The sequence below is a fragment of the Merops nubicus genome, unplaced genomic scaffold (assembly GCF_000691845.1).
Source record: "Merops nubicus isolate BGI_N331 unplaced genomic scaffold, ASM69184v1 scaffold3347, whole genome shotgun sequence".
In the NCBI taxonomy this organism is placed as follows: Eukaryota; Metazoa; Chordata; class Aves; order Coraciiformes; family Meropidae; genus Merops; species Merops nubicus.
In genome coordinates this window covers 1-53,976 of record NW_008620820.1, presented here as the reverse complement: position 1 = coordinate 53,976, position 53,976 = coordinate 1, and the positions used below count along the sequence as shown (strand labels likewise).

Genomic DNA, 53,976 nt, shown 5'->3' with positions numbered 1-53,976 from the left:
ATGACCAGCAGCTCTGGACAGAACAAGCAGCTGACAAGGAGGAGAAGCCAGTGTCCTCTCCAGCTCAGCCACAACAGGCTCCTACACACAGCATGGCTCCCAGACCCCTGCCCAGATCCCAGCACCCACCATGTCCTGGGCTGTTGCACGGCTCCCAGTGCCTGCTGCAGACCCTGGGGAACCATTTGCTGCACAATGACTCCTCCAGTGCTCAGCTTTCTCCCCAGTTCACCCACAGGGAGCAGAAGACACCCGTCTAAGGGTCTGCCTGAGGTGTGAGGACAAAGGTTGTTCCCTTTCTTGCCAAGCTGCTGTTGCCAGTGACAGCCTGGGCAGGAGCTCACTAAACCTCCTCCTTTCCCAACCGTTCCCTTACAGACTAAGATTTTCCCTGAAGTCAGATTATCTCTCTGGCACCAGAAAACTCCTCCTGCAGCTGTTCCAGGGAGCGAGGCCGGGTGAAGCACACAGCCTTCCACTGGCACAGGGGCTCCCCAACACCCTCCCTCCCTCGGATGAGCTGGAAAGGTTTCTCCTGTAACCTTACCACCCGTGATACTGGACAATGAGCTATTCCAGCAGCTCCTGGAGGATGGAAGGGATGGAATTTATCTGCCTGCCCGTGGAAAGAAGCAGGAGCTGGGAATGCAGCCTGCCTGTAATGCAAACACCAGGCACCCCTGCCTTTGGAGGAGCTCTAAGCTGAGGTCTTTACACTTTTCTTGTGACCCTCTGACCACCATCACTAGCAGAAGACACCACTACGTGTTTCTTGAGGCAAAGTGAGGCTCCCAGGCCCAACCCACCCCAGGCAAACCAGCAGCTCTCACCAGGATAAGCCATGCCAAGGGCTCCCACCAGGTCCTTGTGCAGACAGCAGTCAGGTGAAGAAGCAGCTCAGGGAGGGTTCTATCCTCTTCTGATGCAGGATCTGGCCTCTCAGACACCATCAGTCCTGCCAGGAAGAGCTTAAAGGTTACGTCAAATCAGACTTCCAGTGATTCAGCTGCCAGAAATCATGCTACATGCCAGCTCAAGTTTAAAACCCAGCATTTCCCAGATCTCTGTCAGAACCTCACCTCGTTAATCCTCCATCTCAAAGGACAGGAATTGCACCTACCAGTACAGACTGGTTTCTGATGCCCAAAGTAAATCAGTTTTCCCTGTAATTGTTCAACCTTTCAAACATCACTGCTGACTCCTGCTGCAATTTCCATCTGAAAAGAACTTTCCTAGGACCAATTTCCAAATGTGATGTCAAAGGACTCTGGAATATCACCGGGGAGGTGTCTCCACATCTGCTGGGGGGGCTTGGAGAGGTTTGGGGCTGTTCTGTGCCTGGCCAAGGAACCACCACCACAGACCTGGACCCCTCTGAGGGTACTGGAGCAGGGGACAGGGGCATTGCCCCTCCTTCAGACACAGACAAAGTGCTTTGAGATCCTGATAGGAGAGGTGTTATTGGGTGGTGGACACAGAAACTGGGGGTACAAAAGCTTGAGAACTAACTCCCAGCAGCTTAACCAGGCAATTAGAAGAGCTCTGCCGAGTATGGAAGTTTCTGTTCCGTTAAGGATTTGAAAACTTCAGTGTGAAGTGGAACAAAATGCCCCAAATTTCAACACATCCCACGAGGGGAAATGAGAACGAAAATTCCCTTTCAAATCTGCTGGAAAGCTTCGTTTCAATTTCAGCTTTAGAAACGCATGCACTTTAAACCCATTTTTTTTAGGAAAAGAAAAAAAAAAAAACCCACCCAAATTGGAAATATCTTATTTCAACAGCAGAAAAATGCAGCTCCCCAGCCAGCTCCCCAGGCTCGGACAGAAGTGTCCTTACTGAATAAGGAGTGAGGTTTGTGTCCCCTCCAAGAGGCAAAAGCCTCGTGAACCAGCTCTGCCCTTCCCTCAGCATCCTTGTTTGTGGGGAGCTGAGGCCAGCAGGCTGGATCAGGCCTTTGGAGAAGACACACAACCCCTTTTTCTCTCCTCTGGCCAGAGCCAGGAGGGGATTTTGAGCCCTATCCATAACTAATGGATCTGGCACGCATTCCTAGCTGCTGGCAAACAGACCAATGGGCTTTTCAGCCCCGATCCCTTTCAGATGGGAATCGTGCTACCAACCTACATATCACCCAAAAGGGTGTTAAGTGACTCCGGGAGGGACAAAGGCAGAGAGAGCTGCCAGAGCAGTGCTCTGAGGAGCTGGATGGGATGGCAGAGGATTCTTTTACACTCCTAAGGCTTCTGGCTTGAGATCCACCTTTATTTAGGATTTATATAATCTGAACTATGAGCAACAGCAAAACTTTAAGTGGTGGAAGGGGATACAAAGAAAACAGGCAAACAGAGTCTTTTCTCAGCAGTTAAAATAGGAAAAAAAAGAACCTACAGTGGGATTTCAGTTTTCCAACTGTCCTTAAAACCTCCCCAGTTTAATTCAAGAGGCATCACTGCCTCGCCTGCTGATAACATACAAAAAACTCACAGCAAACGCTGTCGGAAGACAAAAGCAGAAGTCTGTTTCCAAGTATTGTAACTGTGAAGGGAAATGGAAAACAAGGGACTAAGTGCAGAGCTGTAATTTGGACACTGAGCAAGCAGGGGAACTCTTAAGGGAGTAAAAGTGCGTGGAGTTTGTCAAGTTTCCTGGTGCTGTGGACAACAGCAGAGTCCCTGGGGAGAGATTTCTCATCTAGCTGCTGGCCACCCTGCAGACAATCAGCTGCCTCCCAGCACTGCCTTCCCCCCAAAAGCCCTGATTCCAACCATTCTCACCTTCAAAAGGCCTTTCTTCAGCAGAAACGATCTGCATGGTGACCACAAAGGTGTCCTTGCTGGAATAAAATGTCCTCCAACTGTGGGGAGATGCTCATCTTGTCAGCTTCGCTTTACCTGCAACCAGGAGGCTTTTGGAAGCCACCCACCACTTTTGGGGAAAGCTCCACGCAACAGGCTGCCCATGGCCACGTGGCAGCAAGCCTCCCAAGGTTCAAGAGCCTCCTTCTTGGTGATATGAGCTCCAGTCCCTTTGGTGAGAGCCTGCTGTCACCCTCAGCACTGGCCTAAGCTCAGCCCCCAGACACCACGGAAGGTTTGATGACAAATCCCTGGGAATCCCTTGCTCTCACTCTAGCCCCAGCTTGCCCATTTTCACTTCCACCAGCCCCTGCTCCTCAGCTCCCCACTTAAAATGCAGAGCCACGTTATCTTCCATCACCCCACTCGACACAGCTCGCAGGGCATCAACCTTGGCTCTGAGTGTTCCCCATTGATCTCCTGCTTTCCAATTCCACCCTTCCCATCCCCAAATTGTCAGTCCACAGAGACTAATTTGCCACCGAAATAATCCATTTGTGGCTGCAGGATTTGAAAGCCAGGCTCCATTTTCACAGCCACGGACTGTGAATGCAGCAGGAGGTTTGGGTTTTTTTTTTTCCTTTCCACGATGATTAGTTCCATCCATTTCAGGAGCTTTGCTGAGGGGAGGGTTGGATGGTAACGCAGCCTCCGGGGCAGAGCAGGGGACTCCAGGGGCTCAGCTAATTGGAAATTAAAGGCAAGGAAGAAATTCCTTGGACTCTCAGGCCAAGTAGATAGCAAGCTTTTAGCATTTAGCAGATGTATTTAAATATAAAGAAAGGAATATCACGCACAGTCTTGGACGTCATCTTTCCTTTAGCTCTTACATCTTGCAGCTGGATAAAAGAAGCCACCAGCTTTACTGCTACCTTGACCAGCCAGTAAACCCCCACCCTTGGCCCACTGACACCCCTGGTCCTTGCACCAGCCTCTGAACTGCTCTTGGGCAGCCCTGGGGGCTGGGAAATCGATCCACGTTAAAAATAATACAGGGAAAACAAACCCAAGCTATTTTTAACCCCAGTCAGCCCCATGACCTGGAAGGCATCTCTGGGAGACTGTCCCCAGCGAGGTGTTACTGCCTTTACAGGTGGGCACAGACAACCAGAGAATGTAGTTCTGAGGAATTACTTTCTTTTTCTTCATTAGTTCTTCATCTCGCAACTTTAAAAGCTCTGGGAAGGGCATCGATTTAGAATTCTTCCTCGCTTGCCAGTTCTTATTTAAATTTAAATTGGTAGCTTCTTCACATTAAAGCTTTGACCTTTGACAATAAATGGATATAAAGAAGATAATAAACAGTCATCAAGTGAATTCCCTTAGAGCAGCCAGATTTCTAGAGCAAAGTCTGGAGAAATGTAGGCTATGGGGAGACCTTCTGGCTCTCCACAGCTCCCTGACAGGAGCCTGGAGCCAGGTGGGGGTCGGGCTCTGCTCCCAAGGAACAAGGGACAGGACAAGAGGAAACAGCCTCAAGTTGCCCCAGTGGAGGTTGAGGTTGGACCACTCCTCTGAGCCCAGTGCAGGGGCGGCGGGCCCACCCCGGGAGGGGTTTCCAAGCCGTGGAGATGTGGTGTGAGGGACACGGGGCAGTGGGGACCTGGCAGTGCTAAGGTAAGGATTGGACTCAGTGATCATAAAGGTCTTTTCCAACCAAAACTCTTCCATGAGTCCATGCACTGAGAGGTTATTTCAACAAGGAAGGAGGACTCTGTGTGCTGGGTAACACTGGGTGTGCTGAGAACACGATGGCTTGTCCAAGCAAGTTACACAGCCAGGGGAACAGCAGAGTAGCCTTCAAAACTGCAAGCTGCAAATGAGCAAAGACCAAAGCAGGAGCAGGCAGGGACTGGGGGTAGCAGGGGTCCAGCACGCTCACGAGGCACACACTGCAAACACTGAGAAGGGAGAAACATGTCTGGGCCAGTGCTGAGACAAGGAGCTGTGATCCTGCCACGAGCTCTCTTACTAAGCAGCACCTTAGAATTCACCAGAGACTCAGCCCTGAATATTTGAGGCCTGACAGGGATTTTCAGGGAGTCCCAGAGACAGACTCCCTCCTCTGGTGGTACCTTTATCTGCTGGTAACAGTGAACTGCAGGGCTCGGGACACTCCTGGGTGACAGCAGCACTAAATCTGCAGCTCCTCCTCCCAGCCCTTCTCACCCAGCACCGCTGAAGAGCAGCCTGGTCGGAATCTCTCAAGATCTGAGCCATCCCCACTATGTCAGAACAAGGAGAGATGTTATGGATGAACTGGAAATGCCTGGGTATCCTGGAAGGCCAATTAATACCACCCTAAGGCAGCTAAGACGTTTGGACTGTAAACAAATGCCATTTGCAGATGCACAAACCGAGTTCTGGCAGCCGATGAGACGCTGGCTGGGATTTCTGCTAGGTGGAACAGACTCAAGCACTGTTCTTATTACAATCTTATAGGATTATCCAGCTTCAGGAGATAGAGAGTAGGAGTTACTGTGGAGAGGATTACAGGTAGCATAAAGCATGGGAATGGAGAGAACGAGAGCATTTGGGATCACGGGGAGAGTAAGAACAAGCAGCTGAGAAGCCCATAACAGGCCGTAGCACAGAAGCAGAGCTCTCAACTCATCTCTAGCCAGCCCCAAGCTTATTGGGAAGGAGACAGGGCCCTGCAGAGGTACAGAGCACCTCAGTTTTCCCCAAGGCAGCACAGCATCATGCAGAGAGGGCACGGGTACTCTACAGAACACTGCAGGGGTGGAGTGGAGCTGTCAGCAGTGCAAACACCATGTGCAGGGCTGCTTCCAGCTACACCCCTGAAGACCCAGAGTAACCTCGCTCAGGTTTGTTCAGGACACATTTATTAGGGAGGGCAAAGGGCATGAAACAGGCTCAGAAGCAGATGGGGAACACACGACGTGAGACTGGGCGAAGGATCGGCGCTTACTGGGAACTCCAGCTAGAGAAGTGCTACACCCAGGCTGTGGAAAGTTTGCACAGGGAGAATTCCTCAGGGAGTGTATGCTGCAAACAGGGTCAAGAGTCAACATCTGATGTAAACGGGCATTTCAGAGCCTGCAGTTGGCATTTCTGAGCCTGCAGTTGGCATTTCTGAGCCTGCAGTTGGCTGAGCCCCGGTCATGAGACCAGAAACGTGACTTAAAGCACGTTTGGGAAATGAAGAAAATCCCCCAAATGAACAACTGAACCCCTGCACAGCATCAATAAAGTGATACTGACACAGACACTCTCTTCAGATGTCTTTATAGCATGAGGTAGGGGATGTTTGCAGCGACAGAGGGAAGGAAAAGAAGGCAGAGTGGCCTCCCTGGAGCCAGCCCCTTGGTCGGGAGGAGGAGGGAGCTCTGGTTTGCACCCAGAGATGCACAGTGGTGGTCTGGGCTGTACAGCTTCACCCAGCACCCACAAGTTTAGGAAGAAAGGAAAAACAAGTCGGTGTCCAAAGAGTTCACAATGGAAATCAAATGTTAAAACAACAAGTTACAGGCAAACCAAACACGGGCAGTTTGGGCAGGGTTTTCTGGCAGCTGTAGGTTTCCTGATCCATCCCCCTGTTGGGGGCATCCAAGAGAGATTTTGGAGAGCAGGTTGGGTGGGAGGAGCGAGAGGAAAGGTGCATCCCGTGGCTTCTCTGAGGTGGTGGCAGAGCTGTGGCTGTCCAGAGAGCTTTTACAGCTGAAACAGTCTTCACTGAAAAGTTACCATTTACGGGAACAACTAAAACAACAGGAGAGAACGGGCTAAACCCTGAGCACTAGCAATATAAACACTGGCCCTTTTGGAAGAGCAAGTGATGATATCATACGTACATCACACCCTTCCTGGGTAAACAGGAGTGCCAACATGAGAAGACATGCTTTGTAAACTCTATGTCCAGCTGCTTATAGCTCTACTGTGTAGTTCTTGGGGGCTTGCACAGAAGATCAGTGAGGCCAAAAGCACTTCTTAGGATCAGACGTGGGTGGTGTCAGGCACTTCCCTAGCTTCTCACAGCCTGGAGGAGACCAGTTCTGTCAAAACCAAACAAAAAAATATAACAGGAAGATGATTTGTATCAAGGATCTGCTCAGCCCTGTCTCCTGACCAACCCTTTTTGATCCTCACAAAGACGCTCTTATGTCCTGCTTGAAAAATGAAACTCCTCCTGTAGTCGGTGCCCCTGAGCTCATCAAATTCCCAACTCCAACCACTATTCAAAAAAATAAAAAAAGCTTTAGCAAAGGCCACAAATCCTGCTGGAGCAGATGACCCCCTCTTCTGGGACACAGTGCTCTCTCCTGTACAAACGCAGTCCTCTGGCACCCTAGTGACCTCCCTCTCTCCTGCAGTAGCACGGAGCAAGAAGACCATGAGGTGAACCCCCAATTCTCCTGGGATTTCCAGCAAAGAGTTATCACTCTTAGCACTAAGATACCCATACAGTTCCTTGAGGAAACCAGCAAAAAGCAACAGAAGGTCCAGGATGTGAGGGAGATAAGAACGCCGCTGTTTTAACGAGCATTTTGATGGATGAAGTCACGAGCAGATGGAGTAGGAGGCATCTATGAGACAACTACCCCAGTGCATGCAGACCTCAACTATCCTCCTCCCTTCTTTCCCTGTTTCTTGAACCACATTTCTGCAGCACGGGTACAGCAGAGAAAGTGTGTCAGCAGAGAAACCCTGTGCAGACCTCAGCTTCCAAAGGGATTAACAACAGAAGGCAGCTGGCTAAAAGAACTTTTTCAGTTGCATTGGAGTTTTGCCGTTGAAAAATTGGGGGCTGCAGGGATGGGAATGGCAGGTTACAGTTCCCACCCTGCCCCCAGAAACCTTTTGTGTTCCCTCTCTGTCCCTCCCTCTCTCAAGGTCTATCCATCCATGGGATGTCACCTAATTAAAGGTCAGTTCAGCTCTGAACTTTCATTTTACTTCTTTCTCTCCTTCAAGTCATTTTCTTGGAATTAAATTTCTACAGAAGAGAAGAAAAGCTTCACCCCAGAAAAACTGCAGGAGCAGGTTTCTATTCCACCTAGCTGACAACAGATGGCAGTGAGACACCAGCTATGGCTGCAGAGGGAGCAGACCACGGAGGGGAGCTTTGGCAGAAGGCACCTCACTGCACGAAGGGTTTGAGAACAGTTAATGCTGTTTTCTAAATCCCTTTCTCAATTTTAAAATGCACAACCACCAGCGGAAATTTCAGGTGCCTGACCACTTGTAGAAGCAACAGAGATCCAAAGAAACAAATTAAATGTTCGTTCTGTGAGGAGGACAGGCTGAGAGCCCTGGGGATGCTCAGTCTGGAGAAGAGAAGCCTCAGAGGGGATCTGATCAGTGCTGAGCAAGAGCTAAAGGGCCCCCGGGGGGCAAGAGGCTGGGGCCAGACTCTGGTCAGTGGTGCCCAGAGACAGGACAAGGGGCAACAGGCACAAACTGGAACCCAGGAGGTTCCACCTGAGCAGGAGGAGAAACTTCTTTGGTGTGAGGGTGGCAGAGTCGGGAGCAGCTGCCCAGAGAGGCTGTGGAGTCTCCTGCTCTGGAGAGATTCCAAACCCTCCTGGGGGTGACCCTGGGCACCCTGCTGTGGGTGAGCTGCTGGAGCAGAGGGGCTGGACGAGATGATCCCCAGAGGTCCCTTCCAACCCCACCATGCTGGGTTGGGAGCCACCCCAACACCCTAACCAAGCCCCCCCAGTGATATCAGCATCAGTCTCAGCCCCAGCCCACTTTCCTGGATCCCTGCTGGAAGCTCTGAGAGCCTGAGGACAGACACCATGTGTGCTGCAAGTCAACCCCTCAGTGGAGCCAGCAGGGCTCTGCTGAATGGAGCAATTCCCACCCCCTGCCCCAGGAGGAACACACAGCAGAACTGGCTCTGCAGGAGCTTCATCTGTGCTGCTGGTGGGATTCACCACAGATGGGCCAGCAAACACCTCCCCCTGCTCAGGAGGGCTCAGGCTGCTGCTCTGACATCAATCCTCAGGCTGCAGCAGCTACAAAATGATCCATCTGCTTTGCTCATGGATAAGTCAAAACAAATCTTCTCCTCTGTCCCAGGAAGGATATTAAATGCCTGTATCAAATCATGTATCAATAGTGTTGGGCATGGTATTAGGAGGTGTTATTCATCTCCCAAAGACAGATTTAGGGCCACATCAACCCCAGCAATACTATCACTCAAAAAAGATCTGGTTATCTTCATTTCTGGTCTCAAAAGGCAATAATTTGGTGCCTGTTTATTTTAGTTTTGTGACTGTGTAATTAGCCTGTTAGTTTACATAGAATAGAAAACTCATAATGAAAACTTCTCTGGAGAGATTCCAAACCTGCCTGGAGGTGATCCTGGGCACCCTGCTGTGGATGACCTGCTGGAGCAGGGGGGTGGGATGAGCTGATCTCCAGAGGTCACTTCCAGCCCCACCAGTCTGGGATTCTGGGATTCTGTGGTGCTTTCCAATGAGATTTGAACGTTTCTCCTGGGATTAGAACACCCCCCAGCCCATTGGGGAGGACGTCCCACCTCAGATCTGGCCTGAATGATCTGGTTTGAGCTTGGCCAAGCATTGGAACAGTCATTAGCTGCCTCAGCTAACGGCATAACCAGGCTTGGCCAAGCCCTGGGTGCTGCTGTACCCAAAGCAGAAGCAGAAGCCCATAATCTGCAAAAATTCTACCCAACTGAGACAGAACAAGGCACAACTCACTCTCAGGAGTCCCAGGGAGAGGGCTGGGGTGAGGGATGAACTCTGGGACCTCCAGTCCAGCACTATTTCCATTCCACAGACCAAAGACACTGCTTGTTGACAAACAGGGACACCAGATGAATTCAAAACACCTAAATTTGCTGGAGCAGGGTAGCTGCAGAGCACCAGAGGAGGCCTACCATGTATGAACCAGTCTGGGAGCAGGAGTTAGCACAGAATAAATAAATGCCTTTCCAGTGAAGGTCTCTGGCAGCAGGCAGGCACTGGGGAGAGTGCCTGAACCCAAAAGATCCCAGAGGAGCACAAAACAGTGTTTATTAAGGGAAAAGTTGAATAATGAAAGAAAACAACAGAGAAACAATGGTCCCTCAAATCTTCTTCCTACTTAACATCCAAAAATAAAAAGATGTGACAAAGCTAAAAAAGATCTTTGCCTCCTTACTAAGGAGACACAGCTCCACATTTTGTGCTTTTCCTTCTGTCTGGAGATAGACTCGAAGCAGCAGGTACCAACTGTTTCTTTCAGAAGATTATTTCAGCACCAGAAAAATGTTGCCTGTTACTATTTTGTGTCAGTCTACAGGCACATCCCCTTAGACTACACACTCTCCTGTCATCTGACAACTTTACCTCCCACAAACCATCCAGTTTCCTTCCTAGGTTCTCACCAAACCAAGCAGCATTTGACAGGAAAGCCAAATTGTATCTTCCCAACATGGAACTTGAAATAGAAAACAGAATTGGAAAAGTTTGTTGTTTCAAGCCAAAAAACATTTGGAAAAATCAGGCATGGGTGGAATTGGAGGAGACTGAACAAGACCAAAGATACTTGCACAAACATCACTGAAAAAGAGCCACTGTCCCTGTCCCACCACTTAAAACACAGAGAACTTTTTGACATCTGCAGAAGGGGATTGGAAAGGAGAAGAATCTGCTGCAATATCTCTAAGGAAGGAAGCCACAGAGTTTATCAGAGTTTGTTGGTAGACTTTCCAGACCTAACCCCACTCACTTGGTACAAGCCTTTCCACAGGTAACAAAGAGTCCTCTCCTCCATGGAACAGCCCTTCAAACAGGAGGGCGTCCATCCCTTCTCCATCCCTTCCCACCACTAGGTGACATCAATAAAACCTTTACAAACTATATTTCAAGCTAAAGACTCTCAGAAGTATTCATGCTTTCAGTGCTCACCATGACAGCCTTGTCACACACGTTCAGCTGTGGCACCCCTGGCACCATGGTGGCTTTGTGCTGCTGGACAAGGACAGAGATTCGCTCCATAGCCCTCTGGTATTCATCACTGGCAAAGCTGGAAGGGGAGAAAGCACAGATGTTACTGGTGGGGCTCCATGCAGGGCACTGTTACAGGGTCCACATCACAAAGCTGGGTCAGGAGACTTTTCCTGGGTCATAGAAAAGGAGAAGAGCATGGAAACATGCAGCTGACACTAACTGCCCATGGGTCTTGCAGGGGAGAGGATCCTGCCCCTCTGCCCCACTCTGGGGAGACCCCCCTGCAGTGCTGGGGCAGCTCTGGAGTCCTCAGCACAGCAGAGCCAGGGACCTGCTGGAGTGGGGCCAGAGGAGCCCCAGCAATGCCCCGAGGGGGGCACCCCCCTGAGTGGGGCTGGGGCAGCTGAGAGGAGAAGGCTCCAGCTGGGGAGACCCCCGGGGGGCTGCGGGGGCTGCCAGGGGCCTGTCAGAAAGCTGGGGACAATGTCTTTAGCAGGGCCTGTTGCAACAGGACAAGGAGTGGTGGTTTGAAACTCAAAGAGGGAAATTTAGACTAGAGAGAAGGAAGAATTTTTTGCTGCTGAGGGTGGTGAGCCCCTGGCCCAGGCTGCCCAGAGAGGTGGTCGCTGCCCCATCCCTGGAACCATTCCAGGTGAGGTTGGATGGAGCTCTGAGCAACCTGCTCTAGTTGGGGATGTCCCTGCTCCCTGCAGGGGGGTTGGACGAGGTGACCTTGAAAGGTCCCTTCCCACCCAAAACCGTGATCTGGGCTGAAAGAATCCAGCCTGGCTGGGCCTGGAGGCTGCAGGTCTGAGATGCCCTGCTTAGGGCAGCAAGGACAGCAGATAGCTGGCCCACCCCAGCAAAGAATGGCTCATTTCTCAACGTGGGGCTTTATCTTTCAAAACCTGCTAGTCCCAGCGGCCCCAAACGTGTCACTTTGTGGTCAGGCAGATATGCTGCCAGCTCGTGTTGACTCCCCAGGGAGAAAGGTGGCCCAAACAAAACAAGGGGCTTCTGGGGTTGTCCTCAAGCTGTGCCTGAAATGATTATCACGGGAGACTTCCCAGACATGGGGTAAACACCTTGCCAGACACGTTAGCACACAAACAAGTTTGCTGAGGTGATCCTGCCAGCGTGTCACCCCAGAGGTCACCCAGGTCTTCACTCCTACAAGTGCTTTTCCTTCCTACACGTGCAGAGCCATTTATTGTAGGGAGACAAAGGTAAGGCCAAGATTTTGTTTTTCAAGTGTTCTCAAGCTAAGGGTTTCAAACACAACCATTGGCTAGTAAAACCTCACAATCACTAAGCAAGATGAACTCACATTATGCAAACAGGAAGATGGAGAAGAAGAATAGAAGTGACTTGGCCAAGACAAGAATACCTCCTCCATTTCGCAACACCCACCCTGGGGTTCTGCCCCATCTACATTCTTCCATTCCAGTTTTATTATTCCAAGCTGGGACCCATCTGTCACGCTCCAAACCCTCACACAGGCTTATAAATGATCAGATTTTTATCCACACGACTCCTCCAGTAGGTACTTGTTTAAGTGGTTCAGGGTGCACTTCACTAATGCTTCAAGTATTTCTAAAATGGAGGATTACTACCCAGTGATCTCATTTTGTCCATCACGTTAAGAGTCACTTAAAAAAAAAAAAAACAGAGAGAGGCAAATTGCTTCTGAAGATAAAAGAAACAATGCAGCTTGGTCCTGACCTCAGGCTCCCTTTGCTTACAGTCCAAGCTGGCCACCAGCCCCATGCTCCAGCTAATTTCCTTCTTTGAAAAACAATCACATTTCGAAGCCCAGTAATGTGCCAACAGTTTCCAGTAAACCCTATAAATATCCCATCTCGGCAGCCATCCAGAGAGAAGCTGATTGTGGGGATGGGCCTGAGCTTTGCTGATAGGGAACCGGAAGGGAATCTGAAATGACAAGATTGAGCAAACTGATCTGCTGCTCTCACACCCAGCTGGCTGGGTCCTGGTGGAGAGGCTGTCACCAGCTGTGTGACCTGCACGGAACACCCGAATTCAGGCTGTTCTTATGTTCAGGTTTGGGCCCCTCACCCCAAGAAGGACCTTGAGGGGCTGGAGCATGGCCAGAGAAGGGCAACGAAGCTGCTGGAGAAGGGTCTAGAGCCCAAGTGTGGGGAGGAGCAGCTGAGGGAGCTGGGGGTGCTGAGCCTGGAGCAAAGGAGGCTCAGGGGAGACCTTCTGGCTCTGCACAGCTCCTGACAGGAGCCTGGAGCCAGGGGGGGGTCGGGCTCTGCTCCCAAGGAACAAGGGACAGGACAAGAGGAAACAGCCTCAAGTTGCCCCAGGGGAGGTTGAGGTTGGCCCTGAGGAACAATTTCTTGCCCTGGAGGGTTGCCCAGGGCTGTGCCAGGCTGCCCAGGGCAGTGGTGGAGTCCCCACCCCTGGAGGGGTTTCCAAGCTGTGGAGATGTGGTGCTGAAGGACAGGGGTCAGCAGTGCACTTGGTAGAGTTCAGGTAATGGTTGGACTTGATGATCTTAAAGTTCTTCTATGATGATCTAAAGGAACTTCTATGAAGCTCCTAAATTTGCTTGCTCCTCTCCCCACATATCCCACCTTAGCTCATGCAGCAGCTGCCAGCCACAACAACCACCAAAAACAAAGGGGCAGAGAGAAGTTTGGGAGCTGCCCAAGACCACGTCTGGCTCCCAGCCTGAGGACACTGAAGGCAGTGGCCACTTGGCTCAGCCACTCCCGCAGCCCGGGGACACACCGACCTTCCTCTCACTCTTCCTTTCCAGCCACAAAGGATCAGGGGAAAAAAACCCAGTGGGTTTTGCAGAGCGAGGCAGTGAGGGTTTGATGCTAACCAGTGCTGACGGGCAGAGGGTGGGGGAGCTGTGGGGACAAACACACTGGGAAAAGGCGAGCAGGAGGGATGGGCACAGCACAGCACACGGGAGCCAGACCTGGTTTAAAGCCTTTAAAGCAGAGCTTTAGCTTTAAACTTTTAAAGGTTTAAAGTAGAGCTCGTGCTCTACTGCTGGAGACGTGAAAGGTAGCTCAGGGAGACACATGTGCCCCAGTGTTTTGGGTTTCTGCTGTGCCAGGATTTGAAAGCTCTCCCAAACCTGAGCTAATCCCACTTTATTAAGACCCTCCAATGAAGGATCAATATGAATGAATACGTATTTTAATCAATTGTTAGAGTCTAACAGTTACTCTAGATAGCAAATCATTTAATGCCTCCTCCTGCTGCATTTGTAACTATCTAATGTGTTTATTTCTGTCACATTCTTGTGTCATCTCTCCAGCGTTTAAAATCTTCTTCTGGAAATGGACTCCTACGATAATTCTATAATTCTCTTAAGATATTCTCCTAAAATAATTCTCCTAAGATATTCTATAAAACATTGCTGCTCGCTAATTAAGCATCTTTGCAAATATTTAAGTGCTAAAGAGAGATCCCAATTTCATCCAGCGAAATGGCTCCTCATATATAGGCTTCCAGAAGAGCTGTAATCTGGACAGCGCAGTGGAAAACACAGCTGGGCTCTGGATGAAAGATCAACAATACCTTGTCACCACTGCTGCTTTTTGCTCCAAATACGCCAGTCCTGTTGCAGTGCTAAAAAAAAAAATCTTTGCTATAATCTTAATTACTGCATTTAGCCAGGGCATTGTTGCTCATTAGCAACCTCCGACGTGCGGATGCCGCGGTATGGAGTAGGCTCAAGCCGTTTTAAATCATCCTCTTGCTTTAATTCCCATGTTCAGGACACTCCTGGGTCTTTCAGCAGCTCAGCAGCGACAGGAAATCTTGGCCTAACCTCAGCTCCTGGCGTTTCTGAACTGCTCCCCCCTGCAGCGCCGAGGCTTTTAGATGATTTCAGCACTTTGCAGAGGCTGAGTGACTTCCCCAAAGCGTGATAGCAACGGCTCCGCGCCTACAAAAGACCCACGCTCCTCACATTGAGTGCAAAGCTGGCTAAAGCTGAAGAACGTGTGTAGATTATGCTCCAAGTCCTACCACTAACCTAGAAACCTTGTCTCAGTAGGGCTTAACGTGCTCTTAAGCTGGCTAAACCTGTTGACACTGGCTTAAAACATATCCGATGGCAGCTGCCTCCCTCGTGTTGAAGCACACGGCAGTGATGGACCCTGAGTGCTGGAAGGTGTCACTCAATCCTGGAAGCTCATCACAGATTGTCTTCAGAGGCCTCAGTGGACTCTCTTCCTTATCCAGATGTGGGTCAAGGCTCTGTGAGGCAGGGGAGCATGATGCCTCTGGGATGGCAGCAGTCCTGGCATCCCCTGGAGTCACCCACTGAGACAAAGACTTGCTGGTAGGAGGGGTTGGTGGTCTTCTCTTGGTCCCATGAACAGCTCTGAGGCCATCAACACAAGAAGGACATGGACCTTATTACGGCCTTCTAGTACCTGAAGGGGGTCTACAAGAAAACTGGGGAGGAACTTTTTACAAGGGCTTATAGCAATAGCACAAGGAGTAATGGCTTCAGACTGGAAGAGGGGAGATTTAGGTTAGAAATTTAGAAGTTATTCATTGTGAGGGTGGTGAGACCCTGGCCCAGGTTGCCCAGGAAAGCTGTGGATGCTCCATCCCTGGAGATGTTCAAGGCCAGGCTGGATGGGGCTTTGAGCAACCTGCTCTAGTGGGAGGTGTCCCTGCCCGTGGCAGGGGGCTGGAACTAGAGGATTTTTAAGGTCCCTTCCAATCCAAATCATTCTATGACACCCCCATTCCTCACCCTGAGGAGCTCTGGTGTTGCTCTGACAGATCTGCTTAGCTCCATGAAGCACACCAAGATGCAGCATCCACGCAGCAATTTGTGTTTACTGACTGTGTACGGGAGGGTTAAAACTGTGTCCAGCCCTATGCAAGAAGTGCATTTTGAGACAAAATCTGCCTTTAATCTGCATGTAAAATGGGGCTAATTACTTCACAGTAATCAGGCTGAGTTGTTAACGTGGCTGGGAACCTCTCTCACATGGAGTCCCATCGTTTCCCAGGCTGCAGGACCGGGCTGTGACATTCTCTGTTCCAAAAGAGTCGATATTATCTATACAAGTTTTTGAGCATTATTGTCTGCAGGAAGATCCAGACCTCTCTGCCTGGGGGGCGTGCTGCATTTGGTATTGGAGCTCCAGAATCCTGCAGGAGGAGAGCTGGGAATAGCCCTGGAAGGACGAGGGGGTGAGCAGGTGGTGGTGTGAGGAGCACGTGAAAAGAGATCCCCCAGCGTCCGCCGAATTATTCCGCGCTCCGAACGAGCGGACCAAGCCCAGGGTCATTACACTAATTGACACTTTACCTCTGGGAAGTCTCTGGAGATCCAATCAGGGCTGGTTGGTGAGCGCAGGGTCCCAGGCCCAGGTGTGGTCTGGGCTTCTTTCATTTAATGTAATTGTGCCTTGGCAAGCTGCTTCCACCTCCTCCCTTGCCAAACCTCTCCGGTGGATGCTGCTCTGCCGTTAACCCTCTGCTGAAAGGCTCCTTTGGAACAAGGTGGGCTCATCTCACAGTGTTGGAGAACTGGTTTCATCTTGCAGTCGTCAGTCTCACACCTTCAGCTCCAAGGAGAGGGAGATTCTCTGCCACCACAAATGCTCCAAACCACAGCAAATTGAGCACCTTCTTCAGCGTTTTGAAAAAATCTAAATCCTAATGTTTTATACCTCAATCCTGATGATTCCCCACCTGCAGTACTGCATCCAGCTCTGGAGTCCTCAGCACAAGGACATGGACTTGTTGGAGTGGGTCCAGAGGAGGCCACCAAGATGAACAGAAGGCTGGAACCCCTCTGCTGGGAGGGCAGGCTGAGAGAGTTGGGATTGTTCAGCCTGGAGGAGAAAAGGCTCCAGGGAGACCTTCTAGTGGCCTTTCTGTGCTTAAAGGGGCCTAGAAGAAAGCTGCAGATGGAATTTTTGTGAGGGCTTGTAGTGATAGGATGAGGAGTAATGGCTTCAAACTAGAGGAGGGGAGATTTAGTTGGATGTAGGGAATAAGTTCTTCACTATGAAGGTGCTGAGACACTGGCACAGCTTGCCCAGAGAAGCTGTGGATGCTCCATCACTGGATGTGTTCAAGACCCATTTGGATGGGGCTTTAAGCAACCTGCTCTAGTGGGAGGTGTCCCTGCCCATGGCAGGGGGGCTGGAACTACATGATCTTTAAGGTCTCTTCTAACCCAAATCCTTCTGTGACTCTGAAAACACTCCAGCTCCTTCAGCCTGCCTTAGGTATTTCCTTAACTGTATTTTTTAAGCCTTGGCAGCTTTTTGTGTCTGTTATTGCTTGTGTTCCTCCTGACTGGCAGTGAAGCCTTTTAGTAGAGTCGTGTGGTAACAGTCATCTGTGGCTTGGGCAATAAAACCAACAACTGGCTGTGAAGATGTTACCACCAGATAATTTGACTGAATTTGTCACCTACGGTTTGGATGCAGAAACAAGTTCCTTCTGTGGTACTGAGCAGACACACGATCCCCTAAACGTGACAGGATTTAGTAAAGAAAGGGGCCTATCAGATCTTTTTAGTTCTGCATTCTGGTAAATTGGGTAACAAGGGCACCCCACGGTTTGAGTGGTTTTATACGAAGCAAAACCCCTCAGTAATTGCATCGAGGGAGGAAACAAAATGCTGCTTAGACTCAGAGAAATGCTTCTGCTTTCTGTTCTGCCTAACACACAATCTTATTTATGTTTTCAAGTAGAGAGCTATAAAAAAAAGAGCTGTCTTCTCTCCCAGAGCCCACACAGATCTAGTCAATCTCTTGGATGACAAAAGACACGAACGGGTCCCTTCTCACTCCACAAGGACCAGATAACAAGGTGACTCTTATGGGTCTAAGTGAAGTTACATGATCTTTTTTGGCAACTGCAAGACAGATTATTTAGCAGTGGCCACACTTCTTTGAAATGTATTGCCAGTATGTACTGGTTCTGAAGGTGTTCTTATTAAAAGCACCTCTCCAGATGTCAGTTTTGCCTCATCAGTACCTGCAGGTATGTTCAGGCCACACCTCAGCATTGAGCTTATCATACAGGGCCAAGCTTCTCTCAATGCCAGGACCCCAGGATGCTGGTGTTCTCAAAGGAGGAGTCCTTGCAGGAGAGGGGTGGACAAGAGTTTGTCAGATACATCAGACTGTATTTGATGCTAGTGCTGAGCACGTCAGTTCTGAATGTGAATGACAAGGATCTTGCTCCATCCAGTTTGTCATTGTGATGATGTAAATATCATAGTGTCACAGACAAGTTTGGGTTGGAAAGGACCTGGCAAGGTCCCACAGTCCAACCCCCTGCAGGGAGCAGGGACATCCCCAACTAGAGCAGGTTGCTCAGAGCCCCGGCCAACCTCACCTGGAATGGTTCCAGGGATGGGGCAGCGACCACCTCTCTGGGCAGCCTGGGACAGGGGCTCACCACCCTCAACAGCAAACTTTTCTCCCTTCTCTCTAGTCTAAATTTCAAACCATCCCCCCTTGTCCTGTCACCATATGACCTGCTAAAAACATTGTCCCCAGCTTTCTTCTAGGCCCCTGGCAGTCCTGGCAGCCCCCAGCAGGCAGCTGCCCCAGCCCAACTCTCTCCTGCCGGGCTCCCAGCAGAGGGGTTCCCCCCTTGGGTCATTGCTGGGGCTCCTCTGGCCTCGCTCCAGCAGGTCCCTGGCTCTGCTGTGCTGAGGACTCCAGAGCTGCCCCAGCACTGCAGGGGGGTCTCCCCAGAGCAGGGCAGAGGGGCAGGATCCCCTCCTTCCACCTGCTGGCCATACTGCCTTGGATGCAGCAGCAGGAAAACTCACAACCTGTTATGCAGAGTCTGTGAGGCTGTTGGATTGCTGGTGTGAAGTTCCAGCCCAGAAACATCAGCAACCCTCTTTCAGGGCGAAGGGATGAACACAACTGTGTCCCGTGGCAGGAGATGGGGTGCAGGAGATGGTCCAGCCAAACCCAGAGGGGCAATAGCAGGAGGAAAGAGGCACAACCCTGTGGGGGAGGGTCTGTTCCAGGAGGCAGACATGGGAAGGGATCCATGCACAGCCTCACACGAAGGGAACAGGAGTGCAGGGTGCCATATGGCTCAGAACTGCCAGGCATGTCCTCAACACGATGACAGGGCCTGCCTGTAATTGCCTGACCAGTTTTTCCACTTCATGAAAAGTGCTCCTGTGGGAGATAAGCTTTTGCTGACATTGTTTCCAGGCAGGCTCCAGGAAATGCAGTGAGCTGTGTCAGGAAGAGGAAGGACTTGTCCTGCTTCACCATGAAATCTGGGAACCAAAAACTGTACGTGCTTGTCTCCAGAACTTGAAGGACTTGCATCTTCAGTGATCCTTTCAGCAGACAGTTCTCCAAGGAAGGTGGAAAGTCTAATCCCCACGTTATGAGACGAACTGAAACTGTAGCCTTAGAAGAGTCTCTTTTATTAGTCTTTTTTTTTTTAACCCAAAGACCTTGCAGGTGAGACTGTCTGAGCATAAGCACCCTGCAAGCCAAGAGCCTTGCCACAGTGGACTGAGCTGACTGATTTCCAAGATGCCCTGGCTCTGAGATCCCTTAGGATCCCAGAAGGAGCCCAGATACCTGAGCAGTAAACCCCTCTGAGGTGTGTGTGCTGCCTGGCCTTTATGAGCAGCAGTGAAAGCTCTCAGCAGTGGTTTTGCACGTGACTCCACTCCAAACTCATGCAAATCAAGAGATACGAGCGATTATTAAAATTGTTGTTGGGAGAAGGAAAGGCTGCACTAAAATCAGGACTAAATGAAATGAAAAATGAGCCAAAGCAGGTGGAAGGAACAGGGCATCGGTGTGCCATGCTGCTCCTTCACAGCAGCAGCAAAACCAATCAAACCCAGCAGAGATTAACAAAGCAAAGCAGTAACAGTAAACAGCACAAAAAAGGGAAAGGTCCAAATAAATCAGGGGCACAACACAATTTTTTTTTTCTAAATCCTTTGGCCACGGAATGATGCAGCAGAGAAGCCAGGCTGGTGAAAGAGCTCCGTGATGGACCCTGTTCTTGGCAAGCTGCAGGAGGGTGAATGGAGGAGTGTGGACTGTGGACAGCCAGAGAGCTCAGGCTGGAGGCTACGAGCACGGGCAGCACGTAGGGACAGCCAGATGCATGCTTGGAGGGGAACACTGGATTCCCTTCTGAGAAACATTAACGTTGGGAATCCCAACAGGCTGCCTGCCAAGGGGGATAATTAACCTAAATAAAAATACACACCAGTAACAGCTCCACAAATGAGGATAATTTAATTACCACATTCGATAGAGGAGACCCACTTCCCAGGAGTTTTTCCATTGTTAGCAGAGAGGAGACAATAGCAACAGAACATGCTGCAGAAAGGAAGGTGCTTTTGCTTAAAAAAAAGGCTTTTCTATTAGGGTCTGCATATTAAACAACATCACAGCTTTCCATAATCGTGTCATAATCTTGCCATAAAATTCAATCAAAGCAACAGCTTGTGAATGTCCAAAAAAATCAATGCAACTGTATGAGAAAGGATTGCAGATGTACCACTGGAATTTATGTCAATGCTCAGTCTGTGGTGGTGGCAAGGAACATCAAAATAACAGGGGAGCAAGAGTCCTGCAAACGCCTCTCCCTCAATTTCAGAGAAGCACAAACAGCAGGCAAGCTACAGTTCACTTAATACCACCCATTTGTTTGGGTTTTGGGAAAAGAGGTCATTTCTATCCACTCATCTTCCTAAAATAAAATACTTGTTAAACCAAACAGGGCACAGTCTCATCTGGAAACCCAGCCCAGTAGCGTGGTTGCACTGAGCTGAATTTAAAACACAAGAGCTGTTGATTTGCTGTATTCATTAGTGCTGAAATGCAACAGAAAGAGAGCACAGAAAGAGAGCTGGGCTGCTGCAGAGCTTCACACACCACCTCACACACCTCTAGGGTCCTCATCTCTTCAGTGAGACAGAAGGGAAAATATTTTTCCTCCCCTTTTCTCTCTAGTGGACAGCACAGGCTCCGTTCCCTTTGAACATAATGGAGTAAGTGTATCCACTCAATTATTTAAAACAGTTGAGTAATTGCAGTGCTGTCAGCCCAGAAAACATCTCTCTGGTAAAGCTGCTGCACAAACCCATTTCTGTGCAGGCAGTCACAGCAGCACTAGTTTTCTCTTTATTTATTTCCACATTCTCTGAGTCAGAGCCACTGCTGAGGGATGAGGTTGCAAGACCCCATTTGCAGCTGGTTTTTGCTGCAGGGTAAAACTCAGTCAGTTGAAGGAAAGAGGGAGGTGGGGACACCTTGGGAGCTTTTTTTTGGAGGTGGCAGGTTTATATGTGGGCTGTGCTGGCTGATGACGACGTAAATCCTTACAGAAATCTCTCAGGGCATGGTGTGTGCTGGAGATAACTACTACAATAGCAGGCTTATAGGAAAATGGATTCAGACAACCAAAAGAGTCCAAGGATGGAAGAGGATTGGGCAGAAAGTCCTCTTGCTAAAGAGCTCCTGGAGAAGCTCTTTTAGCAGTGGCTAGAAGATTGGAAGGTTACCACATTTGCCTTCCACAGATTCCAATGCACAGAGGAAAAGCACCACAGAGTACACAAAGGTCACTAGATGTTTCCTCTCCAGCCCTCAGACACCCAGAGACTTGCAGCTCCAATGAACACGCTCACCAGCACCACAACTTTATTCCACAGCTGCCCTGCACTCAGTTCTGTCCTGCCCAAAAGTGATTTGCCTCCTCTGTCAAGGGTTGTAGGACACAGAACAAGAACAACTGGACGACAAGTCAAGCCATGGACATGTGCACATCCCTCTAACCATTTTCAAATGAAGGTTTGTTTCTCCCTTTTTACTAGCCTCACCAGTAATTGAATTTCTGGGAAGTTTTCAAGCAGATTGCAAAAAAAACAGTCACTAGATGTTTCCTCTCCAGCCCTCAGACACCCAGAGACTTGCAGCTCCAATGAACACGCTCACCAGCACCACAACTTTATTCCACAGCTGCCCTGCACTCAGTTCTGTCCTGCCCAAAAGTGATTTGCCTCCTCTGTCAAGGGTTGTAGGACACAGAACAAGAACAACTGGACGACAAGTCAAGCCATGGACATGTGCACATCCTTCTAACCATTTGAAAAGGAAGGTTTGTTCCTCTCTTTTTACTACTCTCACCAGTAATTGGCTTTCTGGGACAGTTTTCAAGCAGATTGCAAAAAAACAGCTAAAAAGACAAGTGAATTCTATAAAGCTGAGAGTGCTGAGAGTGTTCACTGGCTCACCTTAATGGGTACTTCTCTCCAGGGTCCCTCCCCAGGTGGAAAAGCAGTGGCAGGTTTGTGTGCTCCTCCTGTGTATGTGTTGTCACTCCAGAGACATTCTGCCCAGGACAGAAATTGATGCCCTGTGGTGAAAAGGAGAGAGGTTACCAAGGGTGAAGCAGGGGAGGGAGCAAAACTGCAGCTGATGCCACGGTGCTTTCTTCAGCACTTTGTTCCAATATACCCCCACACCCCAGAATCCTTTAATCCAGAGTCCACTTCAGTCTGTGAAATGGATCCTGATCTGATGGGGTAAAATAAGGTGACAACGTTGGCACTGCACTGACATAAAAGCTGAAGCAGGCCTTACATTCCTGCCTTATAAAAGAATAATCTCCATAAAATATTCATTAAAATAAAACGGCAAAACAAAAGACAAAGGGGTGAAACCATTTAATCATAAAAACTCTGCACGTGGAAAGTGTCTCCTCTCATTGGTTTCTAGGGCTCCAAAATAGCTGGAGAGGATGGGATCACTCAGAACAGCAACAGTCCCCGGGGAATCATCCAGCCAAACCTGAGAGGCAATGGGCACTTGCCAGCCTCCCTGAAAACTCAGCTTGCCAGCCCCTGACACCAGCCCGAGGGATGTAGAACGAAGCCATGTGGTTAATTTTCAAGCAATGGGTGCATTTGTTGACCTGATTCAGAGCAAGCTGGTGTTGAGGCACTCACCCGGGAACAGCAGTGGGGCTGCCAGAGCTGTGTTAAGTCTGGAGCCGTTCCTGCCACTGACATTTGAGCCTGTGGGGTCAGAAGTTGGGATTTTTCCAGCAGTGGATAGCAAGGGCACAAATACTGGGACTCTCCCTTTGCTATCAGCAATGGGTTAAAAGTCTTGCTGGCCACAGAGCAAGCCCTGCAGGTCACAGGTCACGCTGTGCCAAGCTGGCTATTAGCCAGGTCACCTAGAGCCTGGCTGGCAGGTTTGAGGGCTAACAGAACCCATTTAGAACAGCAACAAATGCAAAGCACTGATTTCCCTGAGCAGAGGACAAAGCAGGGGGTCCCAGAGACCAGCAGGGACCAGCACGGGGGACAATTCCAGCTCCACTGAGGACAATGCCTCCGACTGCCCCGAGGCATGGGCAGAGAAGGTAAATGGGAATATTTCAATGGAGGTGGGAAAGCAGCCGTAGCATTTGCTTATAAAACAAGCAAAGTGAAAAGGCTCTCTACAGATGTTGGTAGGATTTGATTGGCAAACAATTTTCTAAAAATATCCTGTGTTTTTAATGGACAGCTGGTCAGTGGAGCAGTTAATATTCTGCTTTTCAATAAAGCAAGAAGTTTAGAAGCCCATGAAATCCCATTTATCTGCACAGAGGTATAGATTCCTGAACCACTGACTGGAAAAATAAGAGAGCTGCTTGATAGGTTGTAGTGGCCTACCAATAATGGACTTTAAATGGATACAAAAAATGATTGACCTTTCCACCTTGTGATGCCACAGGCCTCTGAAACATAGAGTGAAAAATAGATTTGATTTTTTTTTTTTTTTTCACAAAAGGAACAGTTAATGAAAAGGTATCAAAGCCTACATAACATCCAAATTATAATTTGGATGCAAATCAAACAAGCAATTTAATTAAGAGCCTGCTAATTGGTACAATGCTCTTCGGCTGCAAATGTTTTAGTGTGAAAGGAGATTTTAGTCTCTGGGGTATTTGTTTATGTGTTGCTCTGTTTACATTTTATCTTTTGTTTTTTGTTTTTTGTTTTTTTTTGTAAAATCTGTGTAGCTGAGACTCCAGAACAGAGTCCAGGGTGCATCCCAAAGACTCCCAGGAAAGAAAGTGCTGTGCTGACTTGTCTGATGCCACTAGCCAAAAGCTGGCTGGCTGATCTAAGCACTCAATGCCCTCTTCAAAAATACTCTATTGGGGGAAAAAAAAAAAAAAAACAATAAAATTAAAAAAATCAAGCAGCCTGTTTTATGACATTGACAAACAACTCCCTTAAAACAGGGCTAAAATGACCCTTCATATTTCTACAGCCTTTCAACTTTAGCTCCACAAATAAAATTCACTACTATTACTTTTATGTACTGTGTGACTGCCAGTATTCAACTAGAGAGAGCTTAAAATCTTTTCTACCTGCTCATCAACAAATATACAAAAAATAAGGGCCAAAATTATATCCTCACACCCCTGCTCGAGGCATGGTCCTGCATCAGGGTCAGTAACCCATGACAGACACAGCTCGAGGGGCCCAGTGCTCTGTCCCTCTGACAGAAGAGAAGGGACCTCTGGAGATCATCTCCTCCAGCCCCCTGCTCCAGCAGGTCACCCACAGCAGGGTGCCCAGGGTCACATCCAGGCAGGTTTGGAATCTCTCCAGAGCAGGAGACTCCACAGCCTCCCTGGGCAGCTGCTCCAGGCTCAGACACCCTCACAGCAGAGAATTTTCTTGTCCTTTTCAGGTGGAACCTCTTGGGTTCTAGTTGGTGCCCGTTGCCCCTTGTCCTGTCACTGGCCACCACTGACAATAATCTGGCCACATCCTCACCCTTTAGATATTGATAAGTATTAACTAAATCCTCACTTATAAGGTTACACTGATGAGGGACCAGCTTCACCTCTGGCACTGTCAACAGGATGGCAACTTCACTCCAAAACAGAGCTATGACATACATGGTGGAGAAGAGCAAAGAAGCAGCTCTGCCTGCCCTATCCACCAGGATAACAAACCCCAAATCAACTACCACTTCATCTGCTGCTATTTCCTTTCAGGTATTTATTTGGCAGCCTGTTAATAGCAGTATTACCCAAAGCAGGACAGCAGGGGATCAATAGCCAGTTAAAACACATGCCTAATATTTTACTCTGCACACTAGCCAAAGGAATTTGCATGTTTACAGGTAACGATCCTCAAACAAAGTAGAAAGGTCACTCCCTGTGCTTAAGCAAATACTTGGGAGCTTTTCTCTTGAATTATAAAAGCATGAAAACCAAACCAGAAGATAAGCTCCATGCCTTCTGAGGGAGCCCATAAAAGAGCATCAGATGGCAACCAGAAATATAGCTCAGCTCCAGCACCCGGCCTCTTGCACAGCCACAGTGTTTTGCACCACTCTGGAGACACGTTTGATGCAGGAGAGATTCCAGCAATCCTTTTTTTTTTTGAAGAAAAGAAAAAAAACCAACAAAATTTCCTGCACATCAGGTAAAACTTTCAGTGAGCACATCTCTCTGTCCTTCTCCCCACAGCAATCGGGTCTCCTGGACTGTTTTTCCGTTCCTAAGATCTAGAGGTTATTGGTTGCACAGCTTATGCTTTAATTTCCAGAGCAAATGGACCACAGATGCTATGTCAATATAGACATGAGACAAATACAGCCGGTTGCCAGTTTGGGCTCTCTGCCAAGTGATGGAATCACCACTTGTGTTAACGTAAGCCCTCTGGCAATTCGTCACCCTGGCACTAGCCCAGATCCCTCCAGGCCCCCCGACAAGGCTGTGGATTTTGATAGTGGCAGCAGCAAATCTGGGCTCTGTCTCCTGGTCGTGCCTCCTCCTTCCGCCACGCAAAAGCCAGAGCTGCAAAACTGTGTTAAATGTTGGAAGGAGAAAAGAAGAGCAGCTAATTAAAGCCAGGAATGTTGTTTCTTGCTGTTTGCTGCAGCACGGGGAAGTGGCTGTTCCCACTCTCCTGCCGAGTCCCAGCCAAAACCTCCCAAACTGGAGCTCTGAGTGACCAGACACCTGAAATTGGGACTGCCAGCTTCAAGCTTGTTGAACAAGAATTGCTTCTAATGTGTTAACTGTCTGGAAGAGCCCCCAGAAGCTGGGCAGATCAGCCAGGCTCCAGCGGCTCTCAAGCAGAAGCGATCAATGGCTAGCTCATATGCTCAGAGGACCACAATCAAATGTCATTATTTGTGAGGTTCTACTTGACTTCACATCCCCCTTGCAGAAAAGGCTTTATCGATCCCTTCACGTTGAGGAGAAGGGCAATCAGACAGACTTGAGGCAGGAATAACCCCTCTGGCATTTTGCATTAAAACAATAGGGTCCTCTGGCAGGCACCCACACCAATCACTTAAAGACACAGGAGCTCTCCTGAAAAACCACTGAAGGCTACTAACAAGATACTAAGCTGACAGCAGAAAGGTTGATGTTATCAGCCACTCTCCAATGAACCAAAGGGCATTTTCCACATCTTTTTTTTCTTAATTATTTTTTTCCCTTCTTGCATCACTGCTCTTGGAGGGCACCAGGACTGTTCTCTGCTGGATAGTCACTGTGGCAGGCAAGGAGAAGGACATTTCCTTTCTCCTGCTAGTTCATCCTCCTGCCTCCTCTACATAGCATTAAATTGGGCAGTTCCTGCAGGATTTGGTGATTACTTAGAGAAATCCATACAGAATACCCATTTTTTCCTCTTTCAGACCTCTCCTTCCAAACAAGGGAGATGAAATGTGCCTCTCCCTTCAATCCAGTGGACAAAATAACTCCTAACAATGCAGACTCTGAGCGTTCATTTTGGGAATGGGAAGCTTTTTTTTTGAAGAAAAGCCTTGAGGGTTGCCCAGGGCTGTGCCAGGCTGCCCAGGGCAGTGGTGGAGTCCCCACCCCTGGAGGGGTTTCCAAGCCGTGGAGATGTGGTGCTGAGGGACATGGTTTAGCACTGGACTTGGTTAGAGTGAGGTTAATGGTTGGACTCAATGATCTTAAAGGTCTGTTCCAACCAAAATAATTCTATGATTCCATGGCTGTGGACACCAGTAGCAATAAAACAGAAACACCAAGTTCACATGCATTACTCATCATGTATTTGGCAATCCAGTTCAAATTTGGTAATGAGCAAGCATGACTTGCAGGCTAAGAGGAAGGATGATGAGACCAACAAGGACAGCATTTCAAAGGAGACTTCCAGTAAAAGTCCTGCATGTCTTATGTCATGGAACAGAGAGACCTCCCCCGGGTTATCCCTTGTTCTTACTGCTGCTCAAACACACCACACATGGCTGGTTTTATCACTGCTGACTTGTCTACAAGAGGAAAGGTGCCCAGTGATGATGGAAGAGCTTATGTGCTTCTAGAGAAACAGGGACTCAGCCCTTGTGCAGGGGAAGGTTTCCCTCCCTCTGCCAAATTATTTAAAAATATAAACACACTTTCCAAGTCAAGTTTCCTTTCATCTACCTCCGTCCCATTCATCACCTCTGGAATGTCAAGAGATGTCAAACTATGTAAAGGTGAGTTGCCTACATGAAAGGAGACAGAAGCCAGGGAAACAGACCCAAATAAGCATCCTATGTAATCTACAGGAAAAATGTCCCACAGAGAGCTCCCTGTCACTTGCTCTTGTTGAGTGAGACTTCCCTTGGTGCTTCCAAGAGCTAACCACTCATGAAGGCGAGCCACTGAAGTAACCAAGCCAAGCCAGCAGAAGATGACAGCATCAAGGCATCCTCCAGCACTACAAGAGTTTATGAGAGGAGTCAGAGTAGAAAAAAAAAATTTGCTTGGGGGTTAAAAAACAAACAAACAAACTAGGAAGAACAGAAGAGCACTCTTCATCTCTGTGAAAGATGACAAATTCAAATCCCAGGCCATAAGGCAGGGGATGCAGACCAGGAAGGGCATGTTAATGTCATGGGAGTCTAAGACAACTGTAAACCTGTGTGCTGCCTGCGTGGGATCTTTCCAGTGTAAATATTCCAAGTGCCATATGGAGAGAAGAATTCACAGCCCTGCTCTGCTTTCCTAGGCTTTGCTGGCTGTAAGCTGTGCCTCCCTGGTACGTTTTTAGTTGTCTGTACATGCTTTAGTACTTCACTAACTTAGACCCCATTCAAACGTGGAGCTTTCCAGGTTAGAGGCCAAAATCACACACATTCTTTCTAGATAATCCTGAGAGACATCGTCGTCCTGAACAGACCCAGGACGTGTACCAGCTTCATGTTTTCCAATATCAACAGGAAAATGTGGTTCTGGCTGCTTTAATGGCATAATCTCATCTAAAAGTCAAACAAAAATGCAAAGCGTGGATAAAGAGCAGTGCAAGTTTTCTGTATCAATGATTTCCCACACTGTCAATGAACAAGGGAATTCTGAAAATGAAAGGAGGTTTGGCTAAAACGTGCCATGGATCAGTCAAAATAATGAGATACTCAACTACCCATAAAACAAACCTCTTAAAAAAATTTGCAGCCAGCTGTTTTGACACATGTGGTCAACTTCAGACCTCTTTCAAATGGATGATATGCCAGCCAGAGACATTTATTTATTCCAGGTCTGAGTTTGGACCTTCAGACAGAGAGAGTTTCATATCTGAAAGTTTAATAAATCACCACAACGGATGCACAATGAGCTAAGGACTCATGCTAAAGATCATACAATTAACAAGGCCTCATTAGCTGAAGTTCTACTGGGATGGCAAATCAAACTTATTGAACAGCAAACCTGCTGACAGTCAGAATTCCTCATGCCACAGACGTGCATGTATCTTTCATTTTTCAAATTAAATTAGCCAACAAATTGGCCTTTTTGATTGCAGGACTGTAGCCATAGTCCAATATCAATACAGCTGGGAACACCACTCACTGAAAGAGGTGACTGTATCATCAGGTGAGATCCCACAACTCCAAAAACAGGACTCAGAGCTGTGGAACTGTTCTACATCCTGATTTATTTCTATTTTTAAACTTGCAAGGTTTGTAATTAATGGCTCGAGGACATGAGGAGAATTGGAACAAATTCCAGCCTCAGCTTCCTCTGCATGTTGTTAATGGCTGGTCCGTCCACTAATGTGCTCCAGTTTTACCCACATGTGATACAAGCTGCAGGAAAGCAAGGGAATTTTTAATCATGTCTCTGATGTACGCTATAATTGCTGACTTCTATCAGACAGCAGTTAAACAAAGACTTCCAAAGAAATAAATATTCCTTAATTGCACCACTGCCATTGCTCCCAGCAGGAGAGCCTTTGAAATGAGGAACTGGTCCCCGTGATCACGGCTATGCACATGCTCCCACACTACAAGTGGGCTGAGATCAAGGCAGGCATGTTGTTTGGTGCACAGCCAGGTATGGAAGAGTGTGTATGTGCTTTTAAGACACTGGTGTGACATTCCTTTCCACACACAAGGGAAGAACACACTGCTCAGCCTATTCACATGCCCACACACACATACCTGCACTCTCCACGTGTCTCCCACACGAGGAAAACCCTCCACGCTGTGCCCCTGTGTGATATATCCTGTGTGATAGATGGGTTTACTTGCCTGCTAACCTAGACAAACACATTATCTCATTTTTAGCTGTGCAGAATGAGCGTCGAGGCAGAACGTGCAAAAGCATTTCTGGAGCCAACTTTCCTTCCCTTCTGTGTAAAACTGAAACTTTGACTCCTGGAGCATTACAGCCTTAAAAAGACGAATGCACATATTTACAGCCCTGAATGGAAATGAGTCCCCTTGAAGCTGATGTTTCCTTCTACCCCCCCAGGACAGCCCAATGAAAGAAACTATGCACTTTTATATCCACAAATGTCAGCAGTGCTCACTTCTGCACCTGTGATGCCTTGAGGACCCACCATACGTTAAAAAAAAATAAGAAAAGAGACATAAAAAAAAAAGAAAAATCCTACAGACAATCCCTCCCCAATACCAGCCTGCTGTCAAAATTGCTGAGAGCTCTGCCACAATGCATTTAGCTCATGTCTAAAGGTATAATCAGCAAGGCACACGTGTGAACCTGCCATTCAAGAAATGCCCCAGAGTTTAGTCCGCAAGTCTGAGGCAGGAAAGATACAAAAGAAGAAAAATAATAGTGCTTAACGTGCAATTGTGAGCAGATCAGCCAGGAAATTACAAAAGCTGTGCTTATTTGGCAAATAAAATGTAAAACATCTTACAGTGTGATACAGGCTCACCAAAGTGCTGCTAATAGATTAAACACATGTCCTCGACTGTTTCCAACAACTGCTGCTCTTTCCACTGTGCAGGTCCTAAGGCTTTCCCTTTCCCTTCCCAGAAAACAACAACAACAAAACCCATCCCTATTCTATTTAAGTAGTTCAGAGTACAGGGTCTCTTGGTACTAAAAATTGTAAGATATGTGATTAATTCAGCTTTGGACTCCAAACTTTGTAAGGGGACACATGTCAGCAGGAAGGTTCATATCAAGGGGTGATAAGAGCTGATTAGAGGGAGCACCCCTGAGAGCAACTCAGACCTTGCTCATTTTCCTCTGCTTCTCTCTGACTTCGAAGGATGGACTGGGTGGGAAGGGACCTTTCAAGGTCATCCAGTCCAACTCCCCTGCAGGGAGCAGGGACATCCCAACTAGAGCAGGTTGCTCAGAGCCCTGGCCAACCTCACCTGGAATGGTTCCAGGGATGGGGCAGCGACCACCTCTCTGGGCAGCCTGGGCCAGGGGCTCACCACCCTCAGTGGCAAACATTCCTTCCTTCTCTCCAGTCTAAATCTCCCTCTTTTAGTTCAGACTTCAGCAGAGGGGTGCTGTGACAGATTTTGCAGCAGATCAGGTAGCTCTTAAGAGGCTGTGAATAAAAGGCTGGCTTGTGAGCACACAACAACACTCCCCAATTTAAAACTCTGCTTCAAACAGTTCTTCTTCCCCAGGGGAGCGAACGAGAGCAAGGTGCAGGTTGGGGTCCCTGTTACCTTGCTGGACTCCTCCCAGGAGTTGCTCCAGGTCCAGTAGTGAGCCTTGTAAAGCCCAGCTCTCACCGCCATCATCTCGTTGCCACGATAATAGAATATGGGCCTGAGAAGGAGAGCAGAGCTGCATGAGAAACACCCGAGACGCCGCAGCAGCCTCGCTGATAAGGGAGACAAACACTTGAATGGAGCCTGGCTTCCGATCCGGCTATCAGGCAGAAACAGGCTGCCTTCCTAATAGTCTCTACTGCAAGGTTTTCAATTAACATTTTTTTTTTTTAAAGTGTTCATCAAGTTGAGAGCTCGCAGGGCACGAGAATGAAACGTTATCCAGCGTGGCTGCCAGGGATTGTTAATCCTTGAACTACCAGACCCTGTTATTTCCTACCCAGCGTGGCGATTTAAACACCAAATGTCTCAGGAGTGGTGTGTGTGTGTGTGTGTGAGGGAGAACTGGGGATTCACAGGCTCCGTGGTGCTTAACCTCCACTCTACAGCAGCACCCAGCTATGTGTTGTCAGTGTCACACAGCCCGGGTGGCCACGGAGGACACCAGATGCTGGCCTGGTTCTGGATGACGGCTCAGAAAAACTCCATATGGAAAAACCTGGCAGCTAGACTGGCTTTATTTTTAGCTCCTGTCCATTTTCTTTCCCCAAATCTCCCTTTGCATCATCTATACGTGTCACTGAAAACAGTATTTTTTTTTCCCCAGAGGTTTTCCTAATTAAAAATAGGAACATTTTTCCTATTTTCCATCATATTTCCATATATATGTAGATATCATACATATATATATCATAGATATATTTCCATCACTCAGAATATTTGGTCTGCACCCCTGTAGAGGCATGACCCTCTCCCTGGGCATGCCAGCAATGCTCCTGTTGGTTTCCCCAGTAACACAGTCTTGGTTTTGGAGGGAACAGCACCAGATTTTACTGGACTATTTGCAGGAGAGAGGTTTGATTTGTTGGCACGGCTCCCTGCACAAGGGCATCAGACTTAGTCAGCTCTTCCCTCCAGTTGTTTCAGGCTGCTGACAGGGTGAGATGGTGAAGCTGTTTGTCACTCTCTGTAGGGTACATACATCTTTGTCTTTCATTCAGAGATGCCACTCGGCAAAAACTACTCACCCGGGTGATGCCACCTTGAAAAAAAAAAAAAACAGTCTCTAAATGCAAAATAAGATTAAAATATCCACTGTCTGAATCACAGGAGTGGCCTTAGATCTTTTGTTTTAAAACCGTAGCCTCTCCTGCAGGTTCCTTGCATAAACAATGCTCCTTTGTCCTTTGTCACCAGGAACTGCCTGTGAACAAAGGGGACACACGCTGCCAGAGGAGCCCAATCCTGCACCTGAAATGTCAGTCAGATAACGGCAGGTTGAGAGACCTGATCTAAACCTGGCCTGCTAACAGAAGCCCAAATATGCCACAAAGTGTCCCAGTTGCCTTTGTCCTTGCCATAAACACTGGCTGTCTGACAAGCTATCATGTGCCCCTTTGATTGAAGGTGTGTAGGGGCAGGTTGTTGCTTTTTAAACAAAAAAATATTTCCATTTTTGGAAGAGGATTACAGCTTGCACTCAAAATTCCACTACTACTGATTTCTTGTTTCCTCATTCACTTTTGCCTTTCTAAGCTTAAAAGAACATAAAAACTGCATCTCCTTGGAAGTTTTGGGGGAGCTGTGGAAACTGTGACCTGCTCAGGTCTGGGGAGAAAAACAGAAGGAAAAAAAGAAAAGAAGGAAAACAAGCCACAGAATTATAGACTTGTTTAGGCTGGGAAAGGTCTTTGAGTCCAACCATTAGCACCACAAGATGCACCTTGAGTGGCTGCTATTGTAACACAAACAGCACCAGTTCCAAGGGGTTGGTGACTGCAATGAAATCCTCTTCTAAAACAAAAAAGAAGCTTTCCAAACTTTCCAAAACCAAGATGGGATAGGTTGTGCTTGAAGAACCCTCAGCGCCTTGTGTCTGCGATCCTGTACATGTGTGCTTCTTGTGTTAACGGGCACAAAACCAGTTTTTATGGAACAAAGCCTTATGTCCAACACAGAAAAGAACTCAAATGTGTTTTCCATGTGTATGTTTCCTCGCTATCTCACAGAGAAAGAATGTTTGCATCCAGATTTCCCAGGCTGCCAAATTCCTCATCAAAATCACAACTACGAGACCTCTCTTGACCTCCAATGCTCCCGTTGAGAGAGCCAAGGATATTTACTGCCAGCTCTTAGTGCCTGTACCCAATAGCTGACACTCCATAAAGATCCCAGCTCTTTAACCCACATCAGTTCTTGCAAAAGCATCCCCAAAAGCAGGATGCTGGGAGGAGGAGGGGTTCTAGTCTCTACCTCCAACCTCATCTTTCTATACAGCCCCGGCGTACTCTTGGATGTTTTTTCAGTAATAAATAATGTATTCTCCCCTACTCAGGCTACAGTTCTCAGACTTTTATCTCCCCCTATTGCCATATGTTGTTCCAGGGATCCCTGCTAACCCCCTGACACTCTCCTCTGTCCCCAGACTCCACTGTGTGGCAAGATGTTAGGGAAATCCCACCTCTGCTCTCCCCACCAGAGAACCAGCGGATCGCCGCCTCGCCTCGCAGGGGCAAAGACACATCAATTCAGTTTATAAAACATTTCAGTAGACTTGAGGGAAGAAATAAAGCAGGGTTTGGCATCTGTTCAGTTCAGAGGCAAGGGTCGGAGCGCTGGGCTCATCACTAACCTGTCAATTAGCTTGCCCTGCAAGATGGCAGGTAAAAGGTCGATGCCATCAATCTGTCTGTCACCGGGAGGCTGCAGTCCCGCCAGGGAGAGGCTGGTGGTGAAGAGATCCATCACGTTGCCCAGCTGATGGCTGACCTGCAAAACCAACAGAAAGGCATTTGCAACAAGACCCTCAGTGAAAGCCCCAAAGGAAACGGGCTGGTTTCCCCCTCAGCAGAAGTATTGCTTCCTGAACCTCCTCCTCTGCTAAGCAGCTTGTGAGAATATCTCCCTTTACGGTGCTGCAGTCACCAGCAAACCTCTGATTAAAATAATAAAGGAGATGATCCATATTTCTCTCCCCTTCCAAGGGGCATTTGCATTTTAATTCATTGTCTCATTTTCCTCTCCTTCTTCTCACTTTTATGCATCCACTTTACAGGAGCCTGTTTTCACAGAGTCCAACTTCATTTAGCAAATTCCAAGTCGTTTGTGGATTGAAAAATCAGCACTTCTGCCACCAAAAAAACCCACCTCCTTGATCTGTTCCCTTCTCCAGGTCATCTTTGGAGTCCAGGACTACCCTGAGAGAGTTCCCAGAAAGCCCAAGGATAGATGGATGGATAATAACAAAAAGAGCCTGATGACTTCATCTGCAAACCATTTCCAACAATTCAAGAACTGCAAAGTTGTGGTATTTTTAGTATAAATTTTAATAAGGGAGAAAAACATCTGGGTTTGGCTCCAATGGGGATGTGAATATTTCCCCCCCCCCTTGTTTTTTTTTTTTTATTCCCATCCCTTAATTGGAATCCACACTTATCTCTCTGGTCTTAATTATTTATATTTTAAACCCCTAAAAAAGTCTGTTCTGGCTGATTCTTTCTGAATCTTTGCTCCTACCCTGCTCGTGGCGTGCTCCAGCTCTCTGCTGTAGGATGTTTAATTAGCCAGAGACAGGCTAAACTGAAACAGAAACGTTCAACTCAAGAGCAAGACTGTCTTGCACCAGGATGCATGAGCTGAGACATGAAAAGAGCCTTTTCAGCCCTATCTCTTGTTCAGAAACAAGAAGCCATCTGATCCAAGCCCACATCTGTAAGTGCAGAAGCACTTTCTGACTCCAATCCAAGCCCTAGCAGCAGCCTTGTGAATGTCAGTGTGAACATTACGATGCTGGGACTATCAAAGACATTTTATCTCTGAATCCTCTTTCTACTCACCAACAGAGCCCCAGCCTGTAAGCTGACACTAATTATTTAAATATGACAACAAATGATAAGATGATAAATCATTTTTTGGTGAGATGCTGGCTCTAGAGAAAAGAACTAAAGGGCAAATGCTGTTTTTGCTGGGACACTGAGGCTTGTATTAAGAGACTGGGCTGAAAAAAAGTGAACACAAGCTTTTTAAAAAATAAAGAACCTGGAGAAAGGAACATGCAGGGGACTAATTACAAGTTTAACAGTACAATATCACATTATTTGATTACAGCAATTTCAAATTTTAATGGCTTTCATTAATCAAAGGGTGTTGGCAGGAACACATAACGTTAAAGCTTCATGCAAGAATAGTTCCATGGCTCTTAGGAATCATCAGATCATTAAGGCTGGAAAAGACCTCCAGGATCATCAAGTCCAACCATCAACCCAACACTCCCATGACCACCAAACCATGTCCACAAGTGCCACATCTACATGCTTTTTGAACCTCTCCAGGGATGGGGACTCCAGCACCTTCCTGGGCAGCCTGGGCCAATGTCTCACCACTCTGCCAGGGAAGAAATTCTGCCTAATATCCAATCAAAATATTCCCTGGAGCAACTTAAGCCCCTTTCCTCTTGTCCTAAAGGAGGAGCCTTCTTGCAGCCTTCCAGGACTTAAATGGGCCTGTCAGAAAGCTGGGGACAGACCTTTTAGCAGAGCCTGCTGCAACAGGACAAAGTGTGATGGTTTTAATCTAAAATGGGGAGATTTAGACTAGAGAGAAGGGAGAAATTTTTGCTGCTGAGGGTGGTGAGCCCCTGGCCCAGGTTGCCCAGAGCGGTGGAACCATTCCAGGTGAGGTTGGCCAGAGCTATGAGCAACCTGCTCTAGTTGGGGATGTCCCTGCTCCCTGCAGGGGGGTTGGACTGTGTGACCTCGAAAGGTCCCTTCCCACCCAAACCACTCTGTGGTTCTGTGAAAGCAAAAACCCCAGCCATCAGCTCACCCCTTAGAGAGCCAGAGAGCTTCACGAGCCACTGGTGTTGGGACAACGCACTCCCTCTGAAGTCCAAGGGGATTACAAGTGCTCAGCATCTCAGCAAAGATGCTCAGTCCCTCGTAGGCTCATCTGCCAGCTAATTTACCCCGCACATGCCTTAGGAGAGCTGCGGGGTCAGCAGGGCACCATATGCAGAGCTCAGAATCTAATAAAGAGGAGATCTGGCACATGCCTGCTCCCTGACAACTGCCACGTCAGCAGCAGGCGGGCAAACTGGTGTCTGAGGCTTTTTGTAATTAGACCTCTCCCAATTTAGAAGGCAAATCCCAAAGTCACTTTTCCTGTCGCTCCGTTCCCTCGCCTCGATCTTTTGATAACAGGCAGCAAGAGGCAATTGCTGACCTGAGACTTCTGCCTCTGATAGCCCCTAATTTATACCTCGTGTTGTGACAATCCTGTGAGGCCACCACGGTCTTCTTGTACTGGCCCTTATTAACCATAACCAGATGTAGATGACTCTCTTTAATCAACCAATTACATTTCTGCTCTCAGACAACATTTTTCCCCGTGAAGCAGAGAAAACTTCTTAAGGAAATTAAATGCCCATGCCACAGCCACTTGGATTTATCTGTGCTCTGCAGCACCACATTGAAGAAGGGAGGGGGGAAAAGAAAAAAAAAAAGGTTAATATTTATATAAAACTTTGAAGTATTTTCAGAGAAAAATAAAAAAATTACCATTTTCTCCTGTCAACAGCACTCTTTCATTCTAGTTGCCTTTCCTATTTTTTTTTTAAGGAAAGAAAAAGAAAAATCCAGAGAGGGCAACAGCCCAGAGAAAATAAATAATATATAAAAAAAGAGGGAGATCAGATATTGCTCCTATCAGTGAGAAACAGCCGGTATTACCCACGTAAGAAAGGATTTTTTCCCCCCCCCCCTTTTTTCCCCCTCCCTCTTCTTTTTAATAAACTCTCAGTCTACACATAACGTCTTTAAGAAAATGAAATCCTTTTGCTGTGGGCCACGTCGCTGGAAGAAATAGTCACCACTGCTGTTATCAGCTCTTTCAAGCTTTAACTCTGAATCAAAGGCGACAATTAATAAAGTCGCCCCCGCCAGGAATGGAAAGGAGGAAAGCTAAATATTTGAAACTGGGTGAACAAATGTCAGGGTGTTTTTAAATAAAATCCTTTTACAGTTATCACAGCGAGCAGACCTGATATCCCTGTCTAATTCAATTTCAATTTGCTCCCCGTGGGAGATAGTGAAGAAAAGGTTGCAATGCTGTCTTTGGGTTGATATGTTCTTTTCTCCTTCAGGAAGCAGGCACGAGAGAGGAAGGGGAGGAGGGTGAGGGAAGAGAGGAGGAGGATTCAAATACCAACAGAATGTGATTTTTTTAGGGTTTGTTTGGTTTGGGTTTGTTTGGTTGGTTTTTTTTTTTTTTTTTTTTTTTCCAGCTGGATCCTTCCAGAAGGCAGATGTGATGTGGGGAATGTTGAAATGCTGATTTGTTGTGAATTCACCTGGAAAACATAGCTGAGGAGGAAACTGCAGAAAGGCTGTTTGTGTGTGAATAAATATTCCTGATGGGAGACCACAATTAACTGGGTGTTGATGCCAAGAGCAACGCGCGCTCCTGAGGCATCCTTCTCCCCCCAAAAACCTGCAAATCAGCCAACTGCACCAATTATCCCAACCTCTATCAACATCCTGGCAAGCTCTCACAACCCTGTCACCCACCTTCTCTTGTTTAAGTTAAAAGGTTCTCCTTTATTTCAGCAAACAAATGGACCCTTTAATAGAACCCCTCCATATACATATATATAAAAGATTATTAATAAACTGCCAAATCCCATCAGTAAAATGAATCTTCCACCCAATCACTAGATTGCACTGCCCAGAGACACATGCCCTCTTTTTTCCTGGTTGCAGTTGGTCACCACCCTTCTGCCTGCTCCCCAAAACACCCTGGAGAGGAACAACCATCGCACTGGGAGCAAACCCAGCGTGGGAAGGGGGAGCTGACCCTCCAGCTTTGTGCCTGGCACTTCTGAGCAGCTCTTTGCTTCCACCTTGGTTTCAGGGCTGCTCCCAAGCTGCCATTTCCTTCAACTCTTTTGAAAAGAAAGAGCAAGGAGGGACTTTGAAGCAGTATTCCCACATTTTACAGGTTTCAGACTACACAGGACTTAGGCTGACTGGTTTAAACTCACAGTCAAGATGATGTCAAAGCTGCAGACTCTATCAGATACAGAAAGCAGCCAAAAAATTCACTAGCAAATGTGTCTCTTCACTTACTATGTCAGTGAAAGAGGTGATTAAAAAGCAGTAACCACCTACAGGCCAAGGCAGCGTGAGCTGTATTACACAGAAGTGATGCCAAACCTCTCACCTGTGGTCAGTGCTGCTGGGGGTACCAGTGCTGGAGCCTCGATGGCAAGAATACAAGCAGAAAAGACATATAAGTAGCTGTCACATATCAGTAACATCATTTGGGGAGCCAACCCTGAGCAAAGCAGCACATCCTGGGGACAGAACAGGCTTCTCCAGCTACCCCAGCAGAGTCCAGGAGGACATCTGTGAGCGTTACACCTGCACATGCAGACATTCAGCCAGCAGCATCGTGAACTGGAGCCCAGGACAGGAAGGATTTAGTGAAGCACGTGCTTAAATGCCATCAGCAGTGGTGAAGGAGGGGGTTTTGGGGTGCAGACCTGCCTCAGTAAGCCTTAAGCACACCCTCCAGCTCGCTGAGCAGGCCTGGGCTCGCATCAGTCGGTCAGCCCAGCTATGCAAACACAGTAAACTGCACAGAAATGCCTGTTCCCAGGAATCCAAACAGCAGCTTCAGCTGCAGCCTCAAGCAGGAAGCCGTGCACCACAGTGGGCTCCAGAGAACATCATGCACCACGGCCAGCTTCACCCCTGAGCTATGTGCACAAGGCTACCTGGGAGAGAGGCACCGGCCGGCCCCAGCCAGAAAGCAAGGACAGTGATTTCTCTACTCGTGTTCTTAATCATCCTCAGAGTTACTACAATGGAAAGAATTTTTAAATTGGTATTGATTTGTCCCCATTTATAATGTGTGTTTACTTTTAGCACATTATTTAGTTTGGATGTGGAAAACAAAACAGCTTCAGTTCCATGTTCTCATACGCTAGCCCAAGGCTGTTATACTTGGCTTGTAAAGGCTTTATGGAAATGTTTAAATTTAAACAAAAAGGCTGTTTTCATTTCAAATTAAAGAAATAATAAAACATCCCTCATAGGTTTTGTGAACTCTTTAAAAATGATGAAACCAAACTCCCCTCCTGCCCCTCAGATCTAAGCTATCTGATGGCTTCCTCCTAAATGCACACGATAAATTTCCATTATCCTGCCTCAATTAAACCACTGAACAGGAATGCAACTTTGAAAAATGTTTTATTTATGAACAGTTTGCAGTCTTAAGCACAGTGCCCAGTTAATGAAGTATTGCTTTCTTCAGGGATGAGAGATGTGCACAAAGGGGAGGGAGTCAGTAGTATTTACTGTGAACCCTGCCCGTGGAAGAACCGACTGCATCCTCCTTTAATGAGAACTGAGACAAGAGGGGCTGGAAGTGCCACCAGAGGATTATTTTGAAGTGATCCTATCTGAATTTGTGTACAGGCAGGAAAGAGCAATAGCCTGGCATTTAAACCTCCCTGAGTGGAACTTCTATCAAACACCAAAGCGAGAGCTGTGAGGGTCAAATCACTGGATACTTCAGGGCACAGAGAGCGTGTGTGGGCAACACACCCCTGCTCTCAGACCAGGACACTGGCAATGTGCCTTTATTCTGATTTGTTCAGACATGTAACCCACTAAAAACACCATGTCCCAAAAGAACAAAGGGTTTAAATAGAGCAGGAAGACAGACTGGGCTGCTCAGTGCTCACAGATTGTTGACGACAGACACTCCAGATGCAAATTTGCAATAATGACCAGGAGTGGCATCGTTCTTAATTAGACAAGTATCAGGGCATGTTAAAAGCCTGAGGCAAAGCCCAGTGAACCCAGCAAGAACCACCCCCTTCACTTCAGGCCAATCAGAAGAGTTCCAAGCAGCTACTCACCCCTCCTGCAGGTATGTGTCCTGGCCACCAAGCGATCGCTGGCTCTCTCATGCCACCTTCAAAGGTGGTTTGTTTGCCACACAGGAAAGGGCCGTTGCTTCCTCCTAGAGAGAGGAAAGAAGGCATGAAAACCATGGGATGCCAATACCATACTCCAAAGGGATGCTGTCAGCTAGGAAATTTCATAGCTAGTTTTAAATGAATTTTTATTTCTGCATGAATGCTTCTCCAAATAACATGTCCAGAGTTTTGTTTTGCTTGATGGTTGTTGAGTTGTTTTTTTTTTTATAAATATCCTTTTGTGATAGAATTTTATGAGTGTCTTTTCAGCACAGGGAGAAAGCAAGTTAAACACAACTTGCTTTTAACCAAATGAAGAAGAAAACAAACAGAAACTCCCAACAAACAGAAAATACTCTGCTGGCATTTCCCTACCCCTTAAGGATGTTAACTGCTGTTTGTAACAACAGAGAATCTGACACTTTCAGGCAGAAATTGTGGTTTTTTTCATAATCCTTTTAAAGTACCAGATGCATATTCAAGGGTGAGAAAAATAACCATGCATTCCCCAAATTTTCACCCTCAGAGACAGCAAGTGCTGTGCAGGAATGTCTGGAGTTTTAACCCAACCTTGTAGAGGTTTGTAGAGGAACAAACAGGGAGGTTGAACAATTCCAGGTCACACAAAGTCAAACAAAGTGGTTCAGCTGAAAAGGGAACTCAGGCTACTCCCTGCTCTGTGGTGCAATAACCACGAGGCAGTTTGCCTCCAAATAGAGGAGAGTGGGTTAGAAAAATCAATACACAATGACTCTGTTTGGGAGAAACAATCATTTAAACAAAAGCAAGCTTGCAAAGTAACAAAATTCCTTTTTCTTTGTGATATTTTTCATGGGAGCTAAAGGAGGGGGGATTCCTGAACTCTCTGTAATTACTCAGAAAGCTCAAACATGCATTTGGCAGCTGGAGAGTAAGCACCCTGCTATGTTGTTGTGCCTAGTCCTAAATAAATTAAAAAACATTCACGCCCTGGCAGCAGAGCACAAAGTGGAAATGCACACAGGTGAACAGCCACACCCAAAAAGTTAGCTCAAAAGTCCACTTAGCCAAGGATACCCCCTCCAACACTGACCAGAAGTGATGCAGATAAGCTAGCTGCAAACAGAAATGCTCTGAATTTGGAGGCTTCTCCTAACTGCACACAGGAAAACCCCAGCTACAAGTTTCTATCCCCACCCCGACACAGAGATTTAAGCCTTGATTTCACAACCCCAGCCCAGGCTGGGTTCATCTGAGGCTCACCTTGTTTAGGAGCTGAAATGAGAGCAGCCCCATTATCAGAGGTGAAAAACACAAAGGTGTTCTCACTGATACCCAGCTTCTGAAGATGGTTTAGGATTTTTCCAATGCTCTCATCGATTTCTCGCACAGCGTCCCCGTAGCTGAGGCAAAAGCAGATGCAGAACATTAACAGCAGCTACAGAGGGAAAGCATCCCATGGCATCACACACTGCAATCAGTGCTGTCAGCAGACCTAATTTAGACCTGTGCTGCAGAAATGCTTCTCTAACTCATCAGCTAACAGTTTTCCACCGGCACTGCAAGACCCGTGTCTCTTACCTGCAGAGTCCAACCTCTGTTGGGTATTAAGAGTCAGGACTGGTTCAGATGAGAGCAGCTTTTGGACAGAGAGCAGCAACTGATTTCAATTTAGCTATAAAATTCTCAAATGCAGGCAAAGCCACTTTCACCACAGACTTGAAGTTAAAAACCTAGTTTTGCTGCTGGATGCTGGTTTGAAGCTGCACTCTCAGGAGCAAGGCTCATGGTATCTACAGAGCTCTTTGCATCCTGTAAATGGCTGTTTCCAGGCGTGCTTTTCTACTTGCTGCTCTGGTTTTTAGGCTTTTAAAACAGGCATCAATCATACAAAAGCCTTCCAAAAACTCATCTGTGCCACATGCAGCACTTTGTTACTCACACAGCTAGCAGAGGAGCTTAGACTCCCCCTTCTCTCCCTTTTTAGTCACATGATATTTCAGATTATAGCCAAACTATTACAGAACAATCCAAGCAAAGTCCTCGCTAACTAATGTATTTCAGCACACACACAGACACACTTTGGAGAAATGATCTAGATAATTGCATCTAATAAAGATTGTTTAGGTTTTTGGTTTCTGCAGCATGAGGTATTAATTAAAAAAAGAAAACTAAACCCAAGACTTACAGTCCTCTCTGACTAGTGCCCAGGAACTGTTTGGAGGCATAAACAGGAGCGTGGGTAGCATCAATTGCCCAGTATAAAAAGAAGGGCTGCTGGCTGGCCTCCTGCTTGCTAATAAAATCGAGAGCTTCCTGTAAACAACAATAAAAATTCATTTAATGGAATCATCTCTGCTATCTAAATCTCTCTAAAAAAAGCAGCATGAAGTCACTTCGGCTTAAAAAGCAGCATTAAAATAGACAGTACCTGCAGGTAGATCTGAGTCAAGTTGGATTCACCTGTCTTCAGATCAATTTTGAAATCTTCATAATATCTTAAGATAAAATGGAGAAAAAAAAAAATCAATCCTAAGGAATATACAACATAAAAGGCTTTTTTTTTTTTTAACTCCTCCCTTCACTTACTGTGTAAGCAGGTGACAAATAGGTCATAGCTGCTACTCAGCAAACTCTCTTCAGATATTAAAAAGCAGTGTTTCCATATTTTTTCTGATGGGAGAGAGTAGTGAAACAGCTAGATCCAAACTAACAATGACTGCAAGTTTTGGACAAACCTGAGCCACCAACCTTTTGCTGTCAAGTTATTAGGATAGGGGTGGGATGCTTAAAGATCTCATGCCTCTACTCCTTCAATGGAGAGCTGTTTGAAATGCCAGTAAAACTGTCAGTACACCACAACTTCCAGTGAGACAGAGCAATCCTGGAATCAGAACTTGGGCTGCTTGAATAATGTTATGTCAGAAGTATCTTTAGATACTAATTAAGCAAGGAAGGGCAGGGAGCAGTCCTCAGGAGAAGGCCAGTGAGTGAAATAAGATGATACCAGACTCAAAAGTGAATGGACACAGGCTGCAGGCTTGGAGCACAGAATGGTGTTATGCAAACACACAAAAGGTTAGCGCAAACAGGAAGAGAAGGAATAAAGAGGTCTTTCAGTGCAGAATGGAACCAGCTTCCAAGAGAAGTAATGGAGTGAAATCATCACAGGAAGCCTTTAGGGCACCACAGGATAAGCAAACATCTCTGGGAGGGAGGCTCTAGAGCAGTTACATCCCTAGATGGCCCACATGCAATCTGCAGGTTGCCCTTGCACTCAGTTCTTTATTAATCCTCAGAATCAAGCACCTAGCTTCATATTTAACAAGCTTCAAATTTAAATTTAGATGGTTAGAGATGAGGAAGACAGGATTCTTACAAAAAGTGGTTCAGGTGTTTAGAATAAAGTTTAGTGGTCAGCTGCCTTGCCTAGTCTCTGAGGGGCACCAAGACCACAGAAGTCTGCACTGTCTCAGCTTTAACTGGAAAAGTCAGAGTGACACAACCACGAGGCACTGCCCAGGCAACAGCATTCAAGTACCTTCAGCTGCCAGCACTGCCTTCAAAACCTCTTCTTCCCTCCAGAAGGACTATCCTTGCTTCCTCTCCTAGAGGTGAACTTCACCCACCCTGACAGTTACTTTCATCTTGCTTCTGATGGAAACCTCCACTCAAGCTTTGTAAGGCTGGATATTGGCCAGCCCTAGTCTAGAGGGGAAAGTCCTCTTCCAAAGTATGAGGGCAGAGCAAGAGATGAGATCCTGGCACAGGATGTTGTGGGGCCCAGAAACACAAATGGGTTTAGAAAAGAGACAAGACTAGTTCATGGAAGTGGAGACAGTAGCTATTAATGATCTGGACACAACCTTCAGTTTAGGAAGGTGGAGAAGATACAAGAGGAGGACTGTCCCACATCTCTGTCTCCTTTTACCAGAGGTGATCACAAGGGTGTAATGGATTAAGAGGGCCTGACCCAGAAGGGCTGGCCATGTGTTTCATTCATATTTACCAGCATCTTCCCTGTGCTGGCTTGCTGCCAAACTGAAGGCCTTTCTGGGCATTCTGTAGCCAGCACCTCAGCTCCTAGACAAGGCAGGAGACTCCCAGTGCTTGACACACTCTAAAAGCCCTCTCCACAGGGTGAAGCACCTGTAGATCACTGCCCATCCAGCTGAGCCTGTGAGTGTGATTCTGAAGCAAGCTGCTGTTTTTGCCAACCCTTTTTCCCTGAAATGGGTTTGCTATGCTAGCACTTATCTTCCAGCACTGTAATGTCAGCAGGGCAAGCAAAGAAAATAACATTACCAGGCAAGTAGCTGAATTACCTGCCAATCATCTCCCAGTCCCTGTACACAGGGATATTGGGGAGTGCTCTGTTATCAAAAGGTCCAAAATGGCAGTTTGGGGATCCAAACCACTCATCAAACCCGTGCTTCAGGGGGTGGAACTGGGGCCTGTGACCCAGATGCCTAGGAACAAAAGAAACAGATGAGTTAAAATTCTGCTGCAAAGAAGCAAATAATAATCTCATCAGAATGGCATGCAAGAAAACAGTCTTTCCCCAAGAAGAAAGGCTTCAAGCATTTTAATCAAATAAATAACTACAGAGCCTTGTCTGGATCTTTCTCATACTTGCAGCAAACACAGCCATGCAGACTCACTGTGGTGCTTAAATATATCCCATTTTGGTCCACTGTCCAACCTTTGGGCTTCCATTATTTCCTTCTATTGGTGCCTTCTCTCACACTGTCTCAATGACCTGTACTGATGGGCTGCACTGCCCAAAGCCATTGCAAAGATGCACATAATGTTTTACTTCAGGATTCTGATCACAAGTCACTTTTATACAACTGAGCTGTAAAAACACAAGGTAAAGCTCAGGAAAAGTACCATTCTATCTGTATCCCCTTTATGGGGTCTTCATGCTGCCAAAATGGTACAGAGAGATGGGAATGTAAATGGGAATGAGGTCTTTAGGTGCACATGTGAACATAAAATATGTGGTGATGGCTCCATTCTACTACACAGCTTAAAAATTCTCCAGCCTTAACTTCAAGATGAAGCTCTTCTCCAACTTCTTCACTGCAAATTCTACATTTTCCTCATTTACACTACCTTGAAGATACACAATGTCCATCCTCTTCTAGTCTCTAAAGGAGATTTTTGTAGCTAAATGTTAATTTAACCATTCCAGCTTCCACTCACAAGCCTGCATCTGCAACCTGCCCATTTGTGCCATCACCTTCTGCATGCTCTCTGAACAAAAGGGGCATAAAACACATCACCTGAAGTAAAATGATCCATGGTGTTATTCTGAGCTATGCTAAAATGAGTTCTAACAGAAAATAAACATCATTCCAGCTACAATGGTATCTCAGTGATGTACCTACAACTGCAGGTCCAACCTACAGGATTCTACCCTTTCCTTATTTATAGATATATGATAATACAAAGCTATTCCTGGCTCTTTCTACAACAGGGGACCTGAAAAAAATCTTTTCTTCAAAAGCAAGTCCTAAGAGAACTTACAGGGGAAGAGACTTGAAAGAATTATCAAATAATTACTGAGATATCAATTATTCTCTCCTTCTCACAACACAAAAAATAGAAAAATCAGAGAATGGTTTGGGCTGGAACGGACCTTGAAGATTAAAGATCATCTCGTTGCAACCCCCTGCCAAGAGCAGGGACACCTCCCATGACTGGAGGTTGCTCCAAGCCCCATCCAACCTGGCCTGGAACATCTCCAGTGATGGAACATGCACAGCTTCCCTGGGCAACCTTGGGAAGGGTCCCACCACTCTCACAGTGAAGAACTTCTGAATTTCTCATCTAAATGAGAAAAAAAAAGCCTTTTCCAGTCTGAAGCCATTACCCCTTATCCTATCACTGCAAACCCTTGTAAAAAGTCCCTCTCCAGCTTTCCTGTCAGCCCTGTGAAACTCACTGCCAGGACAGCCTGAGAACTTTTTAGAAGAGATGCTGAAAGGATATAAAAATCTTCTGCTGGAAAACAGAAAAATTTCTAAAAGCCCCAAAACTCTACACATGGCTCAGATGAGACTCCAGTTTAACCAGTGCCCTGTGCACTTCTTTACACCTCTCTAGGAAGCAGGCAGGGTGCACAAATGCCAGCCACTGCTGCTGTGCAGTGTCACTGCCTCATCCTCTCTGGGCCAGGAGTCCTTGGGTGCCCAAGGCCAGCGCTCAGCCCCCTCCAGCCTCCTCCACCTCGTGCCAGCAGCTGGAGGCTCTCCCAGCTCTGCTGTTCTCCAAACAACCCCCTGGAACCGAGCTGTATTTGTGTGATTTATTTCTTTTCCCTGGCTTGTATGAATTTACATTTTTCAGCACTGAACTCCATCTCGTTGCCTCCAGCCCACTGATCCGGCTCTTCGGGGCCGCTCTGCTGCTCGGATTGGTGGTAATAAATAATTCCCTGGTTTAGGTTAGTCTGTTCACTTCCCAATTTCATCCGACCACAACTCAAGCTCACTCTTCTCTACCTTGTTAACAAACCTGTTAAATAAACTGTGTCCCATTACTTTCCTAAACAGCATCCCCTGATGATACTCCTGTCCGAAGGCTCTTCGTTAACAGTGACTCTGTTAACCAAACTCCTCTGCTGCCTGTGTAGTTCTGATCTCTGCATTTATTTCTTACAGCACTGTTCCAGCCTGTGAATGGACTGTTCAGAGATCCTCAGGCCCCATGGGATTCTGTTACAGCCCACAAGAACATCTGAAATGTGTTACAAACACACCAGTTTCATCTATCACACACTGCTGATTCCACCACGCTTCTTTGAGCTGAATATCTCTCAGGGTTTTCCCTTCTGAGTCGTTGCAGACATCACAAAATGTTCTCCTGCATCCTCTACAAAGATCAGACTGTACTTCCATCAATGTGAATGTTGTCCTGTGAATGGATGGACTGGATGGATCACCCCCTTAGTCTCTTAAAACACCCAGTACCAACGTGGGACTAGGGCAGGGATCAGCTCCCTGGATTCAGCACTGCTGAGGCCACTCCTCAAATTCTGGGTTTAGTTTTGGGTCCCTCACTCCGAAAAGGACCTTAAGGGGCTGGAGCATGGCCAGAGAAGGGCAACGAAGCTGCTGGGGAAGGGTCTAGAGCCCCAGTGTGGGGAGGAGCAGCTGAGGGAGCTGGGGGTGCTGAGCCTGGAGCAAAGGAGGCTCAGGGGAGACCTTCTGGCTCTGCACAGCTCCTGACAGGAGCCTGGAGCCAGGTGGGGGTCGGGCTCTGCTCCCAAGGAACAAGGGACAGGACAAGAGGAAACAGCCTCAAGTTGCCCCAGGGGAGGTTGAGGTTGTCCCTGAGGAAAAATTTCTTGCCCTTGAGGGTTGCCCAGGGCTGTGCCAGGCTGCCCAGGGCAGTGGTGGAGTCCCCACCCCTGGAGGGGTTTCCAAGCCGTTGAGATGTGGTGTGAGGGACAGGGGTCAGTGGGGACCTGGCAGTGCTGGGTTGATGATTGGATTCCATGATCTCAAAGGTCTCTCCCTACCAAAGTGATTCCATGATTCTAACCAGCCTGATCACACCTACTCCTAGCTAGCCTGACATTCTACACTCAATGAACAATCTTCAGGGTAGCTCTGGAGATGTCAGCAGCCCTGTTTCTATACCACACACACTTCTACACACACCCCTTCCCATAAAAAAAGCTTTCACAATTTATCCTACCCTATTAACAAAAAACCCAACCTACAGCAGGAGCCAAATGTAAAAGGCATGTAAGTTCTCAAGGGAGGTTCCAACAGAACATCTTGGTGGTTTTTGATTAAACTAAGGAGTGTGATCCATGGATGAAAGCACAAAGAGTTGCAGGGTTTATAAATATATATATATATACACACACATACATACATACACCCCCTTCAACTGCTTGTATGAGGGTATATGGATGTAACCCTCAACTGAACACCACTCAATTCAGTAATTGTTGACAGCAGGGGGGGGAAGATCCACCAAAGATTTCAAAAGTCAAATATCTGAGCTTCAAAACATGTTTTTTTTTCCCCCCTGCAGTTCTGGGTGTTCTGCTGCTTCTTCACTACACATACACGTTCACACTGATATCTCAAAGCAAGAGATCTTAAAATAAGTTTACCATTTGCCAATGATCTTATTGATGTAGCCAGCTTCCTTCAGTAACTCTGGAAGGAGTAGTTCAGAATCTGGGATTCCTCCTACTATATCCTGTGGTGTGTATGCTGCATAAAACAAACAAACAAAAAGAAACCTTTCAGACTCTTAGAAATGTTAGAGTGAACAGCTCAAGGCTACCCATCAGCAGAAGCACTGTTACTGGATCAGAAATAGGCTCTGGCCTCAAGTCCCAGCAATACTGGGTGCATTGTGGAGTGTGGTCAGCAGGTCAGGGGAGGTTCTCTTCCACCTCTGGAATCCTGGGTCCAGTTCTGGGCTCCCCAGTTCAAGAGAGACAAGGAACTACTGGAGAGAGTCCAGCGGAGGCCACAAAGATACTTAGGGGACTGGAGCTTCTCTGTGCCCAGGAAAGGCTGAGAGCCCTGGGGCTGTTCAACCTGAGAAGACTCAAGAGGGGATCTGACCAATGCTGAGCAAGAGTTAAAGGGTGATGGGCAAGAGAATGAGGCCAGGCTCTTGTCAGTGGTGCCCAGTTGACAGGACAAGGGGCAATGGGCACAAACTGCAACCCAGGTGGTTCCATCTCAACAGGAGGAGAAACTTCTCTCCTGTGAGGGTGCCTGAGCCTGGAGCAGGCTTCCCAGAGAGGCTGTGGAGTCTCCTGCTCTGGAGAGATTCCAAACCTGCCTGGATGTGACCCTGGGCACCCTGCTGTGGGTGAGCTGCTGGAGCAGGGGGTCTGGAGGAGATGATCTTCAGAGGTCCCTTCCAGCACCACCACTCTGTGATCACCTCTTAGAAGCCCTCCCAGGACATGAGATGACAACAAGTTGATTCAGGGAGATCAGTGGATCTCCACCCACTTGCACAGCAATAATAAAAGGGCTGCAATGACAGAAGGAAGGTGAGACCCTTGACAGGGGGTCACGAAGAAAGCAAGCGCTTTAGATGTGCACTGGACTTGCCTTTATGTTCACTTTATATTTTCTAAAATGGAGGCTTTTTCTCTTAATTCAATTGATAAACTTGCTCAGACTGCAAGAGCTGAAAGATATTATTAGAAAGGCCTACAGTTCTATGGCTGTTGAGAGCCTGAGGTGTGCCTGTGGTGAGGATGGAGACAACCACACGCTGCTGATACACAGCAGGACTCGGTCTGGAGCTGCCACTCCTTCCCCACACATGTGGCAACTGCCACACTGGAACCAACCACAGCAACCAAAACCAACCCAGGGACGTTACGACCTGGTTAACCTCCCCTGGAAGCACTGCAGGCACACCAGTGCTGTCCAACTGCCAGAGCTGAAAGGGGCAGAAAACTGCCTGCCGAATACAACCACGAGCAGCCTGTGCCTTACTCCGGGTGTTAACACCCCCAACCATGTGCCTGTTTTTCACCAGACACCCATCCATCTGCCCAGAGGAAACACTTCTCAGCCAGCAGAAGCAAATGGATCAACCAGCTTTGATGATGTCTCTTAATTTGAGGATGTTTTCTGCTCAATGAGGACGAAGCAGTAAATTTCACGCTTATTAGCGGTGGGTTTTGTGCCCTTCTGGGAGACCCACGGAGGGGAGATCACAGAGCCAAGCTTTTGTTCAAGGCAAAACTTCCTACGAAGCTCAGGGGGACATGGAGAGGAAGGGGAAGGAGGAACGAAGCCTGTACCATTTCTGGCATGTGCATTTGTGGTGTAGAAACCATTCCTCACTGGGAGACGGCCCGTCAGCAGTGCTGCCCTTGCTGCAAGAAAAAAACAGCTCATTTTAGAGGTGTTGCTTGATTAATAGTGATGTTATTTTATTAAGCCTGAGGACAATGCATGGACTGAAGCATGTCAAGTGTTCTTTTGTCACAGCCAGCTACTAAGATCACTCCCATTAGAAGAGGTAGCAGCTTGCCTCTCCAGTGAGCCACGGGGACAGCCAGGCTCTGATTTGACACCATTTGAGGAATTCCTGCATAAACTCAACCAAAATTTAACCCTTCTTATTTAATTACCTGCTGCTGAAGCATAATTGCTTTCAAGAGTCAACACAGCACCTATCCTATCTCAGTAATTCTAAAAGGTGCCCCTGATGTGCACATGTAGGAGGAAATGGTAACACAAACTGATCAGGGGTTGGACTAGATGACCTTCAAAGGTCCCTTCCAACCCCAAACATCCCAGGATTCTATGACACGTGCTTAAGGTTAAGTTTTCAAGCTTGCCTGAACAAAAAAGCCATCTAATGGTGAAGAAAGAGCTGCCCAGCTTTGACAATGAAAGTCAGGTCCTGACTGCAGGGAACATTTAAACAGATGCTTAACTTGAAGCATATGCAGCACCAGCACTGGACAGCAGATTTTAAATGTCTTTTTCTGAGCAAGGACATCATCAGCACACAGCCAAACTGAAAGCCCAAATAAAAAGTCCCTGTTCCTCATTTTTGTTTCAGTTCTTGGCTGCCAATGAGGTGTAAGGAAAAAAAAGAAAGGAAAAAAAACCAACCCACCCCACAGAAAAAAAATGATAAAAATATCTGTGGCTCCCAGACTCAACGTTTCTTTTATCTTTTGTCCCTTCCCCAAGAACCATACAAACCACCAGGGTCAAAACCAGGACACAACCTGCTGCCATTCCTCACCCAAACCAATGTACAAATGGTGTTCAGCAATAATTTTGATACTGTTTTATATGTTTATCCCAAAATAAGAAAGATTTTAAAAAAAATGCAGCCACTGAGGCTAGAACACTAGACCATAATGTTGTAAAAAATCCTTTAGCTGGACTGATTGGATCACTTCAACAGGGCTCTGTATGAACTGAAGATTGTAGGTTTTCCAATCAAAACATCAATAAAAAGGGAGCAAAATTTAAGATCAAAGCACCAAATCCAAACTCTGCCCTGAGGGTAATCACTGGTTTGGTTGCTAGTTGATGTCAGACGTTGGCTGAGGTCCCAATCTCCTTGGAAGGTGACAATGCTGATATGATGGTTTAAAACCCAGGTTTACTTACATGGAGAACAGAGGGGGCTGGCAGTATAAAAATCCAGGAACAGCATCCCCTCTGAAGCCATCTGGTCTAGGTTAGGGGTTTCCTTAGAAGGCTCTCCAAAAGCACCCAAATCACCCCAACCCATCTGGAAAAAGAAGACACCAAAAAGATATAAAAGGACTTTTACCCTTCCACCACGACAGCGCTTCTGGGCTCACATCACACTTTTATTGCATCCCTTCATTTCTCAGTCTTTATAGTGCTCATCTCCCTTCTCAGGGATGGAAATGATCTTCCCCAATGCTGTGAACCTGTGAGATTTTCCAGTGGAGATGGGGAAACTGAGGCAGCTGTGAGAGTAAAAGGCTTGTAGCAGAGATGGGTACGAGCCCCGAGACCTTTGCTCTTACTCAGAGACTGGCCAGTGCACACACATCAGGGAGGAGAAGTTACACAGGACATGCTCAGGCTTGTACAGCTGCAAAGTCTGACCCTGCAGGCCCTGAAAAATTGGGGTTTTCAGCCTGGAGAAGAGAAGGCTCCAGGGAGACCTCATTGTGGCCTTCCAGTGTCTGAAGAGGACCTACAAGAAAGCTGGGCAGGGACCTTTTGCAAGGGCTTGTAGTGATAGGATGAGGGGTAATGGCTTCAAACTAGAAGAGGGGAGACTGAGATAAGAAATTAGGAAGAAGTTCTTCACTCTGAAGCTGCTGAGACCCTGGCACAGGTTGCCCATGGAAGCTGTGGATGCTCCATCCTTTGAGGTGTTCAACACCAGGTTGGATGGGGCTTGGAGCAACCTGGTATACTGGGAGGTGTCCCTGCCCATGGCAGGGGGTTTGGAACTAGATGATCTTTAAGGTTCCTTCCAACCCAACCCATTCTCTGATTCTATGAGTCCCTGGCTACGTGTAGGACCCCAAGACTCCATCTCAGCCTTCTGCTTCTGTCTATGTAGACACAACTAGAAATGCAAGGAAAAAGTCTAAACTCAACAGCAGTGCTGCAGGAAGAGGGTTTATTTTAAAAGGTTTATTTTAAAAGCAGGCTCTGGAGAGAAACCTGCCAGAGGCATCATGTGTCACTCTGCTTATTTGCAAGAATGGTTTCACCCTGTGTCCTCCCCCAAATTCAGAGGGGTGACCTGCCAGGAGAAGCGTAAAATTGCCATCACATTCCCTGCATTCATTGCTGAAAACTATCACTGGTAATAACACAAACAAAAGTAAGTGACATAAACAGGAGGTTCTAGAAGGGAACAGCTTAATGAGCAATTAGGCACCACAGTTTCTAATGCTTTAAAAAAGGCAACAGCTTTCTTTAATACAGACACGTATCAGGTGAGCAAAAGACAGGGAGGGTGGAATGTGTTGAGATCTTTAGGAACCCATCTGCCTGGCCCCAGCTGACAGGCTCACATTTACACTGCAGCAGGGCAGTTTGGCAAAGGAAACTGTTGGAGAGCTGCAGAGCTGGCTGTTGGGGTTTGAGCCAAGAGCAATTAAATGGTACCACCTAACACGAAGATGTGGAATTAAAATGGATCCGAGGGGATGGCCGCTGAGTTCTTGATTCTTCAGCGTCTTTATTATCCAGGAAGAGAGAAAAGTTGTTCTGATTCTCACACAGTGACAGTCCCAGGAACTACTGAAGGATCAAAGGCAAAAGGCCATGGAGATGTATTTTTTAAGAACAGCATATTACATAAATGAATAGCTCTCAGAAGCTCCAGTCAGGATCTGTGCTTCGTCACATCTCGCGCCCTACCGACACTTCTAGAGGGGGATAATCGCTGTCCCAAGGAGCTTTCAGCTTCAAAATTACCCATGCCAGCTTGGGGGGAAATGTTCCTGAATGGAAAATTGAGATGGATTGCCCCCAGAGGCTCAACTGGCCAGAAAAACCAGGCTTACAACGTAATTATCTTGTACAGGAGTGTAGAAATGCTCTGAAAACAGTCGCCTTGAATTGGCAGAAGGAGCCAAGCAGGCAATAAGTTTACCCACCCTTGGGGAGTCCCACACCCACCCTCACTAACCTAAAATGGCACAGGACACTTTTCTGCTACAAACAGACCTGCAAGGTGATGTGAAAATATCAGAAAAGAAGCAATAAAGGAAGGTGCCTCAGCTGCTCCTCACAAGCCATGTTCCCCAGAGCTCTCAGCAGATTCGTTGCCCTGCTCTGGACCCACTCCAGCCCCTCAAGGTCTTTCTTATCCTGTGGTGCCCAAAACTGACCCCAGTTCTCAGCTGTGGCCTACCCAGTGCCCAGTCCAGGGGCACAATCACTTCCCCACTCCTGCTGGACACACCAGTTTTGATCCAAGCCAGGATGCTGGTGGCCTTCTTGGCCACCTGGGCACATGGTGGCTTGTGTTCAGCCAGCTGTCCACCAGTTCCCCCAGGTCCTTTTCTGATGGGCACTTTCCAGCCACTCTTCCTGGAGCATTGCAGGGGGTTGTTGTGACCCAAGTGCAGGACCCAGCCCTTGGCCTTGGTAAATGATTCTGTCAAGGTCTGAAAATCCCCAAGCCACCCTGTTTTTCAGCTTCTACCAGCCAGTGGAACCCTTTGCCAAGGACTGCAGAGTTAATTGCTGAGGCACTATGAATGGTCTGGTAGATAAGATGATTAGAGTTCTAGATAAGGCATGTAGGTGTGTAAGCACCAATTCCAAAAGGTTTGCATATGGGCTTCAGACACCTGAGAAGTTTGTTTTCCACACAGGAGGAATTAGGAGAGGTTTGTGTGGAGTGTCTGTAGGGCAGCTCTGCCCTGCCAGGCCAGGCCTGGCCCTTCCTTTCCATTCCTCACCACTTTTTACACAAAATCTGGAAAATACTCAGTCAAGAAAGCGACCGAGCGTGACAGCTTTCAGCACAGCCACTCACAACCTTATTCAAATATTCCTGCTCATTTCAGACTTCCCCAGCTCACAACCACCCGTGATGTGCACCCGAATCACCGTGCTGAAGGCCTCTGACCGTGAGTCAGGCCACAGGCCCTGCTCACATGCCACCCCCCAGGCACCCAAACCCGGGGCCACGCCGTCCTGCCGACCTGGGACCCCCCTCCC

At 47.4% G+C, this 53,976-nt stretch overlaps 1 protein-coding gene across 1 annotated transcript; it reads right to left on the bottom strand.

Moving 5' to 3' along the window:
• Positions 1–6,787: 6,787 nt before the first annotated feature.
• GALNS (galactosamine (N-acetyl)-6-sulfatase) lies at positions 6,788–51,043 on the bottom strand. The gene is made up of 13 exons (XM_008944216.1): positions 50,920–51,043; positions 49,587–49,661; positions 47,919–48,021; positions 44,113–44,256; positions 42,219–42,285; positions 41,976–42,103; positions 41,051–41,190; positions 39,749–39,852; positions 33,461–33,597; positions 30,724–30,826; positions 22,050–22,171; positions 10,742–10,859; positions 6,788–6,874 (listed from the first exon to the last, which is right to left on the bottom strand). The coding sequence occupies exons 1-13, from the start codon at positions 51,041–51,043 to the stop codon at positions 6,788–6,790; spliced, it is 1,452 nt and encodes a 483-aa protein (XP_008942464.1).
• Positions 51,044–53,976: the final 2,933 nt, after the last annotated feature.

Coding starts and splice junctions, on each gene's coding strand:
- GALNS (XM_008944216.1), bottom strand. CDS start 51,043: ATGGGTTGGGGTGATTTGGGTGCTTTTGGAGAGCCTTCTAAGGAAACC. Junction 48,022..49,586: donor AAATGCACATGCCAGAAATG/GTACAGGCTTCG, acceptor TGTTTTATGCAG/CATACACACCACAGGATATA. Junction 42,286..44,112: donor GACTGGGAGATGATTGGCAG/GTAATTCAGCTA, acceptor TTTTATCTTAAG/ATATTATGAAGATTTCAAAA.